The following is a 72,089-nucleotide window of genomic DNA, read 5'->3' as shown; positions in this document are numbered from 1 at the left end:
CTGAAATGACAGGTGCTCTTTAAATGTAAGGACTCATTCTTGCTGGTAGTTAGAATCTTTAATAATATTATTTGGAAACAAAATTTAGGTTTCCTATTTGGCTTGCACAGCTTGGATTCATTGAGTTTACCAAAAATGTAAATATTTCAGAATATAGAGCCTCATGCTACCTAACTAAGCTCCATTTCATGCTGTATAAATTAAATTATTAATGTTTCTTAAATAGAAGACTATCTTTAGATAGATTTTTTACTCCAAAAGCATTTTATTAAAATACATCTGATAAAAATAAAAAAAAATCTGATTTATTTTTTAAAAATTATCTATTTTTATCCATCCTGGGTAGGAAAGGGAAACGTCTTCTCTCAAGACACCCTGACGCTTCCAGAGGCTCCGTCAATGGCTCTTAATACTTCCTCAGTTCATCCCAGCTCCTAGTTTTCTTTAACATTTTACAAAGGAAAGGCAGCCAGAGTCCAATCCAGAGAATACACCTTGCCTTGATTATTTTATCCTTGCACTGTTGATGCCTAGGCTGCGTGACTGTAATGTGCTCCATATATGGGCGTCCATTTAATAACATCTCAGTAACTCCACTGGTTCAAAATGGATCCAATTGGCTGTTGGAGGCAAGGCATTCAGTTTATAGCCATGATGGTGAACCTGTGGCACACGTGCCACAAGTGACGTAGTGATATCAGTGGGCACGTGAGCTCAGCTCCAGCACACATGCACACATTGGGCTACCTGATTTTCAGGTCTTCTGGGCCCACTGGAAGTTGTCATACGGGCAATTTCTGGCATTCGGAAGACCTCCAGGGGGGATGGGGAAGGCCGTTTTTGCCCTCCCCAGACTCCTAGAGAGGCCCTGGAGGCTGGGGACAGCATAAAACGGGCCTTCCGGTCCCACCAGAAGTTGTCAAACGGGCCATTTTCGGTCTCCAGAGGACCTCCAGGGGGGAGGCCGTTTTTGCCCTCTCCAGACTCCTAGAGAGACCCGGGAACCAGGGGAGAAAGAAAAACGGGCCTACAGGGCCATCATGTGCCAAGAGCGGGGGGGGGAATCACACACACATGCACGGGGTGCACAGAATTATGGGTGAATGCATGCGATCCCCCCCTGCCTCCCCTCCTGGCACGCGATGGCAAAAAGGTTAGCCATCACTGGTTTATAGGATACCAACATTGTAATACCCATATTTCTTACCAAGTGTTTTCAATCCCAAAGACTTGACTTTCAACTTCAAAGCCTTAAATAGGTTGGAACTAAGTTACTTGAAGGAATATCATCACTTGACCAGATTTTAAGATGGCCTCTTTCCATTTATTGCTGTGAGCAGGGCAGATTGGCAAATATAATGGAGGTGGCCTATTCCACACAGCTTGTGTGGGCTGTTGTATGGGGCCAGGTTGATTCTATTGTTACAGGCTTTAGGTATCCATCTCAGGAACTCTTGTTGGGTTATTTCTTAAAGCGTGCTCTTAGTTTTTACTTGCAATTTTGAGTTTACATTTTAGTTTTATCTGCAGGGGATCCTTCTTACTGTTCCTTCTATTTATTTATTTGAAGAATCTGTTATGTTAGCTTTTTTCTATGAAGCTGAGCTAGAAACACCTAAATAAAGCTATTTTTTTAAGACTGTAGGGTGAACTTTTATAAGTTTCAACTATTGCTGGGAAGTTTTACACTTCCAAGCTGCAACTTTTTATGTTGATTCCTGGATTCCCATTGTTTGAGGGTGGCGGTGGAACGGTCTTTTTTGTGGGGAGGGGAAGGGGGCGTCTGTTTAATCTCAATGCTGGCAAAACTGTAGCTTCATTCTTGATGGTGGCTAGCAATCAGTGACATCCCTGGTGCTAAGCAGTGAATCTGTTCCACAAATCCTTGCCAATAAAAAGGGATAAAGACTCCAGTACGCATTGGGAGTACTGGAGATGTCAAGCCTGGAACAGCTGCTATTATTAAGTCATTTCTCATCAGTAATCTGCTAATTAACCTTCTGAAAATAGAAACATTTTTGCTTAGTGGGAAATAATTTTCCAGTCATTGTAATGACACAGGATTCCCCACTTGGGAACAAGACTGACATCATTACAAATTTCAATCATTCAGTGTTTAATTGTAGCAGAGTATTTCAAGTTATAAGCTTCTCTTGAGTAATATTATTTGCCTTTCGCCAATCTAACCCACTTGACATATGTGCAGAGTGTGACCTCCATAAACTGAACTGTTCACGTGGAAGACACGGCAAAGTTACCGTAACTGAAATGTATTCAATGCTCATGGTGTTATACTGCAACTACAGTTCTATATACGTTGCTGGGTTCAGGCTCTTCAATCTGAAAGCTACTTTTTTAAAAAGGAGGTAAGCATTTTTTATATGATTGTATATTTAATTTATTAATGGCAGTTTGGTATAGTTATTAAGGCATCAGGCTACATACCAGGAGTTCTAGTCCCATCTTAGGTTCAAAGCCAGCTGGATGATCTTGGGCAAGTCAGTTTCTCCCAGCCATAGGAAGGAGGTAATGACAAACCACTTTTTAAAAAAACCTTGCCAAGAAAATTGCAGGGACCTGTCCAGGCAGTCTCCAAGAACCACATACAATTGAACAGAAGAAAAAAAAAGTCTCCAAGCAGGTCAAAGTACCATTGTTCTTCCTGCAATGTTAATTTTATCACTGTTTTAAATTTTAATTTTAATTGTTGCAAATCACAAATAGCAATCACTTTGAGTTCTTGTGACCTGATAAACCACTGGTAACATTCCAAAAAAAACCTGAATGGTGGAAAAACCATGGACAACAGAGGTGAGAGTAATATGGCAAAGATGCCCATTAACCAGGGTTTTTAGTAGTATGCATTGTGTAAACAATACATCGTTGGTGCAAATGATCCGGTGAGTTTTGTCCTTGGGTGTTGATATGAATCTAGTCTCAGTAATCTTCCAACACAGGTTCTTAATGAAAACATTACAAAAGAGAAAAAGATATCATTATAGCATCAGGTTTTGAACATATAATTTATATATCTCCCCTCTGAAGAATTCTGGCATTCAGCCTCAATACATACTAATTCATTACCTGTAATTCAACTTGAAACCTGAAAGATAGTTGAAGTTTAGCTAGAGCATGGGTGTCAAATGCACAACACATTGTCGTCACGTGAAGTTTTGTGACATTTTTCCCGTTCACGGAGCTGGGGTGGGCATGGCCTGCATGTGACGCATCCGGCTCATGGGCCATCAGTTTGACACCCCTTAGCTTATTACTACAATGTTATTTGGCAAAGCTTTCTTTATAAATTAAATGCATCCTTATGTTGTGTACCTGTGTGATATTTTAATTATCTCATAATTTCTAATGTTGCTAAGGTGGAACTAGATCATTTGATCTATGTAATCCAGTATCTTCTACTCCGATTGCAAGCAGCTTTGAATGCTGTTGGATAGGGACCTCTTCCATCATTTTGGCTATTGCAATGTGCTCTATGTGGGGGTGCTTCTGAAAAATAGAATCTTCAGTTGGTTCAAAAATATGGCGATGTATGTGGTTTTGTGCAAGACTAGATTTGCACATCTATCACTTTTCGTATAGCTGCCAATTTGCTTCCAGGTCAAACTCTGGTTGTCTTCTTTAAAGCTCTCCTTGGCCTAGGGCCAGGTTATTTCCCCCAGTTATAACTACCCAATCCACCAGAGCCAGGTAGGCAAGTGATATTATAGGTCCCCTCTTCTAAGGAGATCCATGTACTGGAACCAAGAAGGCCTTCTCTGTGATGGCTCCCTCCCTGTAAAAATGATCCTTGCAGAAATAAAATTGCCTCCCCAACTTGACTCTTTTTTGAAAGGCTCTAAACATATGATTTTGCCAGTGGACCTGGGGACTCCAGGATGATATGGAACTCATCAAGTGATTGGATGTTATTGCTGAGGGGGATGAGGCATCGGGGTTTATTGAGTGTTGTATTGGGGTTTTATTTCTAAAAGCCACCTGGGCAGGGGTGAGTTTCAAATTTTTTTACTACCGGTTCTGTGGGTGTGGCTTGGTGGGCATGGCGTGTCTTGGTGGGTGTGGCAGGGGAAGGCTACTGCAAAATCTCCATTCCCACTCTACTCCCACCCAATCCAGGGGAAAGTTATCCCCGCTTCCTCCCGATCAGAAGGGACTCGGGAGACAGAGAATAGATGTGGGTGGGGCCAATCAGAATTTTTACTACCTGTTCTCCAAACTACTCAGAATTTCCGCTACCGGTTCTCCAGAACTGGTCAGAACCTGCTGAAACCCACCTCTGAACCCGGGACCACAATGAATTAGGTGGGCAGCCATATAAATTTTCTTAATAAAAAATCATCTACATCTCAGCATTTAACTTCAGAGGTTGCTTGGACTTCTGGTTTATGCAGCGGTTGCACTAACATGAAACATACACATTATGCAAGAGCTCAATTTAGACCTTATGTACCATGTTTCATAACTCCTGATGCTTCGGTAAGAAAGAGCAAGACGCATGAGAGAAAAAGCTTTACCACCATTTGCATTAGACTGTTGTCATCTATTAACAAGCCATGACAATCGAAATGATGGCTTATATCTTGATGTCATGTTATATAATTTGTCTTATGAAGTCTCAAGTACATGGAGTATTGGCATGATGTTACAAGACATGTGCCACCTTTTACTCCCCTTTGGACTCCCATGCTTCACAACTCCATCTATCACACAGCCGTCAGGAATTACTCTACTAGATGCAGCCATTGATGGAAATAACTTTTCCCCTTTGATTTAAGTAGATTGCAAAGAGTGAACTTTGGACTTTCGGCATGTAAAAATGCTGTGAGAGCTAGGCTCAAACAATTAGCATTGCTAATGTCTTAGATTTGCTCCTTCCCCATGTTGCTTTTTTACAAACATGAGAAGGGTGCAGTGCATATATTTTTTATTACAAATTTTACTAGTTTATTGAAATATAAAATACAAAGAAAAATTAAATAATGGAAAAGTAAGGGAGGAAAATGGAAAGAGGAAAATGGAAAGAGGAAAGAGAAAAGTATTGACTTCCAACTCTTAGTACAATAGAAGAAGGTACATACAACCTCAGCATTTTACTTTTACATAGTAATATATACTAGTCATTTCAACCATGATGAACCTATCTAATCAGCAAAACCCAAAATCAAAGTTTCATTTTTTCCCATCTCAAGCACAGAGTCCTGAAGTGGTTTCCAAGTAAAAGCAAAGTAAGTTTTCTTTAATTAAAGAGTTAGTTTAAATAACACCATCGGTTTTTGCAGCCAGTTCTCCATTGTGCAATACCTGTATTTCTGATGTCAATTCAAGAAAGTCCAATGATCCAAAGCATATGAGAGGAAATGGGGGTTTCTGATGGTAACAAGAGCACATAGGATGCACTACACTGAGCAATTTCCATACTAGTGAATCAATATCCCAGGGAAATGAAGTCATTGTTTTAAGACTGGATGTCAAAGACTGGTGAGAAAGCTAGATCATCTTTGTGTATAAGGAGGAATGTGTGTCCAAGATTAGTATTCCTCTATCAGATGACTGTATTGTATTTTAGCAGTTTTATACCAGAGTCATTTTAACATTTTAGATTCACATGAATCTCAACAGTGAAAGAGAGCAAACATTCAATTTCTCTTTCATTTGTAGGAGTTAGACCCAGGATCTAAGTTGAACTCTTCTTCCTATTGTTTTCCTTTATAGCAACTAGTTCTGGAAAGACAGAATAATTTAAGAACTGTCCTTTAAATTCCCTTTCCTCTTAATTATTTATATAATCTATTAATTATTTTTGCGCTCTTGAAAAACAGGAAATTTTAAGTCATAGCAAATATAAAAGATGGCCTATGATCCTTTAAGACTTCCTTCTGGGAGATATATGGCTGGCCACATCTGTGACTACTTTAAAGGTTTTAAAAACTCATCTGTTCTCTCTGCATTTTAATTGAAAAAAATTATTGTATTTGCTGATGACAGGCATTCCAAGATCGTGTTTTATTGCAACAGTCTGCACTTGAAACTGTTTACAATTAATATCACTGAACTAGTTTTATGGTCTTGCCTGCCCAGAAAAGATGCTGATTTTGAAAATAAATGTAAAATAAATACATGGCATAAAATAAAAATATACCCAACAGGGAGATTTTCTGTCATAAGGATGATGTTGAATTGTCTTTAAGCTGTTGTGGAAAGATGAGACACAAGCCAGCTCTTCTGGGAAGGAAAGGTTTATTTATGCGCAGGTTCAGGATACAGAACAAAGCTGAGGGTCTGAACAAAGTCAGGGGATTTCCAATGTGTCTTTATATACTGCGGTTTCCTTAATATAGTTGACAAGGCATTTCCTTATGCAGGGGAGTTTGCTTGACCAAAGTTTTTCCCAGGGCTTGAGGTCTGTTATGTGTACTTTTGTTCTAAACAGGGTTTTGTAGGCCACCTTAAAGTCATAAAATCTTTGCTATTGAATATGTAAAGCAAAGATTTGTATATCACTCCAGCAATGAGACAGTCTCACGCAAATCAAACATGTCCATGTCCCTATTTTTCATGCAGGAAGCAAACATATTAAATACTTACGGCTACTTGATCATTTATTCTTTAATATGGGACACAGCTTTGGTCAATTGATCAAACTGATAATTAAGTGAAGCTGTAAAACAGACTAAAACAGAAAAGATACCTGGATCAGATAGTTTACTGGCTTCTTACTACAAATGTTTTGAGGATGAACTCTTAAAAGTTTTACAAAATTTAATGAATGCTATTTTACAAAGGCGGAAGATGCTAGATAGATGGAAAGATGGAAATAAGGCATTAACATCTAAGGGGGTCAAACTTTGACCTTAAAAAAAATCCCCTATCAGATATCATTATTGAATAAAGTTTATAAATTGTTTTAAATGATTGTGGCTGAGAAGTTGAAAATAAAAGAATTTGACATGGTAACTAGCAGGTTTTAAGAATAATCAGAAGACAAAGATGTTAACAAAAATATAAAAATAGATTATCAAATAGAGCTGATGGATTAAACTGACTTTAAGATTGAGAAAAAGTAAAATATTTGAGCATTGTTATGACAAATATTAATCGTATGTTATTTCAAAATAATTATGTTAAGACATGGAATGAAATTTAAAAGACATGCTACGATGGGAGAAACCACAACTGTCAATGTTGGGGGAGAATCTGTGGTAAAAATGGGTGTTTTTTATGGCAAGGAAAAATGCTACAAGTTAAATATAAGATATACAAGATGCAAGAAAAAGAACTGGGTTTACCTAATCTGAAATAAGATTTGCTAAGAAATAAAAGACTGTTAGAATTAGAAGAACATAATATGAAATTAAGTTAACTATAGCTACATTTCAAATGTATAATTTATTTTTATTCCTCTTTTACTATTTTTACAAATAATTCAAAGCAGCAAATACATGCAACACACATTCTTCCTCCTATTTTCCCCACAACCACCACCCTGTGAGGTGAAAGTGACAGTCCCAAAGTCACCCAGTTGGCTTTCATGACCAACGCATGACTGGAACTCATCTCCTGCCGTCTAGCCTGCTGCCTTAACCACTAAACCAAACTGGCTGTCATGAAATCTAGTGTAATATTTCTAAGAATCCAGAATGAAAATTGCTGTACAAATGTAACAATTATAATGCATTTTATTTTAGAACTTTTGAACAATTATTAAACAGTAATCAGTCTAAGAGTTTGAGTAATATTTATTACAACACCTCCCCCAACGTAATGGTTAATTAAGTAGCTTCTTCTGTGTACTATTTTTTTCCCACCAAAAACTGTCACCTGAATTGCTTTGTGAGTGTGCTTAATTCATTTTAAATGAAACTCCCCTAACTGATAATAGCAGTTTTGCTTCTTTCATCTGGAAAATTCTGTATAGGGTTATGGTTCTGTTTCTATATTTACATGCCTCACCATCTTTCTATAGTTGGATGTAAGAATTCAGGAAGCAAAGTGAAAAATAATTATACATTTCTCAGATGATGCAATATTTCCCCCCCTGTTAATTTCCAAAATGTTTCCTCTGCCCAACTTGTTCCATCTTGTGCTTCGTTGATTTCCTCTTCTATGATCTGCAAAAAGGTGTTATTAAACATCTAAAAGATGGATCATACATAATGCCTAATTATATTTTAAAAACCCATCAACTTCTGTAGAATAGGAACAAGGAGAATTTTGAACTCTTGATGATTTGGCATGTCAGTTCAGAGATTTTGCATGATGCATGCTGACAGCTCTCGCTCAACACATACACACACACACACACACACAAAGGTTATATCTGCTAGGGTGAAAAGCATACCAACAACTAATATCACATATTTTACCTCCAATTGAACAACTTTTTTTTAAGGAGGAAGGAGTGCCCTGGACTAGTTGACAGACACTTGTTTTGCTTAAAATACTTATTTGATTTCTATAGCCACTCATGTCAACAAATGTCTTTTGGTGGCAAACAGGTAATCCTTGACTTACAACCATTTGTTTAGTGACTGCTTGAAGTTACAATGGCACATACAAAAAGACGTATGACCGTTTTTCACACGACCATTGCAACATCCCCATGGTTGTGATCAAAATTTGGGTGCTTAGCAACTGGCATGTATTTATGATGGTTGCACTGTCCCAGGGTCATGTGGTCACCATCTTTAACTTTCCCAGCTGGCTTCCAACAAGGAAAGTCATTTAACAACTACAGTGATTCACTTAACGACTGTGGCAAAAAGGTTGCAAAATTCACTTAACCCCCCTGCTTATCAATGGAAATTTTGGACTCAATTATGATTGCAAGACAAGGACTACCTGTACATTCTAAAATGTAAGAAAAACAAACAATACAAAATAAATATCTATGGTTGCTGAATACACCTATTGCCATAGATGTTAATACATGCAAGAAATAGTCTCCTTAATACATTTGTGGTGCCAGGCTTGAGCACATAACCAAGTCTTCACAGCCTTATGAAAGTCCAGCAGGGTCATCCTGATCTCCAAAGGGAGAATATCCAGAGACAGTGGCTATGGCAGAGAAGGCACATCTCCTGATCCCCTCCAGCCAATATTTCTTGGATGAGAGGGCCTGCAACATGTCCAAGCTGTCAAACTGAATTGGACAGGTAGAAACAACTGGGAGAAGATAGTCCCTTAGATAACCTGGCCTCAAGACATGGAGGTCTTAGAAAGCTTAATTAAAACGTATGAATCAAGCACTGTTCTTCTTGGCACTGCCTCAACTTCATGCCATGCCCGTACTCATTAAGAAAATATTTTGTTTATACATCTAATTGTTAGCTAACCCCAAAATGGCTCTGTGTTTAATGCTAACATCCAATTGTTAGCATTATTCTGCGAATGGAAAACTTTTATATTTTCTCTATATTTGTACCCAAAAAAATTTTGTGTCACAGAGTTGGAACAAAAGTCTAAACAAGCTGCAAGACAACACCCTTTCCTGCCTCTCTCCACATCATGCAGTCTTATGTAGGAACGTTGTCATATCATCCTATGAAACATAAAAGTCTGGGCTGAAAAACCTACTGCCAGCAGAAGGCAGAGTTGGTGTTAACTTTAGGCAAAGTGAAAAAAAAAGTCTCAGTGAGTCACATCAGAGGAAGACAGCTGTGTATCACAGGCCTTCCCTGAATCTAAGTTAGCTACTGCCAGTGGTGGGTTGCCCCTGGTTCGGACCGGTTCTATAGAACCGGCAGGAGGCTCCACCCACTGACCCGAACGTTATCAAAAGTGATCTGCGCACGCGCGTGCATGATGCAAACTGGTATTAAAGGTAAGTAGAACCCTCCCGGCTACTGCCTTCAAATGCAGAAACATGCCAGGGCTGTGTCATGTGTATCTGTCCCGTCCCCCCAACCTCTGTTAATGCAGAAAGAAAGCTGAATTGCTAGTCTATTGGCTTTTGTAACTTGGAGGATCTGTCAAGCAACAATTTGTTATGTACCAGACCTAGCAGCCAGGTATTCATGCATTAATTAATGAATTCAGAATTTTTGTTTGCTCTGGCACCAAAATGCTCCAGCGTCCATCAGGCGAGGATGTAACAAGAATGGTGTCCTCAAACTATTCTAGGCCTCCATGAAGCTCCTCTTATTTCCATGCATTTCAGAAAGCAGATTTTTCCAGAGCGGCCAGTACAAGTCACGTTAAGGGGTCGGTCTGATGCAATTTACTCACATTTCAGGAATGGGTGGCCTAGCCTACTGCTCTTGGCCACCTGTAAGCACACTATGTTTTGAACTTGGAGAAGCAGCTCTAAGGGAAATGGTAAGAAAATCCACTTCCCTTGTTTCTCCATGGGTGCTGGTAGGAGTAGCAAATAATGCTACTCCTATCTGGTGCCAGTTCTCTTCTTTCACCACAGGACTTCTGCTGCTGGTAATTGATCTCATTCCAATCCAGTCATCTCTTGGGGCTTCAGTGAAGGTAGGAGCCCTATTTTGCTTCATTGCCAAAGTGGTCAACACTTTTTGAGCTAGCTCAACTTTGTGCAACTCCTACATGGGATGACGGCACTTTAGAGCTGCCATGAGGAAGACCCTTGAACTGAAAGTTTTCTTTCCACATTGCATTACTCCTTTGCTGCATTTTGATGTTCATGAGCTAGCCTCAGTACTTTTGAAAGCTCTCAGAATACCAGAATTGAATAACCCAAAGGATTCTTTTTGGACGACAGGTTTCATAACCTCCAGCAATCAATTCTTGCTATGGAGACTGAAGAAAAGAGTTCCTTTCTAAAGACATCTCTACTTATTCATGATGGTACCAAATGACAAGTGTCAATGACATCACAATGCAAATTTTAATCATTTATTTAACACATTTTTTAATTCCATTTTCATTATAGTCTGGTTCTCCGATACTAGCTGGACAAGTCCCTGCAGTTTTTGTGGCAAGGTTTTTCAGAAGCTGTTTGCTACTGCCTCTTCTCTGGGGTTGAAAAAGTGTCTGGTCCAAAGTTACCCAGTTTGCTTAAGAACTCACAGTCTCCTGGTTTCTGATGCTTTAACCACTACAACCAAACTGGTTCTGTATTTAATGGATGGGCTACCCCAATTTGTTAGGGACATTCTGGTGCCCCAATTGTCCATCTCACAAAATGCAACGATGTAAATCATATTGTAGTAAGTTTACATGCAAGTTCAAAGGCCAAAGGGGTCCTTATTGCTCTCTGAACTTGGTTGTTTTCTTGCAGACATTTCATTACCCAAACTAGGTAACATCAGCAGATGGTGTTATCTAGTTTGAGTAATGAAATGTCTTCAAGCTCAGAGAACACCAACAGCCCCTCATTTCAACCCTGAGCTATAAATATTCTCCTTTATCAATATCAAAGGCCATATTACGTTGATGCTGCCCCCAAGCCCTCCTTTCCCAATATTTCTTTCATTACTCTTAGAATTTGGCCAGATTTTTTTTGTTTTTTCCTAAATTTTGTTGCTGGCAATCCTTATGATTTATATTGATATATTGACCATCAATTGTGTTGTAAATGTTGTACCTTGATGAACGTATCTTTTCTTTTATGTACACTGAGAGCATATGCACCAATCACACTTGGCCAATAAAAAATTCTATTCTATTCTATTCTAAATTACTTTGACATACGGTACAAAAATAAGCAAGTTAATGAAACAACATAGAGAGGAACGCAAATACGTGCTAATCCTGACCTCAGGATGCTTATAAATTCTCAAGTCATTTTAGAAATTATGTATTCTATAAGTATGCTATGCATACAACTTCATTTTTATTAGTTGTGTTTATTGTACGAGCAAATGCCAGTGGGGAAATTTCAATTAAAAGGAATTTTGCGCTTTATGCATTGTTATGCCAATAACTGCTTTACTGATCACATCTAATTACTGGCTATATACAAGTAAGCATAAAGTTATCTATAAACATGCAGTTAAGACACATCAAAAGAGGTGACTGGTTATTTTTGAAAATGTTTGGCTCTTTCATCTATTATATGTTTATTGAAGTACACTGGGCACTGTAGCTCTAGTATAGAATGGTTGTTGCAAGTACAGTGTGCCTCTAATTCAGAGTATAGTGGAATGTAATTCCACCTAATGTGTAAAGACCAGAATTATTCAATATAATTTAGCAAAATCACTTCAAACTTTAATTTTGTGCTTTTCTATATGCCTTAATAAAACCCAATGGTGGTTCTATTACATGCCTTACGAGTAAGACACCAACAATGAAGTAGTGAGGCATATTCTTTCTATACTTTTCAATCCTTCAATAAATCAGAATCTGCCAACACAAAATACAGTGATTAGCCATGATTTACTACATGAGCCACAATTACATTAACATGGTACACCAGAAATCCATAATTTTCAGGCAATGGCTGGGTTCATACAACTTGCTGATTGACAAACCTTGGAGAACAATTAACCAGTGGAACAACTTGCCTCCAGAAGTTGTGAGTGCTCCATCACTGGAAGTTTTTAAGAATAGATTGGATGGATATTTGTCTGAAACGATAACATCTCCTGCTTAAGCAGGGGGTTGGACTAAAAGACTCCAAGGCCCTTCCAAGTCTTACTCTGAAAATCACAATTTGGCATACTGTATTATGTTAACTCAGCTAATGGAGTAAGGATAAACACGTGCCAATCTGTCTGCAAGAAACAGTCAGCTGAATAATTCCACCAAAAGGAGAGGGAAATTTTGCAATTTTCCATCACAGCATTTTCTCCTGAATTTCAGGTCCATGCTTAAAGGACCTGAATTGCTGAAGTCTATAGGTGACAATGACTTACCAAACTCCAGAATCTTACTCCGCAGAGCAATCCTATGAACCTTTTTTTTCCAGATCAAAGCTGAATTCCAGAGATTTACTACCAACAGACGCTGCCCTTTAATTTTAACGATGCAATTGCTGAGACTTTTAAGTACACCACCTTCTAAGTAAGCCTCCATTAAAAATAGAAAAGACTTACAGGATTTCCAGTAAGGTCGCCATCGCATTCTTTAGGGGAATTACGCCCCAATGCAGTGGCCAAGAGTCTCCTGGGAGAAAATGCCCGAAGAATCGCGCTCTTGTGTAGCAGCAATCCTGTGCAATACTCACCAGGAAGTAAAAAAAAAAAAAAGACGGGTTGGAAATCGCTTCCCTGGAAACCCGCTTCGGTTGGGACCCCTCCAGCGCTGGCACACACGCCGACATTAATACCAGCGGCACGTACCAGTAAGATCGTGCCCCGAGTGCCATCATGCACAGCCCCAAGAAACAGCCGAAAACAGCGCGCAGGTGGCGGGCAGATCAAACACCTCACCTGCGTGCCTCACCACCAACATCCTCCTCAGCTGGTCCAGAGGGGCGGCGTCGGCGTCGCCGGTTTGGCCGAGGGATCGAGCGCAGGCAACAAGGCAGCGTCTGGTTGCCGGGCGAAACGCTCCCAGCTGCGGCGGCAGGTTGCGTGGATCAGGAAATTAGGGCAGCCGGTTGGGATTGGAGGCGCTCGCGAGCCAACCAGAGGCCGCCCAGGCGTCCGTGAGTCACCGGCGGCAGCGGCGCGCGGAGCGGGGAGGCTGCTATAAGAGCGGCGCCGAGCTGCCCTCCCCTTTGTGTACGTTCTTCGGCTCTTCCTTCACCGGCACGACCGGTGTGTGCGTGCGCGGGTGCACGCGCGCCGCCTTGCCCGGCACCTCCTGGATTTCTGCTTCTACACCCCCCCACCCATCCACCGCCGCCGCCCGCAACCTTCCCCCCCCCCCGCCGCGCGCGCTTTTGCCTCGGACTGGAATTGCCTCCTCGCATCGCCGCTGCATTGTCTGCTTCTGGCCGCCCTACCTGGAGCCTTTCCCCCGCTCCACCCACCCACCCACTACCTACCTACCTACCTACCTACCTACCTTCCCTCCCGCGGACGCTCTTTACCTTTCTCAGAAGGGGGAGGGCAGCGAGGAAAGAGCCCCCCCCTCCGCCTGCGCGTCCGCCTTCTGCCCCGAACTTGTACAGTGAGGAGGCGCCGCACGATGGACACGTTCTGGCGGCGGGGACTGAGGCCGGGGCTGCTGCTGCTGCTGCTGGCGGCTTGGCTGCGTGGAGCGCGTGGTGAGTAAGGGGGCTCCGTTAGCTCGGAAGCTGCCGCGGCTCCCGGCTCTCTTCCCCGGGGACGCCTGGCAACCGGGTAGGCGGCTGGGCGAGGGCGGCGGGACGCGAGCGAGCCGGCGTGGTGCTTTTGCCTCTGGGGAGCGGCGGACTCCCTCGTTTCTCCAGAAATGCTTCCCGAAGAGCAGGAATTCTAACACGCGCACACACCCACCCACACGAACGGCTACGTGCTCTTGCGCCCGTAGTTAACATCCCTTTTTTTTCCCCCTCTTGCCCGTCCGCCTTGCCGAGACGCCGGGTAGAAAGGGGGAGGGGGGGGTTGCCGCTTTCACTTGGTCTCGGGTGGCAGTCGTGGGAAGCCTCGCTGCTGCCTGGTGAGAGGAGCAACCTGGCCTCCTGCGGAGGGTGTCCCGGCCTTTCTTTGTTCTGACAGCTGTTGTGGGCTCTGCCGTAGCCTTGACCCTAAAGTTGAGCCCTTTTGCTCAAAAGGGAAAGCTCCTCAAGTGCTCCCCTGTACCCCCCCCTTCCTGTGGTTTGGTACATCTGAAGGGAACCTCCTCAGTGTTGGTCACAGAACTTTCCATCTGCCTCTAGGGGGTGAGGGCAGGCCCTTGAAGAGTTCTGTGTCGCACCATATTGTTGGTGGGGATCTCAAGACCACACTGTAGTGTAAAATGTTTATGTGGTCCCTCTGTGTCGCTCTATTCAGGAACTAACTGTGGTTTAATGGCATTTATAACTGTAACTGTGACTTAATGGCTGGGGTGGACAGCAGTGGGCTCCCAAGTGAGAGTGAGGTCAGTGAAGGAGTTATACAGAAGAGGAAAGCTGTAGTAGCAGATGCTGAGAATGCTGTCCCTAAAAAGAGTTCAGGGAACTACTTCAATTGAAAAATGCAGATAGTAGATACTAATGATAGATCCGGGGAACATAGTTTGGGCAATGTTACATGGCCTGCAGGGACCAGAGACACACAGCGCATTGTTCTCGGCAGTATTTTAGTTGGCATATGGAGCTGGTTTTGAAGGCCAGTGATGTTTTTAATTAATGCTTGAATATGTGTTTGAGTGGTTTAATCATGAAATAGCTACTCCCTTAAATAATAATCCTGGTCTGCTTTTCTCTGCTCGCCTAACTTTCTTGAAATGTGCAGCTGGAGAAGATAAAAACTGGAAGAAACTCCCCCACACAATTAAGAACTTACCAATCCTTCATGGTTGTTCTAGTTCCTAGTACTTTAAGTCTAGGCAAGGCAATTATCTCAAATAGGATTGCACTGCAAGTGCTGTAGGATGGTGACTTGCAATTGTTGGTGGCAAATGTTAATTTTATGGCTGGGGGAGGCTATTTAAAGCTAAACTAAAATTCCAGGGTGTCTTAAATAGGAACACATAGGTGAGATTGTTTTGTTTATTAGAACAAATTCTTTGGACTCAGCTACATTATGACTAGGATTATTGCAGATGGATTTGCAGTACTTGGCCACATCACAGTTTGCTTCCTTTCTATAAATCTAACTTGAGTAACCTTTTAACTTTAGCACTTGAGAAACAAAATGCCAATCCACCAAAACAGTAATCCTTCTTCCCTCCCAATTATTCCATTGTAAACATGCTGTGTGTGTAAAACTTACAATACTTGTAAAACTTACAATACTTGACTGTGGTGTAAACATTTCTAGACTACAGCCTTTCATCAGATACAGAAAAGAATGGAATCTTACATTGTATTTGTTTCCTTGTGTGTTTTTTTTAATCCCTGCTTCACTGGAAATCATTAAGGCCTGAAAAATTCCAAATATACATTGATAAGTTTTCTTTGTGGTGGTTTTTAAATATCTACAGTTCCTGCTGAAGCAAGCTTTCCTCATCATGCCACTTAGGAATTTACTTCTTTTTCAAGCATTAGTAATTTGGCCAAGAAACTAAATTTCAAGGCCAAGTAGTGCCAATATCAAGTTGCACGTGTATCTTCCAAAGGCATTAGAGTAGGCGTGTGCTGCATTGCTATCAGTGGGAAGGACAGGCAGGGCATCCAATTTTTAATGTAGTTCTAGCCCTAAAGTGGAAAATCCACAGGATTCCAGTAAGCATAGATAATGATCAGAAGATCATAGGAATTGCAGTTCTTCATTTTTGTTTTTAGTGTATTTGTTAGTGTAAAAGAAAATATTGGATGTGAAAGAATCCTGGTTAGGGGTGTTCAAAACTCTGCTCAAAATGAGTATGCCAATGTTTCCACAATTGTGATAGTATTTCAACCATACAAGTAATTCTCAACTTACAACCATCTATTTAGTACCAAAGTTACAACAGCACTGAAAATAGTGACTTATGACCAGTTTTCATGTTTGTGACCATTGCAACATCTCCATAGTCACATGATAAAAATTTGGGTGCTTATGGCAGTTATACAGTCCCAGAGTCATGTGATCACCATTTTTAACCATCCCATCTGACTTCCAGCAAAGTCAATGTGGGAAGCTTCATTTAACAACTGCATGATTTGCTCTACTTAATAATTTTGGCTAAAAAACGGTGTAAAATGGGGCAAGCTCACTTAATCACCTTATTTAGCAATGGAAATGTTGGGTTCCATTGAGGTTAGTTGAGGACTACATGCAGTGGTGGGATTCAAGTAATTTAACAACCGGTTCTCTGCTCTAATGATTTCTTCCAACAACCAGTTTGCCAAACTGCACAGACAGTTAACAACCGGTTCTCCCGAAGTGGTGCGAACTGGCTGAATCCCACCACTGACTACATGTACTGAAAAGTTTCAAGACCTCAAATAGGGTGTTGAAATACTTACGGTGGAGTCAAGATAGTTTTGGCACTCTTTTGATAAGTTCAACACAGCCATCTTGACCAGACCTACCACCAATCACAGTAAACTAATGAAATGAAATATAGCAAGTAGGTAAAAACATATTTAAACAGCTGCCCTGCTTGTGATTAAATTTGGAATACAAGAGTTGATTGCCCTTTGCAGCATTGAATACCATGAGCTAACGTGTCAGTTTGGGCTTTAGATTTGGCATGAACCTTCGCATTGGGTATCAGCCATCTTTAATTTTTGTGATGTCCAAAACCATATGAGCTGCAGAAGCCTTTCATATATGTTGTATGTTTGTCATGTTATTTCCTTACAAAGTAAATGATGCTATAAAAAGTGCTGAAAGAGTAGCTAGTAAGCGCAAAAAAAAAAAACCAACCTAAAGGAAAAGAAGAAATAAAATTTTACTAAACTACCCCATTGTGTTTATCTTGCCATGTATGACTGTCCTTGCTTCCACTATACCCATATACTAATTCATTGCTTTGTTCTTTAATCTTATCTTTTTTTTGTTGTTTTTGAGATTCTTCAACTTTCTCCATTACTTTCTTGGTTTTTCCTTTCCTTGCAAGCCATTTTTCTTCATGTATGTATTTATTATACAATTTAATCATAAAAAGGTACTTGTAAAGTATGGTTTATTGTGAGGAATGAATTAAACTTATATATCTATATACTCTAAAAGTATATATCGACAATACTTTATATAACAAGGTGGACATATGCTTGTTTTCATGTATAACTACATATTTTCAGTTCTTTCAAGTTTAATTCATTCCTCACAATAAACCATATTTTACAAGTACCTTTTTATTAGACTTTTTCAGGATTTAGAACAATGTTTTTCAAACTTGGCAAGTTTCAGTTATGTGGCCTTCAACTCCCAGAATTCTCCAGGGAGAATTGTTCAGCATGCTAGTTGGGGAATTCTGGGGGTTTGAAAAACACTGCTTTAGAATTACCCCCTCATTCTCTAAAGATATACAAATTCATCCATTTCCTTGCATTTCTACTGGTAATTGTTCACTTCCTTTTTCTTGTCAAATGCAAACTGTTTGACAGGAGATTTTCAGAGAGAGAATGAAATGATCTTTTCATCTCACATTGCAAAATATTCATAGCACTGTATTCTGAAACAAGTGAAGTTAAAGTGAGGATTGTGCACTTAGCGAAACTTTCTGTCTGCTTGTTGGGATTATTCCAATTAATTACACATTCACAGCTTTACACATCAGGGGAAGGAAGATCAAGACTAGGTCCTTATATGTGCTACTCAGCATATATAAACACTTATTGACTTTCTTCTAGCAGTTTTTTGTAATTTAAATTTGGTTTTGACAAGCACATTCCACAAGAGTGGCATTTAAGGAAAGCTATTTAAATTGTGGAGATTAATGCGTTCATTGGTTTTCTATTCAGGGAGAAGCAGAGATCTAGCTCACAGCTTTAATAATAATTTTGAAACAAGCTTATGTATTATGACAAAAGATGTCCATGCTTGTATGAACGCCTTGAATTTTAATCGCATCTACCTAATGCTTTACTCAAGAGAGAGGTTGTTTTAAAAGTCTAAACTTCTAATGTTTTAAAACTTTAAAAACTCCTTAATCCTGGGTCTCATGAGGTAGGATTTGTCCAGTATACCTTTTCCCAGATCTCCATCCCTCAGTTCTGGGAAATAATCACAAGTAGTCCTTAACTTGCATCTTGTAACAGTTCAAAGTTACAACGGCGCTGAAAATTATTTTGATTAGTCCTCACACTTATGACCAAAGCAATATCCCCATGGCCATGTGATCAAAATATGGACACTTGATAATGGCCATGTAATTCCAATGGTTACAGCATCCTGGGATCAAATGATTGCCATTTGCAAGATTGGCTTTTGGACAAGGAATGTCAATGGGAACAGCTGGATTTGCTTAAGGACTGTGTGATTCATTTAAGGACCAGAGTGATTCACTTATCGAGCATTGCAAAAAAAGGTCACAAAATTGGACACAACTGCATCATTCTATAATGGAAGTTCTGGTCCCCAATTATGGTCACAAATTGAGGACTATCTGTACCATGTATGTTGACCTTTTCCTAAGTACTTAGTGTGCAAGAAAAGTAGAAGAATCTTAAACTGGACCTTGCCAAAAATCAGCTTAAAGACAACTTGCTGTTTTAGTGAGTACTAAAAATAAATACAGTCTTGTTAACCTTCAGGTGACAAAAGTAAATATCTACATGATGCAACAAATTAGGAAAGGCTTGCATCATGCTGTATACTTCATTGGCCTTTAAAATATTAAATTTCAAGGAATTCCAGACAGACAACCTTGACTGAAAACCATGTCTTATTGTATTTCATTCAGATCATCTTAATAGGGGATGAAGTACTGTATAATGGTTCTTAGTTATGCCCTGGGTGTAGAAAGCCCAAGCACAAATCCATCCTAAGTTTCACTATTAAAAAACAATATTTTTTATTATTTTGGTTAGCCAGTGACCAGAGATTTAGACTGGATTTGGCATTTTTATCCACCTATTGAATTCTTCCCAAGGACTTGAAACAGGCAGATGTTGATGTTTGAGGGTGTTACAGATATTGTTGCAGGATATAAGTCGCTCCAAATAAATCTACCTTTTGCAATTGATGGTGATTTTGCCAATATCAGTAGTGTTCAAGTCACAGTCCAGATATTTTGAGATTGCACCCAACGCACCTGTTACCATTATCTTTGCTTTCTTTTGCCATAGTAGTTCTATTTCTATTTGCAGCTTTTTGTATTTTGTGATTTTTTTTTCTGGTTATTTCTCTTCTCTTCTGCGGTCTGTGAGAACTGCCATGTCCACTATCCAGACTATTTTGTCTCTTTTTATTGACAGTTGTTAAGTTTGGGGAGTTATGTGGCAGGTGCTTTTATCTGCTTGAATTTTAATATTGTTTGCCACACAGTCAGCCAGATGTTTAGACTGGGTTTGACATTTTTATCCACCTTTCAAGGCCTTCCCAAGGTGGTATTATTTCACTTTTTATGGATTACACACTAGATAGGTCTCTTTCTGCCAGTGCTTTATAGGTAAGATATGAGCAAGCAGTAGCTGTTTTACCCCAAGGAAATGAAACTCGTAATTTTGCTATATTGAAAAGGACTGTTCCCTCCGTGGTGGAGACATGCTTCAATTTTATCTGTGAGATGTCTCAATTTAATCTCTGGTATCTTCATAAGGAATGGGAAGTTTTATCATAAAAGAGTCTGTAAAACTGATGCCAGTTTGAGATCACTAATCAACAATCTAAAATTGCTAAGGCAATTTTCCCTTATTCTTGTGTATGACAAAACAACAGACTTGTGTTGTGGCAGATATCAAGTATCCCTGTGATATGGAATTGTGTCCTTGATAAATGTATTGCTCTTATGAACAGAATAACAGAGTTGGAAGGGACCTTGGAAGTCTTCTTGTTTAACCTCCTGCTCAGGCAGGAAACCCTATACCCATGATGGTAAACCTATGGCACGCGTGCCAGAGGTGGCTCGCAGAGCGCTTTCCGTGCGCACACACACCATCGCCAGCTGCTCTTCTGGTTGCACAGAGCCCTCTCTGGCCACATGTGCCGTTGCAAGAGAGGTCTTCGCGCACTGGAAAACCAAAGACCAGCTGGCCGGCACGCACCTGTTCTGGTTTGGCCACTCGGTGCCTAAAAGGTTCGCCATCAGTGCCCTCTATCATTTCAGACAATAGTTGCTACTCAATAGTTGCTACTATTGAGCCAAGTATCACCTTTGTATTTGTTTTTTCTTGCCTAAAAGTAGAACCTTACTTTTTTACCATTGAATTTCATTTTGTTAGATAGGGCCCAGTGTTCAAGTCTGTCAAGACACTTCTGTATATTAAGCCTATCTTCCGGAGTTTTGGCTATTCCTGTTAGCATGGCATCATCTGCAAATTTGATGAGTTCCCCTCTATCCCCCATCTAAATTATTGATGAAGATATTGGCATACTGTGCCGACGCATCAGGCATTTGGTGGGCTTCTCATGAAGGCTGCTAACGAACGACAGACTCATGGGCTTCTCGGGGTGAGAGCCTGGAGAAAGTCTGGGATGAGAAGCGCCAGAGCAAATTCCAGAGCCCCCTTTTATTGTGTATAGGTAAAAATGGGTGGTTACAGAAGGTAAGCAGGGGAGGTTACATATTAGCATATATTCAACATGTGAACACGTGACTACAAGCACATCCACAAGCCTATGATTTTGGGAGAAAGCTCGTAATTCTTGGGAGGAGTTTTACCATGAGGTGGCTCTTTGTTTCTCTGCTTATTGCCTACATGGTACAGTTGCATATTGTAGCAATATGGTTATAAGCACAGCTGAGCAAGATGAATATTTTATGTGTGCAAAGCAGTTTTCTTATCATGTCCGGTGTTTCCCGGACAGGCTTTGTAGTTAGCATTTCTGAGCGGTTTGCAACAGCAAGTGTGGATACATTTCTACGGAATGGTCAAATGTAGTGAGACATGGAAACATCACAGTTAGGGTTATGTGGTTGGAACAGGGTATGCAGTAATACACATACAATGGAGACTTTGTCTGCTTGCTACTTTTGCTTGTACATGATCCAATTCTTAGAAGAATCTACATCTACAAGTTTATGTTATTTATCTAAGAGATTATGTGGCTAATGCAAAGCAGAATTATCTGACCATTGCCATAATGATTCCCAACAATACTGGGCCTAAGACAGAGCCTTGGAGTATCCCGCTGTATACTTCCCTTGTTGTAGATGCAGTTCCATTAAGGATTACATGTTGACTGCAGTTTGTTAGTCAGTTATGAATCCATCTGGTGGTGATCCTGTCTAATCCACATTAGCCTATTTTATCAAGTAGTAGATTGTGGTCTATTTTATCAGATGCCTTTCTGAAGGCCAAGTAAATTATATCCACAACATTTCTCTGGTTTGCCAATTTTGCCACTTTGTCAAAGAATGCAGTAGATTTGTCTTGCATGATCTATTTTTGGCAAACCCATGTTGGTTTCCGGTTATGACTTTCTTTGCTTCTAAGTGTTCACAGATTTGTTGCTTGATTATCTTTTTCCAAAATCTTCCCAGGTATTGATGTCAGGCTGATAGGTCTATAGTTTCCTGGATCCATTTTTCCCCCCATTTTTGAAGATGGGAATTACATCAGCCCTTTTCCAGTTCTTTTATTTTTCTATCATAGTCTTATAAATAATAGTAGTTGGTTCTTTTTCCTTTAGCTGTAATGTAGATGTGTATGTATGTGTATATAGCATAGACCATGTTTTTGTAGAAAGCAGTAAAATACAAAGGACAATCTTCACTTTAACCAATACCTTACATGCACATCTCATTTTGTTAGTTTTATGATGATACTATGAAGTTGGATTTTATTTAGATTCCCCAAGAGCTTGTATCCAAGGGGTTTTCTTTGGGGTGGGGGGTGGGGCGGGAGGGAAAGGGAAAGGGAGGAGTTAATAGTTCTTACACTAAAAACCAGTCTGTCAAATACTGTAAGTGCTATCGACCCAAAAACAGAATGCCAGAAAAAGCAAGTTGTTGATACCTCTCGTAAGTGCTATGCATCTTCCATATCTAGACATATATGAAGGATGCATTTGATTCCTTTGAATTTTGATGAGTTTCTAGGTCTAAGTCAGGTATCTCTGTAATTAAAATCTGAAAAAATCTGAAAAAGGGAAAGCACCCCTTTCAAGATCAAAGAACGGAACAGTTCTTAAATGTACCAAGACAATATATTTGAAGTCCAGTTTATATTTGTACAACAGTGCAGCTATATTTTTTTCCTCTGGTGCAGTTTGCTTTCAGCATCAAAAGATAAGTTCTTCAATACTTTTCTGTTTAATCTTTCAAAATGACCTCTTAGTTTTTAGTATTTACTGCTAGAGTACACTTGAAGTACAATTTTGCAAAACATTTTCTCCATTTTTGTACCACTCACTGACAAATTATGTTACTGGATTCCTTACTTGGCTCAACTTAATTTCCCATTGCTGAGAAAAGAAAAAAATAAGTTTTTTTGAAACCTTCAGTAATTTGTTATCTTTATCCCAGGATGAATGGGGTACTTTACAGAATATAAATCTTCTTAAAACCCAGGAGTAGGCAGAAGATATATTTAGATTTGCTATTTATCCTTTGGATGATGTTCTGTTTATGTTCTGAAATAGCTTTTTCTCAATTGATGTGGAAATGAATGATTTAACTTGAATATCTGAATAAGATTGATTTTCTAAATAAGATTGATTTTCCAAATTGAAAAAAGATTATTTGAATCAGATTTTGCTTGATTTACAGAAGTCTAATGGTTCATTCATAATTAACTCTAATTTTATTCCCTTACTCGAATGTCATTCCCAGTATTTTCAAATATTCTCTGCATTTTTTACAAATACATAATTGTAATGTCAAAATACAACTATGTTTTATAAAGTTTCTCCAAGGTAATTAAAACCTTTCCCCTTAAATGACATGTCACTTTCTCAGCTCTGGGAGTTTTATCAAGTTTTGAGACTAGTTGCTAAGCATTCCTTGTACTGTACATACAAGTTTAGAATTTAGAAAGGAAATTGTATTCGATTTGAAAAAAGCTTAGTCTTCGGAGTTCTCCAAATATTCCCTAGATTTCTTTCCCAGTGTTGCATGTAAGATTCCTTAATAGATTAATACCTCACCTAACTCATTTTTAAGTGTTTAGGTATCTTCTCTTGGAAATGGGGTATCTCGAATTGCTGTATAGATAAATATATATAGAAGTATGTATTATATATGCCTCCATCCATATGTGATGCTATTTTATAAAAATGCTTTAAAAAGTAAGTAAAATTTCCTTATATTATCTCACATTTATTATTTGCCCAGCATATTGATTCTACTAACTTTTAGAAATAGCTGTGTCAATCTTAGCCTAAATCAAGTCTAATAAATAATAGTAATAAATATTATATCAGAGATGCTCCTTTTTCAAAACTGCAGTATTAACTGAGATGCATGAAGAATTGCATTTTAGGAGCAATCACTTCATAATGACTTGAAAAACTTTAGTTCCTAGATGACGGGAATTGTCATTCTTAAACTTTGACGTGTTCTGCTGCTTCAAAGTCTATTGGATCTAATTGTGATCTATTTCTTAATTCAAGGTACAAGGGTAACATGTGATGAATCACAATTTCAATGTCACAATGGCCGCTGCATAACTCTGCTGTGGCAATGTGATGGGGATGAAGATTGCACTGATGGCAGTGATGAACTAGCATGCGGTAAGCTTAACATGGCCACACTGATCCAGTCTGTTAGTAGTAGGGTTTGGTTTTATATATGTCTTTTAGTCATCTTAACTCTGATGACTTCCTGGACAAATCCCTGCAGTTTTCTTGGCAAGGTGGTTTGCCATTTCCTTCTACCTAGGATTGAGACAGAGAGTGACTGACCCAAGGTCACTCAGCTGGCTTTGTGCCTGAGATGGGACTTTGACTCACACTAATCACTACACTAAACTGGCTCAGTCCTACTAGGACAATATTCTTTTAAATAATTCAGCATGGCTCTGACAACCAGCCAGAAAGAACAACAATTATAACAACAACAATAGTGGTTCAAACTTTAAGAAGGGTTATCAAAGCATCTAACCATGTAGAGCAACTGTGAGAATAGTAGCCATAATCTGAATAGTTTAGGATAGAACTGCTAGTTATATCAAGAGTTTCATACTGACCTTGGCATTGAAGCCCACAAGCAGAACTGGGCTTCTTGTACTGCCATTTCTTTGACCTGAATTAGAAAAGAAAGAGCAGACATTTTAAAAAATCTACTCACTATTTATTTATTGATTGATTGATTGATTGATTGATTGATTGATTGAATTTATATTGCCGCCTATTCGCCCATGGCAACTCAAGGTGGCTTATAGAATATAAAACAACATTTAAAACAATAAAACTAATAAAAAGAATCAAAAAAATTAATAAAGAATAATATAATAAAATCACTCCCCACCCATCCCCAGGGACAGCAGATCAAATGAGCCGTTTAATGGACTCCATCCCGCTCTAGGTTCCCCAGGCTCACTGGCAGAACCAGGTTTTTAGCACCTCCCGGAAGAGTATTAGATTGGGGGCCGTTCTAATCTCTGGGGGAATGATGTTCCAGAGAGAGGGAGCCACCACAGAGAAGGCCCTTCTTTTGGTTCCCACCAGGTGTATATCCCTCAGGGATAGGACCCGCAGCATTCCTTCCCTTCCCGCTCTGATTGGTCGGGTAGATGTGACCGGCAAAAGATGGTCCCTCAGATATAATTGCTACAAAAACTTCTTTGCTTTTTAGTGTCTTTACTTCTCAGACCCAGTTAAAAAGGGTTCTGTGTAGTAAGTTGAGGCTAACTTAGTTCTGCCCTTACCATTCTCCGGTGGGATGCGGCTGGAAATGCAGGATATTGAAAGTATGATTTCCTTCTCATTGTAGATAGAGATAGAAGAATTGAATATACATCTCGTTTTTTAAAAGGATCATAGATGTTCCTATTCTGCACAGTTGCTTTTCCATGATGCTGTTAGACTCTTGTTATAATATTATCTAGTATCTAGCATACACAACTGTGGCCGTGTTGTCTAAGCTTTGTAGGAGGATAATTATATTAGTCCATAGGAGCTAAAAACTAGAATTTGACAATGCCTTTTCAAACTAACAAGTAATATTTAAAGGTATAACCTCATGAGCTGTGGTTAAAAGAGTTTAAAAACAATATTAAGTGAGAATTTACTGTACTCATAGGCATCAAAGGTTTCAGGATATTGCTAAAGGTTTCAAAAAACAATGGGTTTTATTTATTTATTTATTTATTTATTTATTAGATTTCTAGACCGCCCTTCTCCCGAAGGACTCAGGGCGGTGTACAGCCTTATTAAAACACATAGGTACACAATAAATTTAAAATACATTTAAAATGAAATATTTAACCGGCCAATTTAAAACTAAAAACGGTCAAACGACCGATATAAAACCCTAAACTATAAAATTATAAATAGATTAATACAGTTTAAAATTCAATTAAAACTAAGTTAAACTAAAATATCAAATTAAAATAATATTTAGGCTAGTCCCGCCCGATTGAATAGCAGAGTCTTCAGTTCCCGCTTGAAGGTACGGAGGTCGGGAAGTTGGCGTAAACCAGGAAGTAACTCATTCCATAGGGTCAGTGCTGCCACAGAGAAGGCTCTCCCCCTGGGGGTCACCAGCCGGCACTGTTTGGCTGATGGCACCCGGAGCAGGCCCGCTCTGTGGGAGTGCACAGGTCGTTGGGAGGCTATCGGTGGCAGAAGGCGGTCTCGTAAATAGCCTGGTCCTAAGCCATGGAGCGCTTTAAAGGTGAGCACTAACACCTTGAATTGCACCCGGAAGGCTACCGGCAGCCAGTGCAGGCCGCGCAGGATAGGTGTTATATGGGAGCAACGTGATGCTCCCACAATTAACCACGCAGCCGCATTCTGGACTAGCTGGAGCCTCCCGGTGCTCTTCAAGGGGAGCCCTATGTAGAGAGCATTGCAATAGTCCAGGTGAGAGGTAACGAGGGCGTGAGTGACCGTGCGTAAGGAGTCCCGGTCAAGAAAGGGGCGCAACTGGCGCATCAAGCGAACCTGATAAAATGCTCCCCTGGCGACGGCCGTCAAATGTTCTTCTAAAGACAGCCGATCGTCCAGGAGAATGCCCAAGTTGCGCACCCTTCCCCTGGGGGCCAGAACTTCACCGCCCACAGTCAGCGAAGGCGTAAGCTGACTGTACCGGGACGCCGGAACCCACAGCCAACCCATTTTTGAATAAATTGTTAACTGAATAGGCACTTACATATCTGTCTCGTATTTATTTTTATCCTGCCTTTATTATTTTTTACAAATAACTTCAAGGCAGTGAGAATATATCCAATGTACCTTTCTCCTATTTTTCCCCACAACAACAGTCCTGTGAGGTGAGTTGGGCTGAAACAGAGTGGCTGACCCAAAGTCACCTAGTTGGCTTTTATGCCTGCGGCAGGACTAGAACTCACAATCCCCCAATGTCTAGCCTGGTGCCTTAAAAACTAGACCAAACTAGCTCTCATATATAATCTGTATCTTTATAACCAATCTGTGCTCCGTATCTCATCTCAGTTTAAATCCTACATCGGTTTAGCCATTCTGTAAATCTGATGATATAAATTTTAGCTCATGAAAACTTATGCCTTTTAATAATATCTGTTAATAAAAAAAGGTGCTATCAGATTCCTGTGGAGTAACTAGGATAAAATTGGCTATGTGACTTTCTGAGAAATGAAGTTGTCCCAGCAATCAATTTTTTAAAAAATCTGACTCTTACTTGTTTTCAGAGTCCTAGGTCTGCTATGCTATCAAATAGGGGTGAGGCTTTGAACAGTTCTGGAAGGGAAAATTTGAAATAACTTTTAAGCAGAGCACTTGAAACTGTGTAGCAGAGTTCTTCCTGTATTTTAGGCAAATTTAACAATCTTACTCTTATACAGTGAAGAAGACATGTTCTGCAACAGATTTTGTTTGCCAGAATGGGCAGTGTATACCAAACAGGTGGCAGTGTGATGGAGATCCTGACTGTGAAGATGGCTCCGATGAAGGTTCTGAGATTTGCTGTGAGTAGGCTGACATCTATGCTGCAGGTCGACTGCACCATCTTCCCTTTTAAAGATGGAACTAAACTGCCTATGCATCAATACATAATTCATCTGTATAAAGTAGGCAGTCAAGTAAAGATCTATTGTTAGATTTATGTCCCTCCTTTTCTTCAGAATTCACATACTCCTCTAAAATTTTCCACTCCTATAACATTCTTCAGATTGAGCTGGCCAACGGATAGCAGATAGGTAGGCTGGAAATAATTTCAGGTTCAAACCTCTATGGCATTATTCAAGCAAAACTACTACTTTCAATTGAAAGCATAGCTTCACCATTCTAATGTTCTTCAGATTACTTGGTTATGCAAATTTTGTTTGTTTATTTCACTATCAAACTTCAAGACCGCCCACCTCATTCACAGAATTGGAAGGGACCAGACTGAAAATAGTATTTGAGAACTTCGAACTTAACGGGAGAGACCATAGTAATATGATATTTTGTTTTATGATAGAGAAAAAAACAACCACTAAATATGATTATGTATAAGCCTTAATAACAAACTGAAAGATCCCAAAGAGAATCTCTATTTGGTATAATTAGTTCTGATAGCTTATTATTTTAAATTTCTATAGAGCATCACACATTTCAAATTGATCCATACAATACTGTATTAAATGAAGATATGTTCCCACCATAGAGATTATCCCAAAGTATCCTGAAATAGTATAATGCTACATGGCTTATTTGCCTCTGAATGGGCAATTCCTGAACTTCTGTAGCGGATAATATGCACAGCATTGTGTAGCTTTGCTTTCATGCTTAAAACTGTAAAGAAGTCACAAACACCACCATCTAAATAAAGGAGGGGAAACCTTTTGGAGATTGAAAGGAAACATTTAATATTTTGAAGGTAGACTGATAGGACAAAATGTGTGGGGATGGAATATACAAAGGTTGAGGTAAATCTGGGGACTCTCCTAAATATTTTAGGTATATTTTACGGGTATGTTTGGCCCCAGAATTGTGAGAAGCTGCTGCAACTTCCAAACAGTTGTGGCAGATGAGGCTCTAGGGAGTTTGAGAAAGTTTTGTGGTTCTGCATATAGGTCACCCTTGATTTGAGTAAATGCCCTGACTCCTCAGACTTAACTGTCTTCATAAAGCACCTAAGCAAACTCTTAATCACTTCTCAATAGATAGAAGAAAATGTACGATAGGTGAAATCAGCTGTGGTCCTCTATCAACTCAATGCATTCCTGTATCCTGGAAATGTGATGGAGAAAATGACTGTGGTGATGGTACAGATGAAGAAGGCTGTGGTAAGCCGTAGTTACTGGGAATGAAAGGGCGGGTTTAGCTGGCTAGGCTGTGCCATAATTTCCCCATAAAAATTAGCAAGTGTTTAGTTACACTAATAGATTCTGAACAGAGATATTATTTCCCCTTCTTTCCTGTAATTCCTAAAAGTAAACATTGCTTTGGTTCCCTTGAGTTAGTGTTAACTCTTGAACTAGTCCCTGCAGTTTACTTGGCAACATTTCAGAAGTGGTTTATCACTGCCTCCTTCCTAGGGCTGAAAGAGAATGACTGGCTCATAGTCAGCCAGCTGGTTCTGTGCTTAAGGCAGTGGGACTAGAACTCAGTCTCTCAGTTTTTAGCCTCCTGCCTTAACCACTACATTAAACTAGCTAAGAGTGTAATGTAACTAGGGCTTGCCAAATCCCCATTAATGTTTTGAGGAACTGTGACATCTTAAGGCGATATGATATTAATTTTAAACATCAGTGTCTAATATAGCAAGGACTTTAGCTTAAATATTACATAAAAATTTATGAGGCTTAAATCACTTGGGAAAAAAACTAAAACACAATGCTAAATCCATTAGAAATAGTTCTTCTTTCAAAATGCTATTTTATAGTAAGTTAAGCTATCCTAAAAATGGACATTTTCACTGTATAGGACAGATAGATAATGAATTAGGCATTTTCATCAGTCGTGCAGTTTCTGTGTTGCATATAGTTCTTCCAGTATCTAGTAGTTTGAACCCTGATTGCTGAAATGTTAGAATGCTAGATTAAATGGCAGCTTGGGCACAGACTTAGAAATTAATCTCACCAGGATAGTAATATTCTGTTTCCGTTTCTTACTGGCTTCCCAAGAAGCAGCGCTGTTTGCTAAATCAAATTATTTCAACTGTTCCTTAGCCAACATAACATGTAACCCTGAAGAATTCACATGTGCTAATGGGCAGTGCATCTCAAAATACTTTGCCTGCAACGGGCAGGAGGACTGCAGTGATGGGACCGATGAGGAGGGCTGTGCCACTTCTACCTGTGGAGCAGGGGACTTCCAGTGCACAAGCGAAAGCGACATCTGCATCCCAATTAACTGGGTGTGCGATGGGGAAGCCGACTGCACCGACAGGTCAGACGAATCTCCAGAACAGTGTGGTCATCAGCCTATCCAAACTGCGAAGTGTGGGGACAGTGAAATGCTTTGCGATTCGGGGGATGAATGTTTTCACAAGAAATGGCGCTGCGATGGTGATACAGACTGTAAGGATGGAAGCGATGAAATCAATTGCCGTAAGTAAGAAGCTGTCACTTGGCAGCAGAGGTTTTATTGGAAACCGAAATGATTTTTAAAAGTTTATTAGACTTGTTTCCCACTTTTCTTTCAGAAGCTTAAGCAAAGTACATAGCCTCTTTTTTAACCCGCAACAACTTTATAAGATCAGCTGGGTTGGGATAGTAATGTCTTTAAGAACTCCTTACAAACTTTCATGGAGGCAGAGCTATGATAAGGACTTTCCAGCCAGATCCACATCGTAGGCAGTGCTCACTATTTTCACACTAAAACAGAATTTAAACAAAAAAGTAAATAGTGACAGAATCATAAGGCTCTGAAGAAAAATGTTATTGCTTCTTTACATTGATCTTGAGAAGTACAAACATTTAAAACATCTCTCTTCATTGTTTTGGTAGAATGGATTTTTATAGAAAACCTAAATAACCATTGGGGCAAAAAAATTCAATGGCTCCACAAAGAGTTATGCTTTGAATGAATTTATTTATAGTTTTTAGAAGTCTTTGTAAATACCACTGACTGTATTTTAATTTTCCAGAGTTTTGTGATAATAAATCTAGTAGCCAATACCAGGAATTGAGTAAGTTTGTATGTAAAATAAATTTATATTATTGAGGAAGTACAGTTTATAAGCAGCATGAATCATTATTGGTGGTTGGTTTTTCCAGTTAAACAAATAAAAAGACTTGACTAATTTGGCGTTATCATTAAAGATGGCAAAGTATGATACTTTGCTTGTCTTTTGGTTAATACTATCTGGAATAGTACGATTTATGTTGTGAAATTATAGGAGTGGTGTTACCTATCAAACATCTCTATAATCAGTTCTGATTATCATAAGACATTTAAAATGAATTCTGGGATGACATTCATCACATTCAAATCCAAATAATCTTCCAAGAATGCTTTAACTTTCAAGTACTGTATAAAAGTGTTCTATTGTGGTGAAAAGATTCCTTTTTTTACCTTTATATATGTATTTTTTTTGAAAACCTAAAGATGTTCTGTGATGTTGAATTATATAGCAAAATTTCAGAATTTGACTGCTTATCAGTCCAACAATTATGATTATATCTCTGTTTCTGGGAGATAGCTAAAAGAATGTATTTTTTGATATATTGTACTTCTCTAAGAAAAAAAGATTAATTTTAAGAAAGGTTCCTTTCTTGGTAAATTAAGCAGAGATACTCTATTCAAATATTCATAATAGTTTGAATTGAAGAGACATATTGTAGATATTTTATGAAGGAATGATTGAACCTGGCCTATTTGGAACTCAGTTGGTATTGATAATCATCCTTTTTGCAAAAACATATTTAGTAGGTTTTCACTTATTGTTCAGTCTCTTAATTCCACAAAATTAATTCTGTTCCCATTGTGTGTAGTGAATATCTTTGTCCTCAAAATTCAAGTCCTTGGAAAAGGAGATAAAAAGCCAGAAATTGTTGTTTGTACTATTTCCAAGGCTCTGTAGAATGATGGAACACTTTTAAATGTGTACTTGAGATAATAGATACTAATTTCTTAACTGTCAGATATAAATGCCACTCTGATCCCAAGGAATCTCATATTAGCACATAGAAGACATTTAATTTTCTAACGAATAAATTGTTTCAGTTAAAACTATTGGCATTAATATCTGATCATCAAATACTTATTTGATAGAAGTGCGGTCCTTAAATGGTATCTCCTCTATTCAGCTTCTCGGACTTGCAGACCTGACCAATTCAGATGTGAGGATGGCAACTGTATTCATGGAACCAGACAGTGTAATGGTGTAAGAGATTGCGTAGATGGGACTGATGAAGTGAACTGTCATGCTGGTAAGCAACAAGAATTTTAAGAGTTTGCAGATGTCAGTATGTAACCTGAATATGTAGCAGCCATATTCCTTATGCCATGTTCTAGAGCAGTGGTCACCAACCAGTGGTCCATGGTGGTTCGCGAGAAAATTTTGGTGGTCCGCAGAAAAATTATTTGCATTTTTTATATTGCACTAAATGCTATTTATCCTTTTAAAAAATTCATATTAGTGGTCCTCGGGATTTAAAATTATGAATTTAGTGGTCCCTGAGGTCCAAAAGGTTGGTGACCCTAGACCAAGGGTCTCCAACCTTGGCAACTTTAAGACAAGCAAGCTGGCTGAGGAATTCTGGGAGTTGAAGTCCACAAGTCTTAAAAGTTGCCAAGGTTGGAGACCCCTGTTCGAGAATCTTGTTGTAATTTCCATGAGAGATTTCTTCAGTTGGTTATACTTACTCCCTGGATCATGCCCTTTGAGACTTTTATATTACTGCAGATAACTCTCACAACTTTCCTGATTTATCATAAATTAGTATTGATCCCCTGAAACAGATAATTGAGTTATGCCGCAAGGAGACACTAAGTTGGACATGGAGCTATTTATTTAATTGTGGCTTTTCTTTCCATCCTCCAGTTAATCAGTGCACTGGACCGGGAAAATTCTTGTGTGGTAGTGGTGAGTGCGTAGATTTCAACAAAGTGTGCAACCAGAAACAGGATTGCAGGGACTGGAGTGATGAGCCTCTCAACGAATGCAGTAAGTTGTAGTTAAGAAAGCCAACTATAAGTAAAAAAAATTCATCTGGTTCTAATGAAACAATTTCTTATCTCAAGAAATAATGCAGCACCTATTGTAATAGGCCACATTCCAATCTGGAAGCTCTATAGTTGCACACAGTTGTACAGTTTTCCCTCTTTGAAAAATTTGCATCTCTGAGTCATCCAAATAAATAACAACTTGAATGGCATTACTAGTTCTTCTCCTTTCCAGATGTAAATGAATGTTTGGTGAACAATGGAGGCTGCTCTCACATCTGCAGAGATCTGGTTTTAAGTTACGAATGTGATTGTCCAGCTGGCTTTGAGTTGATAGACAGAAAAACATGTGGAGGTAAAGATCCTGAAAAAGAAAACATTTCTGAAGTTACCGTTTGTTCATATTATATTGCAGCTATGAGTATCTTTTTCCACCCCCTAGACATTGATGAATGCCAAAATCCAGGTATCTGCAGTCAGATTTGTGTCAATACCAAATTCGGCTATAAATGTGAATGTAGTCGAGGCTACCAAATGGATCCACAAACAGCAGTATGCAAAGCAATTGGTAAGTAGTTGGAAACGAATACCCAACTCAAATTCCGTCATAGGGTCTTAGAAAGGCATGGTTAAACACTTCTTAGACTGATAACTGTTGATCAAATAGGTTTGTTTGCCCAATCCAGATTTGTTGAAATGATATCTCCAGAATTGCCAGCTAACTTGTTAAACTTCCACTGCTGACTCTCTTTGGAGTGTTATCAGCTGGCATTTGGACTCCTGAATACGCGGTTCCAGTTAAGGTGACTGAATACATGGATGGTTAAGCCGACCCCTGCATAAGGCTTGCAACTTTCTTTCAAGAGCTTTTGGGAAGAGCTGTTTCTTCAGCAACTGGCTGTAGGTTTTTATTGCCTAGCTTTACACAAATGTACTCTTGTAGGAGGAGAACCAAGTCTGCTTTTTACAAATCGTTGGAACATCAGGCAGTTTGCTCTCGAAAGGCAGGACTACACCCAACTTATAGGAGACCTAAGAAATGTGGTCGCTCTGGATGCCGACATGGCTGAGCATAAAATCTTTTGGGCTGACGTTGGACCAAATGCAATCCTCAGGTAAACTAACTGTGCAAGCTCTTTCTGTGTGATGGTAAAAACTTAATATATCTGCCATATCTTAAAAAACAATCTGTGGGTTTTTATCTGTATGATAAAAATGCTTCTGATTCAAGTTTAACATACAACCTTCTTGCTTCCTTTGGGGTAACCCTTGGACTTCCCCAAACTCATCCTTCTGAAATTTAATAACATGTTTTCAATCTTTGCAGCACAATTGTTCTTTTTAAAAGGGGATAATGCACATAAAAGTAAGCATATCAATGTAAGTAAGCATTCCAATAGTTTAAAGCATCTATTTTGAGTAGAGGGAGTAAGTCAAAGCTCCCTTCCCAAAGAAATTGACCCTTCCACCTTCACTGCCTTGCCTTGGAATACCTTTCTTAATTCAGTCTGTAAACAGAAAATGAATTCCTGCCACTCTTTAAAAGTCTATGGGTTTTCTTAGAGAAACTGTACAACATCTGATCTGCACCTAGGTCTGGTCAGTAGTCTGAAGTGGGCTATATAACTCATTTATAGCTCTAGTTTTTATAGTCCAAGCAGAGAGGGTAACATTTTGGTATCTTCTTGGCAGTGTAGTGAAGGCAGCCGTTACTGGTGGGACGGTAAATAGTTCTGTGGAAAATGACATGCTTGGCTCTTAGCTGCTAGCAGTTTGGGTTAATCTATATCGGGCACGTTCAGCCTTTTGGCTTGCCTGGGCTGCATTGAGTGAAGAGGGATTATCTTGGGCCGCATATAAAATATGTAATATAGTTAATGGATATAAATGCACAAAATGATGTTAAAAGTGTATGATCTTGTGGGGCCATATTACTAGCTGTCCAAGGCCACATACTGCCCAAGCTCTGGAGGTTGGACATGCCTGATCTAAATAGAAACACCTGCAATGTTCTCCTTGCTTTCTCCTAAAATCTTGCTTTGTACCCAGCTTCGAAATGTCTTTTGCATTAACCAGCCATCACTAAAATAAAAATTAACAATATGCCTTGTTTCAACTGCTGTTATGTTTGATGAGCTATTTATGCTGACTTAGGAGAACTAGCTATAATAATTGTCTAGGTAAACTTTGAAAGCACCATAGAAGCTCTGGGCCAGCTATATTCCTGACAGATTTTATCCTAAAAAGCCTTGTTTCAACACAACTATCTGAATTTAGTAAGAAGCTGTTTTGGTGGCAAAAAAATTTAAAAGGTAGGAAAAAATTGAACAGTGGCTGAAGCCAAACTTCCAGGCAAGATCTTGGATTAATTTAGAACCAGACATGACCTGTTCTTTGTGCCTTTGCCATATGCTTAAATATAGTAGGTTGCATTCCCTGGTGACTACATTTAATGAAATGTTTCTCCCTAGTGCCTCAATTACTTCTAGTAACAAACCAGTGCGACATCGCCGGATTGTAGACAATGTACCAAGTCCTGGAGGAATCGCTGTTGATTGGATTTACAAGAACATCTATTGGACTGATTCGTCCCTGAAGTCTATTTTGGTGGCCAGCCTTGATGGCATTAAAAGGAAAGTCTTATTTAACACTAACTTAAGGGAGCCAGCGTGTGTGGCTGTGGATCCACTTTCTGGGTAAGCCCATATTTATAATACTTGGTATGGAAGTATCTGAGCATTAATTCTGAGAATCTTTAAGCCTCTTTAGTAGAATTGTAATTTACAAATAGACACCCTCCTGAAATTAAATCACTCCTGGATTCCTGTGAGTTTTGCATCACATAATTTGAGGAGTGACATTGGAGGGTCTTCTGGGGAAGGGCCCATGCAGCTCAGAAGAAATCCTAAAGTGATTGTAATTTCACTTCAGAATCTCTTTCACAGCTGTGCTAACACTAGCAGCAATGTTGACAAAGACATAGCAGGAGGTGGCATAGCAAGAATTGCTAGTTTGTAATATTAGATACTTTCCAGTGATGTCTACACATCTTACTTGAGTGTCTCTATTAATAGCTGCTGAGAAAGCACTGTGTTTCTTCGGAACATAAAACAATGCACCGACACAATAGAAAACCCTAAGGATAAATAATGTATTGGAGGGGGAGGTCCAATATTCTGGCAAAGTAGCCCAAATTTAAGGTCGAAACTTAAGGTTCAGTTGAAGAAGAAACATGTTTGAAAGGAGACGGTAGAAATAAAATAACTGTCTCACAAGAGTAGACTTATGACAGCTCTTACCTGGTTTCTCTTACAGCTTCATGTATTGGTCTGATTGGGGTGAACCAGCCAAAATTGAGAAAGCAGGGATGAATGGACTTGACAGGCAGCAACTTGTGACAACAGATATTGAAAGGCCCAATGGGATTGCACTAGGTATATTAATGTTATTCATACCACATTGGAATTCCTTTCTTAAGGAATTCTTGGAGTTATTGGTTAAATTAGACTAGTATATTAAGGGTTGAAGGCAAGTGACCTCCTGTAATGAAATTCCATGTTAAAATGTTCTCTTTCCTTCCCACCCAAAATATCACTAATACCTAGCTAGGTGGTATTGACCTAACTGTATCTTGGCTTCTGAATGGCCATGGCTATCATCTGGCCATGATAAGAATTCTTTCAATCACTGTCATGGCTTTTATTTACCCATTGTGTAGTCAGGAATGCTACTTCATAACTTCCCAAACCTCCAGGTTTAAAGAGAGTTGAAACAAGTAGGGAAGTTCTTGTTAAATCATGGTTCTTCTGCCCTAATTACTGACATGTATTTTTGTTTAGATCGTGTAAAAAATCGTGTTTACTGGGTTGACTCCAAACTGCATAAGCTTTCCAGCGTGGATATGAATGGGCAAGACCGCAGGATTATATTTGCATCCCACGAATTTCTTGCTCATCCTCTTAGTTTGACAATATTTGAGGTAAGAATCAAGGTTTGCAGACATGTACTTTGAGAGGTTGCAAGATCATATGGAAGGGGCAGTTTACTATTTAGCTGCCTCTAGCTCTTTTGAGGGATGGAGAAATTGCATTGCTAAAATTGAATAGACACATTGTGAAATCCTGGCATCATGATCTTACTTTTTTTTCACATAAGAATTTCAAGGAGAAGAAGTTGGAGAAACTAGACTTAGTATAGCTATTTTTCTTTTTTTAAAAAAACACGCACCCAAAAAAATAGCCTTCGGTCTTGTTTCTTTTTATGATATTACTGCTTTATTTCCTGCAACCTTTAGAGTTGGACTGGGTGGGGCAAGAAACAAAGTATGGAAGACAAAATATGCCCCAGGTCACAAAAAGGTAGCAAATGTATAAGCTGGTGGAGGAAGAAAGATGAGTTCATTTGGAAGAGGTTTCTTTTTTTTTTAACCTATAACTTGTAGTAATGAAATGCATGCTCTTTAGTGTACATTCCATTACTAAAATATGAGGAAGTTAAAAAATAATCCTTCAGTTTGAAATACTCACTCTTTTCTTCCTAGGACACAGTTTACTGGACAGATTGGGAAAACGAAGCCGTGTACAGTGCCAACAAATTTACAGGATCTGAGCTGCAAACAGTAGTAAACAATCTCTATGATGCTCGAGACATCATTGTGTATCATGAACTTGTTCAGCAGTCAGGTAATAGCAGGGGCGCAGGAGTAAAATTCCAAGCAAAAACTGAGTTCTCGAGTTACAGATGGGAGGAAAACACAATACAGGTAGTCCTCCAGCTACGACCATAGCTAAGCACGGAATTATGGTTGTAAATCATGTCTGTCATTAGGTGGATCACCAGTGAGTGCTTCTGATTTTATGACTTTTTTATGGTGATCGTAAAATGCCACAGTTTTTAAGTGAATCCATTGTACTCAATGTATGTTTTTTGCTGGAAACCAGAAATGAACACTGGTTTCCGACAAAAATATATATATAAATCAAGGTCTCGTGATTTTAGGATGCTGCAAACAACCATAAATGTGATCACATGACATGGGTGGCCATTAGAAGTTCACATCCAGATCATAAGTAGTCCTGGAAATTCGTTGTAGCTTTAGTTGCTAAGCAACCAGTCATAAGTCAACGATGGCCTGTATTATTTAGGCCTCCCTGAGGAGAAACTTTTGGATGATTTCAATCTGTCAATTCCTTTTGACTTGGTATCATCATTTCAAAGTGCCTTGCAAATGCCATCTAGTATTAAAAATAGAAATAGTGCCAATGGAAGTTCATTGGTCACAAATTTTCCATAGTTGCTCCTCCTGCTTTATATCATAAAGATTGGGTAATCTTTATCTTATATCATCTTGAGCAGCGGATGTCCTGGAAGGGGTAGGGGGTAGGGCATTCCTGTAGTGCATTTGTAACCTGATCTGGAAAGCCAAGTAAGACATTGTAATTGTTTCAAATAATAAGTAGGCCTCAGCCTTTGCTGCTTTGTTAGAAATTGTAGTCTTCCATCCTAGGAAACCTATGTTTAAAACTTTTCCACCCACAGGGAAAAACTGGTGCGAAGACGAGAACATGACAAATGGAGGCTGTGAATACCTTTGCCTGCCTGCACCCCAGATAAATAGTCGTTCCCCAAAGTATACTTGCATGTGTCCCGATGGAGATACCCTGCAAGATAATGGCTTGAAATGCAAAGGTATAGTCTGTGACTTTCTTTGTCGTCGTGTAGGAAGCACTTCCGTCCTGCCATCTCATGCATACAACTCTTGCTAAAGTATTAAGTTTGGCCATTAAACAGCATCCCGACTGCCTGGCTTCTGCATTTCATGGATACCGCATGCTGTGTAGAACATTAAATTTGAACATCAGCCTGATTTAATTATCAGCCATGATGTACCTGGATACAAGCCATAAAAACCTTCTTCTCTGCCAGGGGCTCATAAGCTCCTTGCCTCAAACTCTGATTGGCAATCATATAATTGTAATCTATAAAGAGGCAAGATGTTTTGAATAATCAAATTCTAATCCAGGGTCTTGGATTGCATAATTGTAGATAGCATTCTGATTTGAATATAAAAGCACAATAATATGCAAGTCAGCTGTGGCACGCTAAAGGACACTGTGTTTTGTGTGCTGATGGTGATAGATTTGCAGCTTGATTCAAACAAACTTACAGTAACCCTTGATTGAGTAGATCTTTCCATTCTGTTGAATAGAAACTGCAATCCTTGCTTTGTTTTCTGCAATGATTTTGCTTACCGAACTGGCTAAGAAGTGATTCCTAGCATTATGATACCCGACCATAATGATATCCTTGCTTGTTGGCTACATCTTCATAGCACAATAAATCTAACATATTTCAGGGCCAGATTAACTAAGCCTGCATGACCATACTCATCTGCTGTGGGTATTCCACTTCCACCCCAAAAATGGGGGGTGGAAATGAAAAAGAGCCAATGCAGAGCTTCAAAGTTACCGATCTGTAATTTCAGGTACAGGAACTGCTGTGGCTTTCACTGAGACAAAAGAGAGCAGCAGAACAGACAAACCACCTGGACCACTTTCTGGAGGTATTGGTCCTGATCCAAGGCAGCTCAAAAGAGTTGGTGGTAAAGCAGGATAAATTTAGCCAAAGCTTTGACCTCAGAAGCAGGAATGAGCAGCTGTTAGTCTTGCTGGGATTATTTCAAGGAATGTGGAGCTGGACTGACTTGGCTTGATTTGGCAAACCATTTACGTTCTTAGAGAATTCCTAGCAAAACTTTTGGTAAAGCTGTAACTTAAGCCTTGTTTGCAGTGTTCCTCACTGCTTAGGTAAAACATTCAAAGCAGCTAGTTAAAAGAAACCATTTTAGCAATCCAAGAGGAACTAAAAGCAGGAGGAACAGTTTTTTAACTAAAGCAGACCAATTTCAGTAGGAAGTTTGAATACCTTGGAAGCAAAGTCACATCTAGTTAGACTTCCTGCAACCATGGGATGTGGAGCAGTGCTTGGCTAGATCTTTATAAGGACTTGAGCAGCTTTATGGTCCTAAGTATTTGATCCTTCAGATTTAAAAGCAAAACCCAACTTAAACTCTGAAACAAATGAGCAACGAAGCTGCTGAATTACCGGTACGCAGTTCAGGTAGAGCTGCTAGGATTCTGCAAGTCATATAATAGCTAGGTGGGCACTCCAAGTTCTGATAATCCAAAAACAAGGCTGGGTCCAAAAATAATCTCAGAGTGCAAACATAAGATGATCCTTCAGTTGTGTCAAAGGCTCATTACTTATTGTTGAGACTAGAATATCCGATTTCATATTGTCTGGGTTTTCAGTTCTTTTAACAGTATTTGTGGATGCTTATTGGGTGGAGCTTAGCTGTACTGCAATGTTTGTCCATCTCTGTTGGTCCAATCTGTTCTTGTTATAGCAAGGAAGATGGTCATGTCAGAAGAGTAATGAAATATTTTTGAACAGATAATGAAGTGATTGTGAACTGAGCAGAAACTGCTGAGATACAACTGATATGCTGTACACCGCCCTGAGTCCTTCGGGAGAAGGGCGGTATAAAAGGGCGGTATAAAAGTTTAATTAATAAATAATAAATAAATATAAATCAAGGCCATTTCCTGAATCATGTAATTTCTTTACTGGGCAATGCTATGTTCTAGATAGAAAACTTGATCAGACTATCCATAATGATAAATATATTGTATTATAAATTGTACATTGTAAACCTATTGTAATTGTTCTCTTTCCTTAGGTCAAAATCAGAGCAGTCCAGTATCAGAAGAGCTGGCTTCCTCCAGAAGTACATCAGCAGCATGGGCTATTCTTCCTATCTGTAAGTATGAGGTGGTGCCCTGAAATCAGGAGAAAATATTTTCAGCATGGTTTTTTTTTTTTACACCTGCACCATGTTTCCCTTTGGGATATAAAATTATTTTTGAAAAAAGCAGTATATAGAGGTAGAGGGAAGGGCATAGTGGTCAGAGAGCCCAAATAGCGTTGTAAGAAACCACATCTAGATCCTAACTTGGTAGAAATGCCCAATGGATAGTCTCCCCCTCATCTCCCTTTCTCAGCCTAACTTGCCTCACATGATTATTGTGAAGAAACAAAATGGAAGGAGAGACCATTATGAGATTCTTGAGGAAAAGGCCTAATACAAGTAATGAAGTCTTAGTCTTTAAGTCTTACTTAAAACAGAATAGGCTTTCCAGCTGAATTTTTAAAATCTCACAATTTCTCTTAGTACTATTAGTAACAGCAGCAGCAGGAGGCTACTTCATGTGGCGCAACTGGCAACAAAAGAATATGAAAAGCATGAACTTTGACAACCCAGTGTATCTGAAAACCACAGAGGAAGATCTCTCTATAGATATTGGAAGACACAGCAGTACAGTTGGGCACACGTATCCAGCAGTAAGTGAACTCCTACTATTTTCCAAAAGTCACTGATAGAGTTAAAATGGGCAATTCTACTTGGTACCCAAAATATAAACAATGATTTTTGGAAAATCATGAAAAAGCTTTTCACAGTTTTTATGGCATCTGATTAAGGATCCCAACAAGTGTTGTAGTCTGTATTTATTCCTGGATATGGATTTTTAAACATTAATCCAAATCTCAAATATTGGTAAGTCCTGACACTTGGGATAGATTGTCATGGAGAAGATCGATCTATATGGACACTAAGAGTCAACAATGACTTGATAGCCTATAATCAGTCAATAAGTTTCAAAATCTCAACCAGTTTCTGCCAAGAACTGCTTTTCAGTTGAAGCCTTTAGGGCACTTTAAAGCTTAACAATGGCACGTGATGTAAAACTATCAGACTCGAGCTTCAGCAGTTTTTTCCTCAGCTCCACTCCTTGGTTAAAAGGATATATGAGGTTTGTCAATGAGAACTGATGGCACAGACAACTTTGTGTTCATATAGTTTGCAGGGGTGAGGTGGAGGAGAGATTCTCAGTGGCATGGGCCACATTTCACATTTGGAAGAAAGTGAGCAGAATGTGCAATTCTGGATAGGGAATATGTTGCAGCACTCGATGGTATGGTCAATTTGTTAAGAGTTGCATTTAGAATGGAGTTTTTATGTGCTTTTGTCTTCAAATGAAGGGATGTACATTACTGAAATATAGTGGAAAGCTTGGAGGTTTCAGGTTACCCTCAGCAATAAACAACTGACCCCTAAACCTTACCTGCCTGAAACACAGGTGCATTCATCTGGGATATAACTTTTCTTTTCTCCACAGATATCAGTTGTAAGCACAGAGGATGATTTATCATGATCTAGTCTACACTTTTGCATGGTAGCCAGACAGTGGCTGAAGAAATCCTTGATGAATGAAGGCACAGGTGGAACAAGTTCACAAAAAACACACTTTCATACAAAGTTATAAAGATCTGTGTTCGCTATCAACTTTTGATGGTTCTTACTTACCTGTAACCCTTGAATAAACTAAGTATTCCCACCACTGGCTATGTATAAAGCACTTTCCAAGAAGCCATATTATAATAAGTGCTTCAGAAGTACTAGCTGTAAATAATTGTACAGGCCCAATTGTAAATCATCCGGGGAAGGGATAGTTTATTAAGCACTTTGGAATAACATTTCAATGTAAATTATTGTATAATTTTTTTCAATGTTTGGAAAATGGCAATAGGAGAAAACGGGTTACTCAAGATTAATTGCCAAAAATTTGTAAACTAACTTTTGTATGAATTGTGAATTTGTCCTCCCTGAACCACCTACAGGGGTGTGCAGAGGACAACTGCTCTGTATCAGAAATCACTGTAAATTTCAACACTGAAATGAAAGAGGCAAAACTCTGTATTATGACTTGACTCATTCTTCTTAAGATCGCTTAGTACATGGGTGGAACTTCAGTTGAGCTGATCTAAGCAACAAGGCAAAATTAAACTCCATTCCCATAAAGGACTTGGATATGGTACTTAAAAGTCAGGTAGAAGATATATCTAACTTCTTAAAGAAATGGCCTCCATGTCACTAATCCAGTGAATCAGGCAACAAACCTTATTTATACAATGTACCCTGTATGATGGTACTCGACTGCTTTGAAACACATCTAATTTGGTACTCAGCACATTTTGATACAAAAATTATATCCTGAAACTCATCATTTGTTTGGTACTCAACGCACAAGCTAGAACTTGTCATTTGTTTGCTGCCTTATGACTCATTACATTATTCCATACGGGAAAAATTTGGTACTCGTTTTTGCATCTACCAGAACCAATTGACAATGGATAGTAAGGTACCATGGTAATGAGAAAAGGTGCTTGAAATCTTAATTTCAATAATCTCATTATTATTAAGGGTATCCATAAGGGACTGCCCACTGTGGCATTTGACTTCAAATATAAAGATGTTTTGCTATTTGGAGGATGCGGAGATTTTTAGTGTACATGTTATCTGCCCGCTAACCTTTTTAACAGGTTAACACAAAAAAAATCACTTACAGGATTTTGTCCTGTGAAAAACCTCACCAGGAAACTTACAATGCTTCCAAAAGGCAGGCAAACAAACAAACATACTGAACACTGAGTGCTTGAGCTCAGTTAATATTTTTGCACAAAGTTACAAAGAGCATAACTGAGCAAACAACTCCTGTAATAAAATGCTGCAGTATAAACACATTTATCTTGCTCCAAACGGGTGAAAAGATAAGGTACTTGATAGTAGAAAAGAGATAGAAATCTCGTTATTTTTCCCTGGTGGTGTGTAAATATTTTTAGCCAAATTAATGTGGGGTTAATCCTGGGACATTGTGCTTGTATATAAGCAGATGCTTATATAAATTAGTTTCAGTATGAGAGGAGAGAGAAAAGGCGTTGACAAACACTCAAAGCAATCATTTTCTCCGACCTGGTGTTTTCTAGATCTTCAGCCATTCTGACTAACAGTCCCCTAGCACAGATGTTACCTAATCAGGTAATGAAATGTTGCAAGAATACGAGGCTCAGAGAGCACTAAGGATCTTAACTGTCCCATGCTGACCATGGATGAAAACTGTATCAGAATGGGGGAATCGCTCAAGGGATGCTGCAGAAAGACATTTAGCAGCAGACCCATCCAAGTAGCCAATAGGGAGATAATTGAAAAGTTTGCTTTGCTTTGCTGGATTCAATTGCTGGTACCCACATAATCTAAGGCCGTGATGGCGAGCCAATAGTACGCATGCCAGAGGTGGCACACAGAGCCTTCTCTTGCTCCAGGTCAGATCTCCGTGGTGTTTCTTTCGTGAGCTGCCATTTCCCTGCAAATGACGAAACGGAAGCTCACAAAAGAAAAAGATCTTACCTCTTGCGGTGCTGCTAGTGTTGGGATTCCCTGCCTCCCGCCAGCCAGCTGGTCTTCGGGTCTCTGCTGCGCATGCGCGCATGTCTGTGCAAGTGCATGTTTGCGCATGTCTGTGCAAGCGCGCCCATGCCCACGCACCTTTACTTTGGGCCTGCATGTGCACAGTTTGGACACTCGGTGTCTAAAGGGTTTACCATCACTGATCTAGCCAAGGTCTGCTTATCCTTTTTTCTTCATCTGTGTTGTAGAGCAGCAATCCAAAATCTAACCCTAACCCAGGAGAAAAATTTTGATTTCCTTTCACATTTAATTAAAATTTAAAATGGGCAATCTCATTGTTCTCCAATCATACATTTAATGTTTTCAGCTACATTAAAAGTTATAATTTGGCAAAACTTATAAAGGATTTCTACTTTTAGTCAGGCTGTCCTTCCCCAGCATGTAACCCAGGGGTGTCCAACCTTGGCAACTTTAAGATGTGTGGAGGTTCAACTCCAAAAATGTATGGCTTGGAATTCAGATTGGAAGTCTCTGCCCTGGGCTCCCAGTTGCTTACTAACTTTTGTTTAATTGAACATTTTTCTTTTATAAAATACTGGAAAATATTGTACCTTTGGAATTCTTTGATTATACTGAATCTTTTTCAGTTATAGTGAATGTTTCATATTGAATATTTTCCTTAAATAATTGGGTGACGTTTGAGCGAAATAATAGATATTTAACCTTCCATTAATTGTTAGGTAACATGCATCCCTTGTTCACAAAAGTATGGAGTGGTTATTCTCAAAATAGTATGCATAAATAGAAAATGCCATTCTATTGTGAAGCCTGCCTTGGTGAATTGACCTGTTTCAATTCCAATGAAAACTTGGAATTTGTTTTAGGTCTGTAATTGAAAGGTGAGAGTGTGTGTATTCAATCAACTGGGTTTACTCTACAAAATACCAGAAAAGTGTTGAGAGAGGGCAAGACCTTCCAGGATTGCAAATCAGATGCTCTCTGCCTGTCTTTCTCCTCTGGCTTGAATTCTCTTCCTCTGTGGTGTGCCATTAACACAAGTATATATGGGAAGTCAGCCATGTAACCAAGGGGTGTCCAACCTTGGCAACTTTAAGACTTGTGGACTTTAAGACTTGTGGACTTGTGGAGCATGCTGGCTGGGGATTTCTGGAACTTGAAGTTCACAAGTCATAAAGTTTCCAAGGTTGGACACCCCTCATGTAACCTCAAAAACAGCCAGCCTGGAGATAGATTTATGGCTCAGGAAGTGAATTCTAAGAACACAAGACAGGTGAATGACTGCAGATGAATCTTCCCTGGTTTTTTTCACTTGTGCTTTTCCTCCTTGGCAGTGTTCAGATATTAAGTGGCTACAGCTGAATGAAAAAAAAAGGCACATTGAGAACATAAGCAGTCATTCTCAAGGATTCTTTGATGCTGTGCATTGATTTCCTTTTGGCTTTTAAAAATCAGGCACCCCTGCTAATTCCTTTGTGAATGAAGCATTCATTCAGCTAAACCTACAGAAAAAGCTATTGTCATATTCGCCTAAGTATAAGAAGTATATTTTGAGTCAACAAAGCCTCGTATTAGTAAGGGTTTTTAAAACTTGCTGTTTAGACACAAAAAAAAGGAATCTGTTACAGATGTATATTTTAATGATAGTTGATAAGCACAAGACTCTTAACCTTCAAAACTCTCCCTTGCCATGATTCATAGCCTGACATTAGGTGACAATTTCTTAGTCTGTCAAGAAATAAGAATACCGTGGTGTTAGCTTTCAATCACTTCATACCTGGTATTTGATCTGCTGAAAGCATAAGCAGTAATGGCAAGATATATAAAAGCAAAGACTCCTTCAAATCCCATTTAACTCCTTTGACTGCACAGACTTTGGCAACAGTATTTTGCTTCTTTCCCAATTTTTTTTCAACTCCCAATCTAGCCTACGGTCTTCATCCAAGTATTCACCAGGTCCAACTCTGCATCAGTTGGCCCAAATAAAAAAAGATGGTGGAAGTATTCTAAATTCAAGCAGCATACTGAAATTATTTGGCTTTATGAGATCGTATTATTTCCCTTAAACAGGATTATGGTTTTTTTATCAATAAATTCCATCTAATTTATATTCCTAGAAACAAGTGAACAAAAACTCTGTGCCAGATTTAAAAAATGTACACCTTTGAGCCAACCCAAAAAGCTGCAGGATGAAATATGTCTCCAAAGTCTGAGAAGTGACTAATATGTGCTTTGTGCCTTCAAATGCAATAATAAGGATACAAGACCTTTTGGGACAGAAAACTGCATCAGACTTTTAAGCAACATGATGTGCTTTTTGCTATATAAAGCTTTTAATCTTGTATTTACTATTTTTATAAATAACTCAAGGTGATGACCATACCTAATGCTTCTTCCTCCTCCTATTTTCCCCACAACAGAACCCTGTGAGGTGGGCTGGGCTGATAATGAGTGGCTTGCTGGCTTTCATACCTAAGTCGGGACTAGAACTCACCATCTACTGTTGATTGACGCAAAGTCACTGAGCTGTCTTTCATGCCCAAGGTGGGACTAGAACTCACAATCCCCTGTTTCTTAGAACAGCGCAGAAGCAACTACCTGTTTCAGCAATCAGATATGACCCCGCAAATAGATGAGGCACCCTGCAAAGCAGTCAACAACTGTGATATGGCATGTGTGTAGGGACAGGGGGAATATATTTGCTAGCTTTACAAATAAGAGCTATGGAATGTGCTCCCTCTGGAGTTGTGCTCAAGTCTCATTCTCTCCTTTTCATGAACGGAGCCCACACCTTCCTCTTTAACTGGGTTTTTAGTTTAAATCAATGATTGTGTGGACTGAGTTTAATCAGATCTTAACTGTCTTAAGCTTTATTGCTTACTATTAGCTGTGTCAAGTCTAAACTGAATAAATAGGAACACCGGGCAAGATACCTTGTAGAGGGTAGCATTCAACTCCTTCTCCCTGGGTGAACAGACGCCTGCAGCAAATTCATTTCTCATCACAGAATGATCCAGATGGCATGTTCTAGGTGGATAGTTTCATTGGTCGTTCCAAAGGAAAATGAGCTTGAAGGGTACAGAACCAACACTGGAGATTCGACAGATGTTTGTTCAACTCTGTACCCTCCTAGGTTTCGCACCATCCAGCCACAGCCTTGGGTACCTAGAATAAAGCAAAGGCCACTAGAGAGAGTGAAACTCACCCGCCTGAATTTAAGATTATTTTGGATTTAGCATGAGATTAAAAAACTGGGAGCCAGATCATTGACTTAACATTAACGTAAATCCACAATGTTTCTGTGTGGTGTAGCAGGATAAATGGATTTTCATCTTTCTCGCCATCTGTTTATTATTGTCACTAGTACTATCAGTCAGCAGTGTGTCCTGAAATACCTAAAGTACCTCATTTGTTAGTTTGTGGCTAAGGCCATTTCGGCAAAGTGGTGATGCAGAGGAAGGTTATATCAATTGATTTTTAACCCTAATAACCGTTTCATTGGAATGCACAATAAATTGCATTTATTGTGCATTCCAATGAAACGGTTATTAGGGTTAAAAATAATGCATTCTTTTCACATTGATTTTATTGCTCAATTGTTGAGAATTCTACTTTGTACCTGTATGCTGCACAATCTTAACATTCTTTCTTTCCAATATAAAACTAAACAAATAATTCCCTCAACACTGTCAAACTATTTACTAAGTCTGCAGTACTATTAATCTTCTCATTGTTCCCACCACTCATCTCTTTCTACTTATGACTGTATGACTGTGACTTTGTTGCTTGTATCCTTATGATTTATATTGATATTGTTTCCTGATTGCTTATTTGTACCCTATGACTATCATTAAGTGTTGTCTCTTATGATTCTTGATGAACGTATCTTTTATGTATGCTGAGAGCGTACGCACCAAGCAAAATTCCTTCTGTGTCCAATCACACTTGGCCAATAAAAAGTTCTATTCTATTCTATTCTATTCTAACTACAAGTGTGCTCTTAAAGGGAGCTTTTTAAAGTACACAAAGGTTGGCAGAAAAGCATTTTAATGAATGGAGTTGATTTCTGTATAACCTCCACTTCCACAGGGGTCTTTTTACTTCTGTTCACTCACTCTCCATTTTTACAACACCACAGTTTATATGGGGCTAAATGCAGAAATAGCAACTCCATTTCTTGTGATTAACACTAACAGAAAAGCAGTTTTTCATTGCCACATCTCCCCCCCCCCACTTCTGTGGTTTATAAATTCAGATTTTGGTATGATCTGCTGCTGTAAGATCTCTTCGGTTTATTCTCAGGCTTTGAATCAAATAAAAGGAATGCTCTTGGAAGTGTTCTGAGGGAATGCCGCACTGAACATTTGAATTTTCTTCTTTTTAATCTATGGGCATTTCAACAGCATTTTGAACCTAGGGCTGTCAGTCCCAGACTGTGAAAATCTAAACCGCATTAGAGAAAGCAAAGAGTTCTAGATTTCTTCAACCCTCTATACTGGGATGGGGTTTCAAAAATTTTAGCAAGGGGTTCTCTGCCTGATTGCTGGGTGGGTGTGGCCTAGTCAGCCTCCTGCACCATGGCAGGGGAACATTTTTGCCCTCCCCGGGCTCCAGAGGCTGTCTTCAAGCCTCCGGGAGGGCAAAAATGGCCTCCCCAGGCTCTGGAGACCCTCTGGAGGGAACTTCCAGTAGGTCCATTTTTCACCCTCCCCGAGCCTGTGTGCGCACCCTGCAAGTCATCCAAAACGGGCTGTGTGGGGACTCCTGAGAGGGGCGGGGTGGGTGGGGCGGGGTCAGCCAGGAGTGGGATTTGGGGGTTCTCCAACTGCACAGAATCTTAGCTAGAGGTTCTCCCGAACCCCTGTGAACCCCCAGCAGCCCACCCCTGCCTATATAGCTCATAATTAGTGTGGGTTTATTGTTTTAACAAGTGTGGGTTTATTGTTTTAATAATTCTAGATATACCTGCATGAGAAAAAGTATGTTTTTGTATTGGAATCCCCAACATCGTCCATGGAGAATGTTAAATAATTTTTGCTTCTGTTTCAAACCTGATTTGTGTTTATGTTCCCTACTGAAAAATTAATTTCAGCATCAGAATCTGTTGGTGTTTTAAAGGCCAACTGAAGGAATATTTTTATTTAATTTCGTTAAAAGCTTCTTTTTGTCATATTCACTCCTTTTTCATCAGTAGAGCTCTTTTACTGATTTTTCATTACCCTTACTCAGTTTGTTCTTCCTGAGAAAGAAAATCAATAATGAAAACATTGAACAGCTTAGTTACTGCTTTTCTTTATATTTTCTTTACAATAAAAAGTTACTATTTTGTTACAACACATAAAGACAGGGAAGATAAAAAGTAATTAAATTCTTTATGGCAATAAAAACTGTTTAAGGATGATGTAATGATAATATCCCAGTTGGGCTTAACAGGAAACAATAAAGAAACAAAATCTTTAAGCAGGAAGCTACTAATTAGAAATGTACGGGACCTTTGATAAATGACATTTATAAATAACCATTATAAAGAAATCTTGGCTTGGAAATGCTTTACAGGATAATACTGTATTATGTTAAATGTTGTTTGAAGTCACTGTTTTAATAATCAATAGATATGCTCTTGACAGTATAATTAGAGTGCAATTTATCATTCATTCAGTTTGGAACTTAACACAATATTAGGCATGACTGCTATAAAGCTATAGATTACATCATAATTGCAGTAGTATATTTAGGGCTAATTTAAGGCCTGAGCTCAGCAGGAATATGTTACACAAATCAAGATAACACACTGATCACTATTATTATTTCAATTAAATTAAGTCAAATTTTTGGAATAAAGCATTTCAATGTATTTCCTTGTTGGCATATCACTTAGGGACTTTGAAAGAAGAGGATATTTGCATTTCACGGTTGAACTGTCTGAGCTTGAATGGTTCCTTGCAAACATTTCATTAACAAACTAGGTAACAACATCAGTGTTAGAAGGTAGTGGGGTTTGCTCTTAATTTTATATACTAGTTGCCAGTATTGGTGGAGTGTACCTTGGTGGTTCCTTGATTAGGCAGTTGTTTACTGTTTGTTGGTCTGCATTGGTAGTTTCTTCACTGGGATATTTGTTTACTTGATTTCCTGTTAATCTTGGTGTTGATCTCTGTTCATAAGGGTGTTGATTGCTGGTGAGGATGGGTTTTGGTCTTTTTGTTTCCTCTTGGGCTTTTTGATTATTTCTTGAGTGGTATGTAGATATTGTTTATCTCTATGTGCCTGTTCATGGTCAAGTTGTCTGAAGGCTTCGAGGAATTCTTTGTCGTTCTTGGACTTGGCTTGATACTAGGATGTTCACAGTTGAAACTATAGTTGAGATTGCTATGTGCATTTGTGAAAATTTTCACAAATTTAGATAAATTCAGCCCTCCACAGATTTGGTTTGCCTATTTTGGTAATGAAATGTCTATAAGAAAACCACTAAGCTCAGAGAGCACCAACGACTTCACTTGGAGGCTTAGCAAGGGTGGGATAGTTAGTTAACCGGCACAGCTGAAATATTAAAGGTTCCTTGTCAAAACCCTGATTCAAAAAATTTCATCCAGCAGTTGAATAGCGTGGGTGAGGGAACAGCATTTCCAGCAAAAAGAACTAGTCTAGATGGACTAAAGGTTTAACCCTTAAGGCGCAACAATCATTTAGATTCCGTTTATATTTGTGGCCCATTTACATTCTCAGATTTATCTAGGCCAGGGGTAGTCAACCTTTTTATACCTACTGCCACTTTTGTATCTCTGTTAGTAGTAAAATTTTCTAACTGCCCACCGGTTCCACAGTAATGCACCATGTATCTTCATCTATGCATGCCTCTAGCGCATTTTGGATTGGGTTTGGGGGGGGGCTATCGGCTCTGCTTGTCTGTTACAGCTGGATGGTGTGGGGGGAGATGCGCGAGCTATTCTGGGATGAGGGTCTTTTGTTTGCGGTCGCACTATAGTGCCATTTAGTTTCACTTACATAACGTGAACTAAACTTATGCGCGGGCGATACAAATAGTATATTTTCAGAAATGAAATTTTTTTCAAAAAGTTAATTAAATTAAAAAAAAGGACAGTACTTCAGTATAGTACAAAACCCCTACCGCCCACCATGAAAGCTGGAACGCCCATTAGTGGGAAGTAGGGACCAGGTTGACTACCATTGATCTAGGCCATGATGAGTGTGCAGCCCTGTGATATGATATGAATCTGTTCAATATTTTATCATGTCCCTCAAGTGCTGCTTATTTTTCCATCAGTCTCCCCTGGACAAAGAAGCAAGACATTTTCAAGTATTTGAAGCAAGTGGATGTAGTCTACCATTAACTTTGAGAGACTCATCCATTTCTCTAAGAAATCTTTTCGGGAGAGCTGGAAGATTTTTTTAAAAAACAAGTTTATTTTTTTTTAAACAAACAAACATACAAACAAACAATACATCCTTAATCATTCAGTGCTTCTTCTGAGTACATATTTTGTGTCTTCTACTCCCTCCTCCATCATTTTCATATTATATTTCTATCATATCTTTGTATTTTTATTTAGATTGTTACATCATTTTTCCCAAATTTCTTATATTTATATTCATTCATCAATTATCTAGATTTATATATATCTATCTTGTCTAACCATTGACATAATTGCCCCCATACTTTAAAATACTCCGATTCTTCCTTTTCTTTAATTACCAATGTTAATCTATTCATTTCTGCACATTCCAATATTTTCTTAATTACTTCTGCCTCTAAAGGGATTTTCTCTGCTTTCCAATTTTGTGCAAATACAATTCTCATCTCATTGCAGTTACAATATGTGTAATCAAATAAAATATAGTAAATATTCTATTTGCTATACTTTTTTGGTAAGATACCCAATAGGAACAGATCAGGTTTTAAATCAATACATTGTTGTATCATTTCCTCTAGCCATGTTCAAATTTTAATCCAATAGTTCCTCATTTCTGGACACGTCCACCACATATGATAATACGATCCTGGTATTTGATGGCATTTTCAGCATTTAGCTGATTTATCTTTAAACTTTTTGCCAATTTTTCAGGTGCCATATGCCATCTATAAAACATTTTATATTGATTTTCTTTATATGCTGTCGACATGTTTAATTTATAATTTCCTTCCCATATTTGTGCCCAATTGTCTAACTCAATTGTATATCCAAAATTCTTAGCCCATGCTATCATTGTTTCTTTTACCTGTTCTTCTTCTATCTTAATACTCAATAAGTAATTATATAGTTTTTTAATCATTTTTTCATCTGTTCCTGTGAGTATCTCATCCAGAGAGCTGGAAGATTAAAGGAATGAACAGCTTGCTTGGGATTGCAGGGTAAAGAAAATTTGGCACAAGTTGCCTCCCTGCCTTTTTACTAAATCCTTTTGCATCTCTGGAAGGACCAAACTACATCATTGCCTTTTGCTGACCCCCTGGACCCTAAAATGCTCTCTCACCTGACAGCTGTTAATTTTATATACATATTGATGCTTAATTATTTGCTAGGAGATAGACAGACAGACAGACAGACAGACAATGATAGATGGTTGATAGATGATAGAGATGATAGAAAGATAGAGAGATAGAGAGAGAGATGATAGACAGAGATAGAGAGGCAGACAATGATAGATGGTAAAAAGACGATAGACAGTACAGTAGATAGATGAGAGATAGAGATGGATAGATAGGTAGGTAGATAGATAGATAGATAGATAGATAGATAGATAGATAGATAGATAGATAGATAGATAGACAGACAGGCAGACAGATAGATGATAGACAGAAGAGAGAGGGGGGGAGGGGAAAATCCCTTTTTTGGTACTCCAAAGAGTTATAGTGAGCCAAAGTTCACAATGCTGAGTCAAGAGAGAGATACTAGCAGCATACATGGAGATATGCTTAAATTCCATCTCCATGATCACAAGGCAGCCTGGTCATTGTTCATTAGAACCAGCAATATCTGGAATATGACAGGTTCCTCCAGGGGTGAAATCCAGATGGTTCTGATAGGTTCTGGTGAACCAGTAGCGAAAATTTTGAGTAGTTTGGAGAACCGGCAGCAGAAATTTTGAATAGTTCGGAGAACCGGCAAATACCACCTCTGGCTGGCTCCAGAGTGGGGTGGAAATGGAGATTTTGAAGTATTCTTCCCCCTGGAGTGGGAAGGAAATGGGGATTTTGCAGTATCCTTCCCTGCCATGCTCACGAAGCCATGCCCAAAGAACCAGTAGTAAAAAAATTTGAATTTCACGCTGGGTTGCTCACCTTATTGTTTTAGATCTTGGTGTCAATATCATTGACGGAGGACACTCTCTTGTGTTTCTGGAGATGGAGACACTACCTTATCCCTTGCAAGCCTGCATGGTTAACTTCATAACAATTCAACTCGAATCAATCTCACCAAGATCTTTTCTGGCAACTGTGTGCTTTTTGGACTACCGTATATACTCGAGTATAAGCCGAGTTTTTCAGCACGTTTTTTGTGCTGAAAAACGTCCCCTCGGCTTATACTCGAGTATATACGGCTTATACTCGAGTTTTTTTTTTTTTCTTCTTTTTTTCACATTATACCGGATGGCGCAAACTTGGCGGGCTTTTGCATTAGCGCGGGGAAGCCCTGCCGGTGCAGTGAGAGGGCGGGGCGGGGGAGCCGCCAGCCTTCTCGGCTGAGGGAGGGAGGCTTTCCCTGACCGGTAGCTGCCTCATTTCCCTCCCTCGGCTTATACTCGAGTCCCCAGTTTACCCCAGTTTTTTGGGGTAAAATTGGGGACCTCGGCTTATACTCGGATCGGCTTATATTCGAGTATATACGGTAATAGTGTCTCAGATGGCCTAAAACCTTGAGAGTATAAATTTCTACAAGAGAGATATGCAAATAAGTTCCTCACGATCCGAAGAATGACAGCCCATCCCCTTGGATTATAAAGTCAGTTGTTAAAATGTCAGTTCAGTTTTACCGCACAAGTTTTCCGTCTTATTTAATGATAAAAGAATCCTTCGGACCATCTTGGCACGTGCAACCTTGGATGATGAGGAGCAATTATCCGGGATACCTGCAGGCTGGGACCCTTTGCATAACAAACAAAAATAATTTATTAATATTGTGCCCTCAGCCAGGAAACAAGCCATCCCCAATAAAAAAAAAATCAATAACCAAAGAACAGTTAAAAGCACATAAAAGCAATGAAACGGGCATGCGTCATGACCTACGGTACAGGTAGTCCTCGATTTACGACCACAATTGAGCCCAAACTTTTGTTGTTGTTTTGTGAGATATTTGTTAAATGAGCTTTGCTTCACTTTACGACCTTTCTTGCCCCAGCTGTTAAGCGAATCGATGCGGTTGATAAGTTAGTAACCCGGTTGTTCAGTGAATCTGGCTTCCCCATTGATTTTGCTTATCAGAAGGTTGCAAAAGGGGATCACGTGATCTTGGGGCACAGCAACGGTCATAAATATGAGGCAGTTGCCAAGCATCTGAATTTTGATCACATGATCCTGGGGATGCCTCAAAGGTCGTAACTGTGAAAAACATTCATAAGTCACTTTTTTCAGTGCTGTTGTAACTTTGAATGGTCACTAAACAAATGTTGTAAGTTGAGGACTACTTGTATTTACAAGACCACTATATATTCTAGAAGCACACTTCAAAAACTGAATCTCTTTCAGTGTACTGTAGATTTAATAATATATTTTAGGATTTTATCCTGTATTGATATTGTATGTTTCTTTCCCGCCCCCACCCCCACCTTTTTTCCTTCCTTCTTTTTTCTTCCCTTTCTACTTTTTTCCATTATTGTGAGGTATGGTTACTTCACTGTACAGTCACTGGTGTATTTTTACTTATTTAGTATATATCGATAATAAAAAAATATTTTAAAAGGCAACTGAACACCAAGAGGAATATAACAACTCAATCTGTCTGTGGCATTGGTACGCCAGCCGGTAATTAAATTAATCTTTTTTCCTTGCATAATCAGACCCTGATTACCTCTCACTAGTGTATTGTAAAACCATAAAGATATTGATAAAATGCAATCTGGGCAGTGTTTTTATCTTTCCCGCATATCAACACATTTTTACATCATTTCAGGAAATGGAGTGATAACCTAATGAACTCTAGGCTATCACTCCATTTCCGGAAATGGTGTAAAAATGTGTAGATACACATACACACACACACACACACACACACACACACACACACACAAAGTGACTTATGACCGTTTTTCATACTTGCGACCTTTGCAGAATCCCCATGGTCAGGTGATCAAAATTCAGAAGCTAGCTAACAAAAATATTTATGACGGTTGCAATGTCCCGAGGTCATGTGATCACCTTTTGCGTCCTTCTGACATGTAACATCAATAAGGAAGCCAGTTTCACTTTTCAACTGTGTTACTGACTTAACAACTCCAGTGATTCACTTAAGAACTGTGGCAAGAAAGGTCATAAAATGAAGCAAAAGTCACTTAACAACTGTCTCGCTTAGCAACAAATTTTGGGCTTAATTGTGGTCATAAATTGAGGTCTGTGTGTGTATGTATATGTATACACACACACACACACACATTTTGCAGAGTGATTGCTTCAGCAGTTTGTCCTGGCATTAAGCTTCCAGCAGAGAACAAAATGGGTTAATGAAACTCAAAATGTTCCCAGGTTTAACTGTGGCCGGGGGAATTTAAAAAAAAAACCAGGATTTTTTTCCACCAGTCTCTTTTTGCTAACCACAACTTGCACATATTCAGTGTTTCTTTTTTTGTGGGGGGAGCAAGTTAGAAGATTTCTGGGGCACTGCTGACAGAGCAGCATAGAACATCCACATCAGTGATATAATGAACGATATAAAGTGAAAGCATGCATTAGGGAATAACAAATGAATAGATGTGAGCAGAAAATAATGAAAAGGTTAAGAATGGCTATTACTGGTCTAGAGCGGTAACTCTTAGAATATTACTTATTGCAATAGTGGTGGTTGGAAAATTACTGTATAGGAATTGTATTTATATCCGCTGGAGGATAAGAAGCATTCTTAAAGTTGCTTCTTTGATATTTTGGAATGTAGCTCTCGGTTCTCCATCATTTTCTCAAGCCCACCGAGCTCACTGCAGTTCTATATCCGGGTTCAAGGAGAAGAGCTTTTTCCGCTGTGGCCCCATTCTTGGCCCCAACTTTGTGCAACACTGCACCACCAGAGGTGAGAAATCCTCCCACCCTTTGGACCTTCAGAAAGGGTATTAAAATTTGGCTTTGCCATTTGGGTTGGAGTCTCAAAGGGAACACTCATCATTCAAGGTGCTTTACAGGGTAAGAAGACCTCATGTCATCTGTCTCTTAGTCTTGATGTTTTGTATAGTTTTACATTTTTAATCTGCATTTTAATAATCCGTATTTTAATTATTAAGGCCCGGAGTTGCCTTATAAGGGAGATGGGCAGCATAAAAACATAATAAACAAATAATAAAGGTTCACAAACTCAGTATGTTTTTCTATACCATTTGCATCTATAGGATTCTCCATAAGTCATCTAATAATAGCAACCCATTTCTTGTAAATGTATATTTGCTAGCCATCAAATGGAACAGTTTGTTCAGCAAATATAGCAACCTTCCCATTGAAGCTTGAAGTCTCCTTTCTTTAACCCCACCTACTTGCATCCTTCTGGGGGTTGATTGCAGAGAGAAATTTATGGAAAAATTCTGGACTATGTCAGGTGAAGGGGATCCGCTCAAGGGATATATCCAGCTCAACTCCAATCCAGGTGTTCTTGTGGGCAATATAAACATCCCTTTTCACCAGACTAAACTCAATCCGTCAACCGTTAACTCTTCTCACAAAATTCTCAGCATCAATCATTTTCACAACTGGGTTTCTGCCCTTCAAGAGTCCTACAGAGACCGAAGAAAATCCTGTAGCCAAAACTACTCAGGTGTTTTTCTCCGGACTCCCACAATGGCACCTTTTCTTGTAGCCATTTCACTCTACCTTTACCTTTACCCACTTGGTGTGTTTACTTGCAGCAAAAGCTGCACAAGGTCAGTTGAGATTGCTCAAACATGATTCAGCATTGTGAACTTTGGCCCAGGATAACTCTTTGGAGTACCAAAACAGGGATTACTCCTCTCTTTCTCTCTCTCCCTCTCCTTCTCCCTCCCTCTCTCCCTCCATCTCTTCTCCCTCTCTCCCCCTCTCTCTCCATCTCTCTCTCTTTCTCTCTCTCCCCCCTCTCTCTCCCTCCCTCTCCTTCTCCCTCTCTCTCCCCTCTCTCCCTCTCTCCCTCCCTCCTCCCTCTCTCTCTCTGTCTCCCCCCTCTCTCCCTCTCCTTCTCCCTCCCTCCCTCTCTCTCTCTCTCTCGTGATCTGCTTTCCCAGGGAGTACGTTTCATGTGTTGAACAAGGTGTACAGAAGAGATAAAGAGAATAACAAAATAAATAGGAAGGGACTTTGAAGCAGGAGACTCTATAACATTTCGGGCAAGGATAAAAGCACTGCTCAGTTGTTAGAAAAGGGGAAAAAATGAAACACACAAATAACATGGATGAAACCGAGTTGAGGTAGCTGGAAGGGGAAGAAGGCTGTGCATAAAAATCTGGCTGTGTGTCAGAATATCACCTGGAGATAACGATTGGCCAAAACAATCTGGGATCCAGAGGTGTACCCAGTCTAGTCAAAATGTAGATAATCGGCTTTAGCTGATTTTATTTTTGTTCCTACAGCTCTCTCATTGTTTACAAGAACTTTGGGATACAGTGATAAGCAATTCAGTAAACAATATCAGATCCTCCTCCTTCTGTCTGTGACCAAATTGAACAGGAGGACCGCATCCATATCAATTGTCTCTATATCACATACAAAACGTGCAATATTTGGGTGGAGGAAGTACAATTGAAACAAGATCAGATTAACTTGTCAGAGGCTTGATATAATCATTCAGAGACACCGGCATTTGCTACTGTTGCTCGTTCACAAGCAGTAATTAAATCAGTGATTAAAATAATTGACACAAAGCAGTTTATAATAATTTCCTGCCTCTCCCATTCCATCTAGTTAGGCCTACATGGGCTAACATCCTGCCAGATTTGTTAACCTGTTGATGTTCTTACTTTTGGATGGAGTATTTCATATCAGGTACTCAGGGGGTATACACATGGTCTTCGAATTACCACCATTCGTTTAGTGACTGTTTGAAGTTACAACGGCACTAAAAAAAGTGACAAAGGATCTGTCTGTGGAGATTCTCAGTCATCCAGCCATCTTTCATGCCTAAGGCAGGACTAAAACTCACAATCTTCCAGTTTCTAGCCTGGTGCCTTAATCACTAGATCAAACTGGCTTTTTTTAAAAAAACTTTTTTTTACTTTCTAATAAAACTTGGATCATGTGGATTTTGCATAAGCTACAAAAATTCTGCAGCACAAAACTGGCAAACATTCTGCAATGTAGGTGTAATATGCCATAGCCCCTACACTATTTGAGCTCTTCATACATTTGATTCGCCAAACCTTGACTGTACATCATCACTAGGTGGCACAACCTGGTTTGTTTTATCTGATCACTGCTAAGTCTTCAAGAAATTATTATATTTTATCATATGGATTTCTTAAACTTCAATTTTCAAATCTGAGGTGGCCTGAGAGTTTAATGAAGACCAATTTAATGAAAGGATTGAGAGCTAGTTCTTCAAACTGACACCTGAAAGAAATGTCACTGAATTCTGAGATTTGCTGTGATGCAAACCTACAATTTGTACCTTATTTCTCTTTTTTTTCTTTATATTAGAAGGGAATAGAACCCAGTTTAGACCCAGTTTGGAAATATAATAATAAACATTAGTAAAAGATTAACCTTAAAACTGTTCAGTAGGCAAAACAATCCTACTTATCCATTTGGATGTCCCAAATTTGAGCATTCAAGTGAATACTAAAGTCCAGCTGGCTTTAGGAACAGTATTTTCTGTCCACACTAATTTGACCATAACAAACAAAAATTCCTTCTATCATTTCAAGTGGGAGAAAATTTAAACTTAGGCGTAAAAGTCTTCTTATAATATGATATGGCAAAGAATTAAAAGATTTAGGATCCTCCTTGAATTCTTGCCTGCTTGGTCTATTCAGAATATCCCAATTCCAAAGAGGTGCTGTTGACATGCTATCAGCGATCAGAGAACAGGAATCCAACACTGGATTTCGGATTCGCCCCTCTATCTTCAAATATCTGTGTCTAGAAGGGAAATGCAGAGAAATTGAATGCATTTATTTATTTATTCAATTTCTACAGCCGCCGATCTCAAAGAAGTGACTTTGGGTCAGTGGTGGGTTTCAAATTTTTTTACTACCGATTCTGTGGGTGTGGCTTGGTGGGCATGGCATGGCTTGGGGGTGTGGCTTGGTGGGCGTGCCAGGGGAAGGATACTGTAAAATCTCCATTCCCACCCCACTCCCGGGGAAGGTTACTGCAGAATCCCCATTTCCTCCCAATCAGCTGGGACTTGGGAGGCAGAGAATAGATGGCCAGTCAGAATTTTTACTACCAGTTCTCTAAACTGCTCAAATTTTCACCACCGGTTCTCCAGAACTGGTCAGAACCTGCTGAAATACATCTCTGCTCTGGGTGGAAAAAAATTATGACACAATTAAAAACAGTTACAACATAGTACAAAATGAAATATATATGACAGCCATGAAAAAAATATAATCATAATTGCCAATGTAGCCATGAAGCAGGGCCCTTCACACATACATGGGCGCAGGCCTAGGCACAAAGCCAAGTCTTCAAGGCCTTACAACAGAGGTGTCAAACTTGATTTCATTGAGAGTCACATCAGGGCTTTCTTTGACCTCGAGAAGTGGGGGACGTGGCCACAGGGGATGGCCAGCTCATGTCGGTGCCTGTGGTGGCCCGAGTGCCGCACACAGCCCTCCCGAGATCAGTTTTCACTGGTAGAGGGTTGTAGGAGGCTGTCGCACCAAAAATGGAGCTAGGGAGGGACCTGTGCAGCTCTCCCAAGCTCCATTTTTGCTGGCAGAGGCATTGCGGGGTGGTCCTTCACTGTTTCCAGGGCAGCCCTGTGGGCCAGATCCAAACACCCTGCGGGCTGGATCTGGCCTGCGGGCCTTGAGTTTGATACCCCTGCCTTACAAGAAGCCAACAGGCATAGGGTCAAACTGGATTTTGAGGCAAGAATGTTCCAGAGGGCAGAGAAGACACATCTTCTAGTCTTCCCCTGCCAACACTCTGTGGCTTATGGGACCCGTAACATGTCCAGCCTGCAGGACCACATTAGATGGGTAGAAAGAAACCATTGGAAGGAGTCAATCACTCAGAATGCTATTTTAGAAGCTAGGCCTGGTGGGCATTCATGATTTGCTTTGTTTCAAATAGGATTTCAAAAAGGCATTTCAAAATACCCAAAGGTGCAACTATAGTACAGCACCTCACTACAATCCCTTAAAAAGCAACCTCATCTTTTTTCAAGATCAAATGCAGAGGCACCAGTAAAATCCCAGAAGAAGATTCAGCTGCTTTAATAGATTGCAGATCATGCTTCTAGGTGTTTCAAATTTTCCAAATTATTCTGAAGTGCTGCATATCTCTTTTCGCTTTAGTTGAACCTTATAGTAGCTGTTACTTGAGTGGATGACAGCAGTTGACCATCCGTTCACATAAGGCAGCCCTGTGTAACAGTCATTAAACGTTTATGGTTAGGATCTGTAGGGCTAGAATTATATTTTTCCTTGGTAGATGGATAACTGGTTCACTAAGCCAGGTGGAAATTATAGCTGTTAAGCTTGGTGGAAATTATAGCTTTTCCACAGGAAGAGAAGGAAAAGCATGCTACATTAGATGAATGAAAATAAATCATCATCTAACTAATGATTATCCAGCTGAATTCTCCTATATCCAAAAATAGGATATAAAGGCTGTTGGTTCCTGATATTTACAGATTCTGAAGATAGAATGATTAGCTGTGAAATTGTCAAATCTTTAGAGAGCAATCAGAAGCCATATTCACCCAATATGAGCTTATCAAATAAATAGAAAAATGGATGTAATATTCCCAATTTATGAACATTCAACCCAACTGCAGAACAGAATCTATGCATATATCACATAAATGAGAAATGACCAGAAAGTCTGTATTTTCCTGATTGGGCATATACACTATGTATACACGGTGTGTGTGCACAAATGTTTCTCTCTCTCTCTCCCCACCCCATCCCCCTTTAGGATCTTTAAATCATGTAGAAAATGTCCTGAATAAACCCTGTTTAGTTTCAACAACAAAGTGAATCTTTAAAGAGCCATTTCAGGCTTCAGATCTGTTTTCTGACCCTTCAGCAATTAAACAGCAAACTTACAAAAATATAAGCAGCAGCTTACTGCATCTGCTTACAGCATCTAATTCTAAATTTATTTGAGGGTGTTTTTTTTTTTAGTGAAATATCACTTTGGGGTCCTTGGTACTCTTTGAGCATGGTTATTTTCTTGCAGACATTTTATTAGCAAACTAGGTAACCAAAGGTCTGCAAGAAAGCCACCATGCTCAGAGAGTGCCAAGAATCCCACAGTTCAACCCTGAGCTACAACTATTCTCTTTTATCTGTAAATGGCACTTTGATACCCGCCATCAATTGTAGTTATAATATTATAAGAATAGAATATGGTTCTATATATTCTATTCTCCTTTCATTATACTTTTCTTAAAACCAAAATCATTTTTGTGATTCGTTTGCATGTGCCTCATCACATGATCAGAATTTTATGAAATATTTGAACTGTGGCTGCCCCACAGATTCAGACTGTCTTTTTCCTTCTTTTGCTTCTGATCTTCCATTTGTCTATTTCTACTCCTAGTTTCCTTCCCTGGATTCCAAAGAGCTATTTCAGATCTCATGGAGCTGTGATTTTTCTTCCCCTGATTAGTGTTAGCTTATGCTGAACTTAAATTGCTATTATACTTATTTAATATCACTTCTGTTGACCTCAGTATTGAGCATAAGAGTCAAGAAACATCATTTCATCACTGCCTTTCTCTAAGTTCCTAAGCTGCCTTGGAGCGATGAGAATTCCTCACCCCTATTTTACATAAAGAGACATAAAATAGCTTACACATGCACCATTCACATTTTTGCTTCATGTCTTTGTCTAGCCATCTTAAAAAAACCCACCATTTATGATGGGAATCTCCCTAAGACACTCTCTTAAGAGAGATCCTAGCAGAGGTGGTATTCAGCAGGTTCTGACCAGTTCTGGAGAAACGGTAGTGGAAATTTTGAGTAGTTTGGAGAACCGGTAAATACCACCTCTGACTGACCCCGCCCCTATCTATTCTCTGCCTCCCAAGTCCCAGCTGATTGGGAGGAAATGGGGATTTTGCAGTATCCTTCCCCTGGAGTAGGATGAGAATGGAGATTTTACAGTATCCTTCCCCTGCTATGCCCACCAAGCCACACCCGCCAAGCCATGCCATGCCACGCCCACCAAACCACACCCACCGAACCAGTAGTAAAAAAATTTGAATTCCATCACTGGATCCTAGGTAATTTTTTTTTTTTAATTTACATTTATATCCCGCCCTTCTCCGAAGACTCAGGGCGGCTTACAGTGTATAAGGCAATAGTCTCATTCTATTTGTATATTTTACAAAGTCAACTTATTGCCCCCCCAACAATCTGGGTCCTCATTTTACCTACCTTATAAAGGATGGAAGGCTGAGTCAACCTCGGCCGGGCTTGAACCTGCAGTAATTGCAGGCTGCTGTGTTCTAATAACAGGCTTCTAACAGCCTGAGCTATACTATTGTCTTTGAGGTGGGGGAGGGAGAAGGGAGAAGGGAGAAGGGAGAAGGGGGTGGGAGAGAGGAAGCTAGAATTCTGACAAATGCCCATAAGCTCCACAGAACTTCAGCATTTCAAAGAAACTTTGAAATTTTGTTCTGTTTTTAAACATCTGGCACCTGAAATAAATTGGCTGAGCTGGTAAACCCCAGAGGAGGATGTGAGATCACACAGGTGTGGCTCTAAGTCCAAAGAACTTAGGTGTGGAAGTATCACTTCATTCAGAGGGATACTCTTGAAGTCAGTAAGCTCACTAAATTTCATCAGCCATCCTGAATAAGTTAGCATCAATCACAATTTTACTTCTTCCCTAACCCAGGTTTGACCTTTTGCAATCTGGTACCCTATGGAAGTGCTAAATAGCCTGGTGGGGATGTTTGGGGTAACTTATATATGAATAAACTGAACAATGCAGTCGCGCCAAATTATGTTGCATATATAACATTGTTTTTCTGGCTTCTTTTAAGTCTTCACTTACAAGGAGCATTTGCAGAGCTTCTTCCCTTCTCTTCGCATAAACCTCTCCAGTTCATTAAATTCTAACAATCTCAATGTTATAGCCATGAGAGCACACATCCATTTGGTGTCTCTCAACAGGGGGCGTGCTGGCAAAGCATTTCATTTGGGAGTCAATTCTTCAACGCTTCCAGAAAGTGGGGCATCCTTTTGATCTGAAAGGCATCGTTCAGTTTCTAAAGCAATCAAGAACCGAGCTGAACAAACTTCCACGTAGGTGTTAGTTAGATTAACTAACAGGTATTTTGACGTGGGGAATGAGGTGTAGACCCTGAGAATTTCCCTTTGCTGAATTCAGAATGCTACAATTCAAAGAGGACGGTGCCATTTGTCACAGTATCCTAAGGGATGCAGAACAAATCCCATTTTCTTCAAATGTTCCTCAGAAGCTGTTGTAGCATGTCTACGCCATCTGGCTTTAGATTATATCTGCTTCCTGCTCCATATTCAGCAACTTTCTTTGTCGTAACACGTATTTCACGATTCTATAGAAATGGATTCCTCATTTAAATAATGATCAAATGGAAAATAAGTTGGGGATGCTTAGACTTCAGTTGCTTGGCTACCTACAGTATCTTTACATAAGATTCCTTGTGTGTCCAATCACACTTGACCAATAAAGAATTGTAATAAACAGCAGACCAATTTGTAAGTCTGAAAAATCAGTGAGAATGAAACAAGAGGCACATGTCAAGTAGGCCCATCAGAAAATGCCTTATGCTGAGCCAGGCCATGGGCCAATTTGTGTTCTGTCCCCCCTCGCCTCCGTCCAAGCGATGGCTTAATTAGCTGGCACTATCAGTTCTGGCAGCAAACTAGCAAGCGCCTGCCAAGTGTCTCTGTTATCTCCCTCAATGCTGATGAGTCACCCAGGAACAAACAGTACTTCAGCTCTTAGTTAAGCAGTTGATTTGCCTGCTACGAAGAGGCACAGCAGCTCTTGGTGCCTTTATATCCTGTGGGGTGTGGCTCCATGACTCAGCACTTCCTAGGCCTGCCCCACCCCTGCTTCTGTTGTTCCCGCCTCTCCTGCCTATGAAACCTAGGGTCCAGCCAGGCCTGATTGCCATCAGCTGGGTCTGGAGGCGTGGCCTGGGGGGGAAGAGTCAGGGGACGGAGGCCTCATTATCTCTTCCACCTGGCCTGCCTCTGGTTCCTGGAGCTGAGCCAGGGAAGCCGGTGCTCCCGAGGTAAGTCCTGATGGCCCTTCCCCCTCACTTTCCAAGTCACTTTCTGGCAGGATGCCAGCTCAGGGGGTGCAGACACAATAATTTGACTCCAGAAGAGTAACACTGATTCTAAGGCAAGGGTGGGCAACTATGGCAATTTTACAACCTTAGGACTTCAACTCCCAGAATTCCTGAGCCAGCCATAATTGCCATACTTGCCTACCATTGCTCTAGGTCTAGGGTTTCTGATTCACCTAGTCAGTGGTGTGTTTCAATTTTTTTACTACCAGTTTTGTGGGCGTGGCTTGGTGGGCATGGCATGGCTTGGTAGACGTGACAGGAGAAGGTTACTGCAAAATCCCCATTTCATCGCGATCAGCTGGGACTCGGGAGGCAGAGAATAGATGGGTGTGGGGCCAGTCAGAATTTTTACTATTGGTTCTCCGAATGACTCAAAATTTCCACTACCAGTTCTCCAGAACTGGTCAGAACCTGCTGAAACCCACCTCTGCACCTAGGGAAGGTAGGGCTGAATCTGATAGCTTCTGTATGCTAGAACCATATAAATAGAGGTATGACACCATACATTGATTTAGGTTGGAAGTTCAAGGAAGGCATTAAACATTTTCCAAGGTGTACAATTCTAGAATATTCCTCCCTCCACCCCTAAAAAAAATTAATTGTGAGGAAGCAGGATCTACTTTCATTTACCTCAAGCCTGAATAAATTGACAAATATTCTCATTTGGGATTTCTCTCCATTTTTTTCTTGCAGGGTTTGCACTGGAGGTAGCCTTGCTTCATATAGAACTAGGTGGTAGTTCTGGTGCTCAAAATTGGGCCATTTACTCTGTTCAAATAAAATTAACAGAGCCAAGAAACCACCTAGAGAGAATTTGCTCTTCTAATGATGTTTGGTAAGCCCTTGGTCACTGGTTAAGCCATTGTAGTGGTCTCCTCCTTAGAATATGGCTATGTGTATGGCTAATAGTGTATTTATTAATCATTTGTAAGAGAGGAAGAAGAGAAGGCAAGCAGAGAGAAGCAAGAAAAAAGGGGATAACAGAAATCAGCCATGATAATAATGCTGATTTATAGGTGGTCCTCGACTTACGACCACAATTGAACCCAACATTCCTGTGACTAAGCGAGACAGTTATTAAGTGAATTTTGCCCTGTTTTACAACCTTTTTTTGGCAACAGTTGTTAAGTGAATCACTGTAGTTGTTAAGTTAGTAACACAGTTGTTAATTGAATCTGGCTTTCCCAAGGTTGATCCCATGGTTTTGGGACACTGCAACGGTCATAAATATATGTCAGTTGCCAAACACCCAAATTTGATCACGTAACCATGGGGATGCTGCAACGGTTATAAGTGTGAAAAATAGTCATAAGTCACTTTTTCAGTGCCATTGTATCTTCAAATGGTCACTAAAGAGATACTGGTAGTTATAAGTCGGGGACGACGAGTCCTGATTTACTCCAAAGGTTTTAAAACTCTAAAGCAGGGTCATTCGATCATTCTAAACCGCAAGTGGTATTTTGAAGTAGAATTTCCCCGTTGCTTTCCTCCTGCCTTTCCTTCCTGCCCTTCAAAAGTAGGAACATTTCAATTCCCCACCCGATTAATTCCTCTCACCACATTTATTGAGTCAACCTGGGTGAGAAAAAAGCTGTTGGATCTCATCAGCACATTAAGTGTTTCATTGCTCTGTGTACAGTATAATTCTAGGGTGATTAATTAGCTGGAGTACTTCAGATCTCAGAAACAGAGCAAACCGTTAATGTAATTGAATTTTACAGTCGGCTCAACAAATTAAGAGAGAGAAGCAACCCACCACATAACAACTTTTTTTTTTTTTGCATTTCATTACAAAGGCATAAATACTCCTAAACACAAGGTGGCCGAATAGATTTTCCTTCTGAAATGGAGCAATGCTGCATTTTCACGGGACACCAGATAAATATAACAGTATATCTCGATCACTTGTTTCTCTCAGGTTAAAGCCATTCCTAGATTTATTTTGTCTTAAGGTTATTATTATTATTTTGTCTTCTTGTGTTAGGCTTGTGTTAGGAATCAGTCAGCTCAAGGAAGAGTTAGTAGTCTATTTGGAGAATGTCTTCTGAGAGGATTAGCCATTTGTTTGGGTTAATAAGAAAAGGGAAAATGTCAGATGGGAAGGTTACCAAAAGAAGGGAGCCATGTTAGTGGCAAAATTATCTGGACGAATCTGGTAGCACTTTTTTCAACTAATGTATTTTATTACAAAGCACCAGCTTTTCCCTACACGATCTGATTAAGTGAACAGCAACTCACAAAAACTTATGCAGTTGAGGGGCAGCTTCTAGACCAGAGGTGTCAAACTCAAGGCCCGCAGGCCAGATCCGACCTGCAGGGTGCTCAGATCTGGCCCCTGGGCCTCCCCTGCAAACAGCAAAGGACCGTCCCGCGATGCCTCTGCCAACGCAGCCCTCCCAAGCTCCGTTTTCACTGGCAGAAGGCTGCAGGAGGCCATCATGGCCAAAAATGGATGTGGAGCTGGCCATGCCCCCTGTCCCCCTCCACCGAGGTCAAACACAACTCTGATGTGGCCTTCAATGAAATTGAGTTTGATGCCCCTGTTCTAGACTAATACATAGAACAGTAATGGCTAACCTTTTCTGGACAGAGTACCCAAAGTGTGTGTGTGTGCCCAAGCCTGCAAAATGCAATGTATGCACCCCCTGTGCATGCGCGCATGCGCCGCACGTGCCCTGCCCCACATGCATGCGCATGCATTCCTCCCAACCAGGGGTGGATTCTACTTAATTTTACTACCGGTTTGCAATGGGACCGCACGCATGCTCGCTTCGCTTACGTGCGTGCAGTCGCACTCTTCTATGCATACGCAGAAGTTTCCTGATGACCTCCAGGTCCTGCCGGTTTTAGAATAGAATAGAATAGAATAGAATAGAATAGAATAGAATAGAATAGAATAGAATAGAATAGAATTTTATTGGCCAAGTGTGATTGGACACACAAGGAATTTGTCTTGGTGCATATGCTCTCAGTGTACATAAAAGAAAAGATACGTTCATCAAGGTACAACATTTACAACACAATTGATGGTCAATATATCAATATAAATCATAAGGATTGCCAGCAACAAGTTATAGTCATACAGTCATAAGTGGAGAGAGATTGGCGATGGGAACTATGAAACGATTAATAGTAGTGCAGATTCAGTAAATAGTCTGACAGTGTTGATGGAATTATTTGTTTAGCAGAGTGATGGCCTTCGGGAAAAAACTGTTCTTGTGTCTAGTTGTTCTGGTGTGCAGTGCTCTATAGCGTCGTTTTGAGGGTAGGAGTTGAAACAGTTTATGTCCAGGATGCGAGGGATCTGCAAATATTTTCACGGCCCTCTTCTTGATTCATGCAGTATACAGGTCCTCAATGGAAGGCAGGTTGGTAGCAATTATTTTTTCTGCAGTTCTAATTATCCTCTGAAGTCTGTGTTTTTCTTGTTGGGTTGCAGAACCGAACCAGACAGTTATAGAGGTGCAAATGACAGACTCAATAATTCCTCTGTAGAATTGGATCAGCAGCTCCTTGGGCAGTTTGAGCTTACTGAGTTGGCGCAGAAAGAACATTCTTTGTTGTCCTTTTTTAATGATGTTTTTGATGTTAGCTGTCCATTTGAGATCTTGCGATATGATAGAACCCATAAATTTGAAGGTTTCTACTGTTGATACTGTGTTGTCAAGTATTGTGAGAGGTGGAAGTATGGAAGGGTTTCTCCTAAAGTCTACCACCATTTCTACGGTTTTGAGTGTGTTCAGTTCCAGATTGTTTTGGTTGCACCACAAGGCTAGTCGTTCGTTACTACCAGTTACTTGTTACTACCAGTTACTACCAGTTCTTGTGAACCGGTCTGAATCGGGGACAATACACCACTGCCCCCCACGCACAAACACTCCCACACATGTGCGTGTGGGCCCCTGCCCCCTGCGTGTGCGTGGCGGAGAAGAGCAACCAAGATGATTAGGGAAAGTTAGAAAGGCATTCACTGAAGTCCTCTTTTTGGCTCAGTTATAGCTTCAGGAATCCTTCTAAAAACTCCAAGCAATGTTTAAGCAATATTTGGTAGCCAGAACATTCAACCAGAATGTAGTTATCCTCTGAGATAATAAACTAACTCAAACACTTTTCTGCAGCACTGTTCATATTCAATTTATTAGGAATCATTTGATCAGCGTACCAGCCCCCTTCCTTCCCCAGACAGATCAGATCATCTGATAAAATTCAAAACAATTGAGGCCCTAATGCACAGAAGTGCATATACAAAGGCTTTCTATATGAGATGATACAAGAAAAAGCAGCAAATTTTTGTTGGCAAAATTAATTTGATTCAAAGTTCTCATGGCTCAGAAAGTTATTTCCTTAAGAAGGACTTAAGGGCTACAATTCTGAGCTCGTTTACGGAGAAATAAGACCTATTAAAATCAATAGAACTTTCTTAAAAGTCACATGTATTGATTGAACCACAGTACAGAAATCAATTTGTATCAAAGCTGTTTTTTTTAATCAACTAAAAATCTTTTCTCCTGTTCCTTCAAGCAACAATATCCTTGATAACCAGTAGAGCTAATACTTTTACTGCAATATTCAACGAGGGTAAGCAGGATTTGGGATGAAGGAAGTCCTGCTGATATTTTACAGCAGGTAAACATACTGTACATTGTTCTTCACAAGAATTCATGTGACCTTCAGATTTATCTCCAAGGGAACTAGCAAGAATGAGTAGAATGACTGACAGGAAGAAAAGTGGCTGAGAGTGAGTACATGAAGACTCCTAAAAGAAGCAGAATATTCTCCTGATAACATAATAATAGAGTTGGAAGGCACCTTCTAGTCCAACTTCCTGCTCAAGCAGGAGACCTTATATCACTCTGGACAAATGCCTATCTTATTTCTTCTTTAAAATTCCAGTGATGGAGCACCTACGACTTCTGCAGACAAGCTGTTCCACTCGTTAATTGTTCTCACTGTCAGGAAATTTCTCCTTAGTTCTAGGTTTTGGTTCTCTCCTTGATTAGTTTCCATCCATTGCTTCTTGACCTGCCTTCAAGTACTTTGGAAAATAAGTTGACGTCTCCCCCTTCTTTGTGACAGCCCTTTAGATATTGGAACGTTGCTAAGTGACTTATGACCAAAATTTTGGGCTCAGCTGTAATTGTAAGTCAAGGACTACCTGTACCATCTTCCTATTCTTTGATACCAGAGAGATCTTCCCAATCAGCCCATCTTTATCTCACATTCACTTTTCTTTCTTGCCTTCTGAAGTGATGCTGGCTTAGACGGACTTTCTATTCTCCTGGAACCCCGTCTCTTATATACCATTATTCCTACCTTAATGGAATTTGGTCAGTGTAATTTCTATCAACCCACAGCTGCCTGATATCTCTCCTTAGATACCTTATTTTCCTTTCTCTCAGAAAGCAACAAGCTCCGCTTCAAAATATAACTCACAATTCTGTTGACAGTTAAGGTAGTTCATATCCCAATAGAATTCTTTACTCTTTCTGCTTATTCAGGCATCACACAGATACCCACATACTAATAAAAGGGAAGAGCAAATGTAGAACATTCCCTGCATATCAAGTCTTTAATGCATTATCTGTGTAAAATAAGAGAGTGAAATTGATTAAAGCATGAACTGGAAAAATGTTAATCCAAGGCCAATGTAAGGTAGTTAGTTAATGTGTTTGATTAGCAAGCTTTAAATTTCACTCCTCCGCTGGCCTATCTAGATGACCTTGGCCTATTCGCTAGTGTTTAGGCTAGCCTAGCTATAAAGTAGGGGTGGGTAACTATGGCAACTTTATCACCTGTGGACTTCAACTCCCAGACTTCCTGAGCCAGCATGGCTGGTTTGGGAATACTGGGAGTTGAAGTCCACAAATCATATAGTTGCCATAGTTGTCCACTTTGCTGTAAGGGTTGTTATGAAGATGAAGAAGAGAGAAGAATGTTTTGTATCTTTAACTGCTGAAAGAAAGCTGAGATAGAAGCACACTGCACAAAGCATTTACTTTGAAGCTCATCAGGAAAAGATTCTGATGCTTCTTTTCATGAAGCAAAAACTTCAGATTGAACATGATACTTGGGGATTTCACAGACATGTCCCTGTAGTTTTCTTGGTCCAGGATTAGCCCACAGCCCTGATAGTCTCGATAGTCTCCTAACCAAGTCCAAACCTGCTTAATTTTCTGATATCAGTCAAAATGCAGCACAAATATCTATATGTCATGCTACACATTAATCTTGGCTGGAATTTCCATTGTCTTGTCATGGTTGCCACCTCAACTATTTGTATTTGGTGCCTCCTTCTACAATTATTCCTATCCCATTATTTTTTAATGAAAAGAAGGACTAGGGTGACATGATAACAGTGTTCCAATATCTCAGGGGTTGCCACAAAAAGAGGGAGTCAAGCTATTCACTAAAGCACCTGAAGGCAGGACAAGAAGCAATGGATGGAAGCTAATCAAGGAAAGCAGCAACCTAGAACTAAGGAGAAATTTCTTGACATTTGGAACAATTAACCAGTGGAACAACTTGTCTCCAGAAGTTGTGAATTCTCCAACACTGGAAGTTTTAAAGAAGAGAAGAGACAACCATTTGTCTTAAATGGTATAGAGTTTCCTGCCTGAGCCGGGGGTTGGACTAGAAGACATCCAAGGTCTCGTCCAACTCTATTATTCTATTCTATTCTATTCTATTCTATTCTATTCTATTCTATTCTATTCTATTCTATTCTATTCTTAAATCAGACATGTCACTAAAAGGCAAAATCGTGAAAGTATGTCTCACTCACTTTGGCTATGTCATGTGGGGAAATTCACTGGAAATTCAATTATATTTGGTGGCTGGATGCCATCAAAACTGACACCATCTGGAGCATAAAACAATTTCAAAGAAATAGCGCAAGATCAGATGATGCGGCGAGACCTGACCCATAGAATCGCCAAGAATCGGACACGACTGAAAGGATAATAACATCATCATTATATCTATTAAAAAAATGAAAAATAGATAAGAAGACTTGTTGGGATGGGATTTTAAAGCTTGTCCAAGGTTGGTCTGCTTCATATCATATTTGTCTTCTGGTAGATTGCTCTTGCTTTGGTGACATATATTAGCTACTGGATTGGGGAGATTCAAACGCAGGTCCTGATTAACCATGGAACCTGCTGTGGGATTTGTGGATTTCAGCTCAACCTAATACCCTCCCGAGAGGGTATAAATGCAATGCAATGCAATCTGTGCATGAATGCATGCATGCATGCATGAATGAATGAATGAATGAATGAAATTCTGTTTATTAGAATTGTAAGCCACTTGGGGATTTTTTGCCATTAAAAGTGATGTAATTTAAAACTCAAGATCTGGAATTTT

At 39.6% G+C, this 72,089-nt stretch overlaps 1 protein-coding gene across 3 annotated transcripts; it reads left to right on the top strand.

The window, feature by feature from the left end:
- Positions 1 to 13,575: 13,575 nt before the first annotated feature.
- On the top strand, positions 13,576 to 42,577 carry VLDLR (very low density lipoprotein receptor). 3 transcript variants are annotated; one of them, XM_058170169.1, is made up of 19 exons: positions 13,577 to 14,134; positions 24,141 to 24,260; positions 27,512 to 27,634; positions 28,814 to 28,936; positions 29,822 to 30,202; positions 31,904 to 32,026; positions 32,641 to 32,763; positions 32,998 to 33,117; positions 33,205 to 33,330; positions 33,706 to 33,877; positions 35,234 to 35,458; positions 36,078 to 36,196; positions 36,602 to 36,741; positions 37,303 to 37,444; positions 38,301 to 38,450; positions 39,247 to 39,324; positions 40,501 to 40,581; positions 40,993 to 41,162; positions 41,999 to 42,577. In XM_058170169.1, exons 1-19 carry the CDS (start codon positions 14,056 to 14,058, stop codon positions 42,032 to 42,034), a joined length of 2,631 nt encoding a protein of 876 aa, XP_058026152.1. In that variant the 5' UTR covers positions 13,577 to 14,055; the 3' UTR covers positions 42,035 to 42,577. The 3 variants fall into 3 exon arrangements, with proteins under 3 accessions (XP_058026154.1, XP_058026152.1, XP_058026153.1); XM_058170171.1 differs by lacking the exon at positions 24,141 to 24,260 and having other exon boundaries at positions 13,576 to 14,134; XM_058170170.1 differs by lacking the exon at positions 39,247 to 39,324 and having other exon boundaries at positions 13,582 to 14,134.
- Positions 42,578 to 72,089: the final 29,512 nt, after the last annotated feature.

The sequence above is a fragment of the Ahaetulla prasina genome, chromosome 2 (assembly GCF_028640845.1).
Source record: "Ahaetulla prasina isolate Xishuangbanna chromosome 2, ASM2864084v1, whole genome shotgun sequence".
NCBI lineage: Eukaryota > Metazoa > Chordata > Lepidosauria > Squamata > Colubridae > Ahaetulla > Ahaetulla prasina.
The sequence above is the reverse complement of the archived record's forward strand: the minus strand, read 5'-3'. Positions and strand labels throughout refer to the sequence as shown.

Excerpts from the sequence above, each read along its gene's own strand:
- VLDLR (XM_058170169.1), top strand. The coding sequence starts at position 14,056 with ATGGACACGTTCTGGCGGCGGGGACTGAGGCCGGGGCTGCTGCTGCTG. Across the intron at positions 24,261-27,511 it reads CAGTGATGAACTAGCATGCG|TGAAGAAGACATGTTCTGCA; the intron begins GTAAGCTTAACA and ends ACTCTTATACAG. Across the intron at positions 33,331-33,705 it reads AGCAGTATGCAAAGCAATTG|GAGGAGAACCAAGTCTGCTT; the intron begins GTAAGTAGTTGG and ends GTACTCTTGTAG.